The sequence below is a fragment of the Sceloporus occidentalis genome, unplaced genomic scaffold (assembly GCF_023333645.1).
Source record: "Sceloporus occidentalis isolate IW3139 unplaced genomic scaffold, rSceOcc1.0.p SCAF_36, whole genome shotgun sequence".
Classification (NCBI taxonomy): domain Eukaryota; kingdom Metazoa; phylum Chordata; class Lepidosauria; order Squamata; family Phrynosomatidae; genus Sceloporus; species Sceloporus occidentalis.
The window spans coordinates 775,846-847,934 of record NW_028317016.1 but is presented as its reverse complement, the minus strand read 5'-3'; the positions used below and the strand labels follow the sequence as shown (position 1 = coordinate 847,934).

Genomic DNA, 72,089 nt, shown 5'->3' with positions numbered 1-72,089 from the left:
TGATTGCTCGAGACGTTGTACTTTTGTTGCAAAATTAAGCAAAAGCAATTTGTCCCAAAAAGCCAATAAAGACTGAAGCGGCTTATATAAAAAAAATCTTAAAATATGATGTCCTAGAACATTTCAACAAGATATCCAGCGTACGGTTTCCCCCCCAAAGAAAAGAACGACCTCGTATTCTTACCTGTCCTTTCAAGAGCAGCCAGCCAAACACAGAAAAACACACAGAGAACTCTCTTCATTTCCAGATTTCCCCTCCGTAGAGATTGTATTTTCACCGCAGGAAAAAAAAAAAAAAAGGATCCTTTGAGACAATTTTATTCCCAAGGAAAATAAAACTCAAAAAGAAACGAAAATTCAAAATATTCGCAAAATATAAAAAGAAAGAAACAAATAAAAACAGCGCCACCAGTGTACGAAAAACTGTCACCCACGTCGCCACGCTGTAGTGACCTCAGTCCGGCTCTAGCCTCGGAACACAGGTGGCAGAACTTCATCCAGAAATGTCCTCTCTTTTCTCCTCTATCCTGTAGCCGAGGGTGTGTTAAATGAGAAGTGGGAAAACTTTTTGTGTACAGGGATGAGGATGCATTTGCAGCAGTTTCCTCTTCCTATCCCTGCTATTAGAAAGGGCTCTCCTTATTTCCATCAAGCTGCCAGGAAAAAAAAAAACTTTAAAGAACAGCACTTTTGCGAAGAAGGATGGGGGGAGTAGAGAGGTTCCTGTGTGAATGTATTTATTATTGTTCTAATCTATGTTGCTTGCTACAGACTGGGATATGTATCCCCCACCTCCCCGATCCCTCTGTCTCTGCTCAGCTGGGGAGGAGAAGAGGGCGGGGGGGGGGTTGACTCATGGGGAGCCTGAAATCTGAATCTGAGGACTTTTGCAAACTGGTTGCGTATCCAAATTTTGGAAATTACGCAAAACGACCCTTGAAGTATGAATTACACCTTTACACCTCCACGGAATAGTCTGCGGGTGCAGAAGTTTGATTTTAAGTGATGTAATATGTTCTTTTAGATAGATAGGAGCAGTGGTGGAGAAGATGATTTAGAATTCAAAAGAGGACAATGCGTTTTAGTAGCCATGCAGAGGTGCGACAATCTATTCTGCATTAATAAACCATCAATGTTGCAGATTTGTTTTGCCATACTCTTTTTATACATGTGTGCTTAGACAGTCTACTATGATATAAATACAGGTGGGAGATTTAAATAGATATTGCCTTCAGGAGGTAAACTTTGCTAAAACATTTATTACCGCTTTCATTGACAGTGTTACGGTTGGATCTCCAGGCCTCCTGTAGGCACATATACTACAGTCAGTGATACAGGTATGGATGAGGCTGTGCAAGATCAAAATGGAAGCAAATTAGGCAAATTGGACAAGATATGGGGAACTAGATTTTTTTTCTCTCTGTGGTACCCCTTTAAAACTACGCAAGTGTCTGGATTCCCATATGGAGAATCGGCATTGGAGAACCCTGATTGGAGCTGAATTCAATGAGATCCTAGAGAATGCATGTCAAATGCTGTGATGAAAATGTATAAGACATACGTCTTATTGTATGCATTTTGGTATATTCAAACCTATAGTTCAACTGTTTTGAATGTGATTTACAAATCTTTTAGCAGGAACTCTGTGCCTAGATGAATTTGCAGTTCCTATAGGCTTAAGTCTCTCTCTCTCTCTCTCTCTCTCCCAGATGCCTACTGAAGGTGTTCCAGGAATGAAAGCAATAAATTATAATTTGGGAGAGGCTTTCTCTTCCATAAAGGATGAAGCATTAGGGATTTAATGCACAATAAAAGGTTAAATAGAAGATGTAGTATTTCCCTGTTGGGTTGACTAAGACTTGCACCAAGCCAAGATGGTTGTAAAGGACGGTAATCCGTCATAATTTTTGTACAACCATATTTATGCTCAAATGAAGCCACGTGGTTGTATAATTTCCTGTTTTGCAAAGGTGCCAATATTCATTAAATCTGTTTATTTACATGTGGAGTATTTTACATTGGATTTGTAGGGTTCCTACTGCAGGCTAATTTTATATTCCATGAGTGTGCAAATTATTGATTACTAGACTTGATCTAACTGGTTTTATAATGTTTTTTCATATCTCCATAACTAGGAAAAATTATTCAAGATGAAGTAGACCTAAAACACAAACTGAGAGGAAAATGATGAGTTTCCCAGGAGTAAAACTTTTATCACTTTATTTATTGCTTAATTGAATCTAGAAGCAACTCAAGATAGCTGATATTGAAGTCTTTCAACAATAAGGAGCCTGATGGATTTCTTAAAAAAGTATTTTAACAACTGCCAGAAGGATGGAACTCAATAAGTCAAGTCAATGGCCACTGTGGTCTGCACAACTCACCAACACTGAACAACTTGATGGAAATAAATTTGCCAATTTGTTGCCTCCAAAGTTAATAAGAACATTTTAAAATAATTATCTTCCCCCATAGGCAGTAAATGGGGTCTTTTCTAGTAAAATGAATATCCCGTACTGCCTTTACTTCTTAAACATTACTATTAATTTAAGCATATTTTGTCTGCCATCACCTTGATGTCTGTCATCACCTTGATATAGTTCTATACCACAGTAGTTCTATTCTTTTTAATAGATGAAAGTCCAATTGGTGGAAATATAGTCAGCCTCTTGGCCATATGGTTACTATTTGTGATGTGTGTTAGAAACAAAACTTAGGAGACTCATAAACAATATTAAAGATAAACTAATAAAATATAACAATGGCTTATACAGAAAATGATATAAGAAATTAGAACCACTTGGACCACCTACCCTGATTTTATCTTTACTCCTTAACCACTTGACCTCATTTGACCTTATCTTTTTTTCCTAAGTAAAACTAGTGAAATGTAACACCTATGGCTTTTTTGTTGTTGTTGTCAAATACACAGTATGTGTGAATACTTTTTTATATTTTGTATCTTCCATCTCCTCCATCTTGAAAGTGTCTATGTATGGGGGGTAGAATTTTAGAATTTCAATAGTATCAGTGCAGTGCTACTGCATAAAAGTCATATACAGTATATAAACCTAGCATCATTCTGGAGAGATTGGTGAAAAAAACACTTGTGGAATTTTTACACATTTTCAAAATATGTTATTTAGTAAGAGAAATAATTTACTATAATAGGCAAATGTATGACCTAAACAATTTTTTTATTTCAAATATTATCTACAGTCTATGAAAACCTTCAGATCCTACCAAACCCAGCAAAATCCAGTAAAATCCACATTAAAGCCTAGTGTTTGAAAACTAGAACAATTAAGATTTTAAACATAGTTAAAGGTTGATTAAGAGCTGAATGTTTATTGTATGATAGCTATATAAACTTGGTTCTAACTCTTAATCTTCAAATTGCCTCCAAAACAAGGTGGAGTGGTCCCCATGCTGGTATATTTGGTGCTACCACATAAGCAGATGAAAGCACTCCATAGGGTTCCTATTGATCTACAGGTGGTCCATCAGAAGATGGGGGGAGAGAAACCTCCAACATAATGTTACATAACTGTCGTGTTTTTAAATGAGCTTATGGACATACAGTATTTATTGAGATTATTATATTATTTATTGTTTCATATAGCGCCATAAAATTCTGTAGCGCTGTACAATGGGTAGACAGGACATAACAAGTGGTATCTAACATAACAATATGGTGAGGAGGGCCCTGCTCAAAGGAGCTTACAAACTTTGACTATGTATATTTTAGTAACATTTTCCATAAGGGCCCCTACTGGGAGACCATAGATGATTCACAAGCCAACCCCCACCCCAGATGTGGCTTTGGTATCTTCTAATTCTAACACAAAATAAGAAAAAATAGAATATAACCTTTTTTGGTGCTAACTAATGAGCATTTTTCTCATCCTTATTGGCATTTGAATGGCTCACACAAAACATACGAAAATGTAAAAGCAGTTTAAATAAAGTGTAAGTAAATAGATTTAATTCAAACCATACTAAGAATTCCTATTTCTAATGTGTGCTGGATTGTCAAATTAGAAGGTGCTTCTTGTTCTGTGTAAAAGTTTGGAAAGACAATGTACTGCATATGGTTTTCAGCCATGTTTTATTAAAGCTAAAGTGGAATGAAATAAATATGGGTTGGCAAAATAAAATGTGTAAATGTGCATGCATTTATATTTTGGAAACTATTAAATCTATTAAATTAAAAACTATCAAATTTACTGTGTGTAGAAAATACTAGTGGTTTTATATAAAAACCGATTCTAGCAAATAGTTTGAAACGAGGTCTTGTTATGATAAAAATGCAATGGCCCAACTCACTATTGGTTGCTATGGTGATAACACCACTTTAAGCTTTAGAATAATTTCTTATACATCATTGATTTTATTTCTAAAATCACAATCAGAAGGTACGTGTCTGAAACTGTCTGAAAATGCTTAATGCATAAAGTGGCAATAATCATTGTTCCAAATTGGCCCTAGAACGGAAACAGCATTTGTGCGGTATTTAAAGTGGAACGTAATTAAAAATGGAATTATTACAATAGAAACCAATGGAATGGTCCAGTCAGCGACACACTTACATGCCCTGTATTTCATTCTCATTCTTGGTTTTCTATATGTTTAATTTTTATAATTTTGAAGTTGAGGCAGAACATGCCTGACCGGTACCATAAGAGTTAAAAATCTCCCAAGAAAAGAATACAAAGGTTAAAATGACAGATTTGTACTTGTTTCCTGTTTAGCTAGTTTCTCTACAGCAGGAAGTGATGTCACTCTCAATGCCACTGCATATGGCAGTCACAGGAAAACAAGGATTATTTTTCCTCTCAGCGCTGGTTCCTGGATCTGACAGTTACAAGAGTTTGTTGTAAATGAATTAATTCTTCATTTTTATTTACATTCAATTAGACGAGCACCCCCCCCTCACACCCCAAGGGAGAAATATCATATTTTGTCAACCGAAGGGGTGTTAGTACCATCAAACTGAACAAATAACACATGGGTGACATCACTTACAGGTCAGTCATGTGACTGAGTGGCCTCTCAAACAGGAAACCACTTCAGGGCTGCACCCAGATTGAAAGGGACAGAAAAAAAAAGTAGTAGAGAAACAAGAGATGCAGGGAATAGCGTTACGAAACCTATGTCACGTTGTGTCTTTTTTCTGACAGCAGCACTGAAACAAAGGGTCAATGAGTCATTGTGTCTGTCCTTCCAGCAGCGACATTGAGAGTGAAAGGGCCCACACCACATTAGGTCTATTCCTGTTACAGTGACGTAGTCAATGAGAATTGTTGTGTCTGCAGCTGACTTCTACACAGGAACATTGAGCTTACTGTATATAATTTGCTTGTTTTTTCTTGAAAATGTTGGGAAGACATGTCTCGTGTTGCAGGCAGTAGAAATGAAGAGAAATCTTTGCGGTACTGTTCATATACCAGTGGTTGTAATGTCCAAAGTTAACGTTTTTGACAAAAGTGCATCCAATTGGCACAGGACAAGATTTCTGGTCCCAAGGAATTGGCGATTTTGATCCCATTATACGGGCATATATTGCTTAGTCTGCCACCACAACCAAGTATCCCAACTTTGGCGAGTCCTACCTAGTCTTAACATATTGTTTTGCTTGGAGTTTCCATGGATCAGTGGATATGCAGCCACCTATAAGGCTCCTAAAAAGTGTTCGCATGTATACTATAAAGTACCTAGAGACTCACTAATGGTCGCAGCCAATTCTTAATAAAACCAATATGTGTCATTATATTGTAAATTGTCACCTGTATTCAAGCAGAAGAAGCATCAAATCAGAGTAGAATATGAAGGAGTCCCCTTCAGACTGTTTAACCCCCGAGAATCTTTTAAAACATCAGTTTTCAGGTATGGAAAAAGAAACAACATTTAATGATGTCAAATACATTTCTAGAAGATGCTTTTGCATTGAAAGAAGAGAACTCTGCGATCCTGAAAGCTTTTTCTTTGTTGCCTTTGTACCTTCCAATAATGACTCCATTGAAAAAGAGAAATCGATGTTTGCTTTTGCTCAATTTCAGCACAAGTGTATTTTGTTTAGCACCGATACAACATGGGACACATTGTGTAGGTTTTTTTAGTATATTGGCAGAGCATCACAGATATAAACTCATCAAACAACAAGGTGATGTGAAGGGAAGAGGAAGTCAGATTAAAAAGACAAAGGCAGAGAGGAGGGAGAGGCTGCGTAACAAATGACAGATATACAGAGAGAAAGGGAAGAAGAATGAGACAGTGTGAGGGACAGAGGAAAGAGCTGGAGGAAGTGTATGTGAGGCTTCCATAAATCAAAGAGCAGATAAACAGGGTGAGAGGGAGAGGCACTAACAGTAGGGGTGCTGAGAGAGGGGAATAAATCCTGACACAGTGACAGATACATTCAGATGGAGAGGGACTGATGGGGCGGGGGAGTGTGAGAAGGGAAAAAAATCATAAATAGAAAAATAAGCTATAAAGAGTGTGCGGTGACAATAAGCTGACAGAGAGAGTGGAATAGTATAGCGAAACATGTATTTATAGATTTTTAGCTAGCTTAACATGTTTAGAAGAAGGCATTATGAACAATTAGGGTAATACATACCAAACGTGGCACCCATGTGTACTTTTAATATACATCTTAAAACTGCTCAAGTGTTGAAAAAACGTTAAAGAGGACATTGTAAATGTTTACTGATGGATGTACAATAAAACGTTTTTTTTTGTGACAAGTCTACTTATATTTTATCTATTAGTTCTGCAGTCATGTTGGATTTTAATAAAAAACAATATTAAATAATTGATAAATCCATGCACTTATACATTTTTGATTTGTCATAAAACAGAAGAAATTGTATCTTTCCAGAAGACCTTACACTATGGAAAGTGATGAATCTATTCTTTGGACAGTTATTTGGAAGTGTATACAAAATTATGTTATATTTCAAAGACAATGTAGTGTCCTTCAACATGATTCATGTAGATTTGGCAATAATTTAAAACTGATTTAAATCCAAATTTCCAAGTGTTTAAATGTCATGACCCAATGTCATGTCTGGAGTGATATATCGTTCGTGTTGTTTTAGTTTGATATTCCTATTAAAAAAAACATGTATTTATAAATCAACATAATTTACAATTTTAATATTACGGTCTATATTCCTTCATTTTGATTGCATTGTTGCTGCAGAAAGTTTAAGAATTTATGATCTCAAATCATTGACAGCTGTGTTTTTTCTCTGTTACAATTTCTCTTAGAATGCAAATCTTTAAAGGGAAAGTTACAAAAAATATTTTTCTCCCTGAGCATAAAATCATTTTTTTTCAATTAACTTCTTTTATTTGCAAACCCGGAGCCTGCCTTTGTTGTCGGTCATGTGATATTTTGGGTGACCTTTCCTGCTCAAACACTACACTCGAGTGATTCTTTGTGGAAATGCTAATAAAGTGAATTCCCCCCATTGACTTTCATTGGTCAGAGTTGGGTGATAGAGACCAAGGCATTCTATTATTTACCACGGGCAGTAAGATATGGAATCAGGGTGTTTGTCTAATAAACTGCACTAAAATTACACATCTAGAACAAATGGCTAGTATGCAGGGACTTTTAATTTACTACAAATCAGAAGTCCGCCATTGCTCTGCCCTTTTAAGAGGAGTCATTTGTTTTCAGAAGAGCTTCTCATGTTTGTAATTTGATTTATGGTAGGAAAAGTTTAGCTGTTCATTATACACAGAATTAAATAGGTATCAGCTCAGCATAAAATGGTGCCAGACATTTTTTATGTCATATACTGTCCATGATTTATTGATCTGATTGTTCCACTTAAAACAAATAGTAAAAAAATACAGTTTCTGAAAAATAGTGTAGGTTGGACGCGGGCCTATAGGACCACACCTTAACTGCACGCTATATTTAAAAGGTGCATTGCTTTCGCAGTCATTTAGTCTCCAAGAAATTGAATTTATAGTTATATTACGAAGACAGGACCCATCATGGAAAATGAAAAAATTGATCTGTTAATAATTGGGGTTTTTTTGTTTGGACATACAGTATGTCCCTATATTTTGGATTTGCATACATGTGGATATTTGTAGATGTGCATCCATGTTTATGCTATTTCACCAAAGCATGTAAATCTGGGTATTTTAAGGTACAAGATTTACTTATGAGAACTCGCATTATAGTTGAACTGTTGCCTGAGATTCCTGAGGTGCTTTTCAGTGGAAGTGGAATTCTCTTTTACCCTCACACACCGCCCCACACGAAAAGAGAAGACTTTAAGTCAAGGCTGGATGGAATGGCATTTAAACCTTTGATGATGAACAGATTACCTGATTTACATTCTAATATACTCTATAAGCCATATACTAAATTGGTTAAATCTACACGATCAACGAATTGAATTCCGCTTTTACACATAGCACAAGCTATCTTAAGAGGCGTTGCATAATTAAAACAAATGTATATATTCATTAACAAAGTACCGATCTATCGATGTCACAAAAAACAATGTCCTCCAGTTAACATCACTATAGAAGTGATGTTGAACCTTTGATGACTCCAACACTTGCAATGATTGTCCCTTTGGAAGCCAGTGACAGGTCAGTAAATAGTACCTCCTTTATGAGATAATAGGGAGTCAAATTAGAGAGAGAGACCTCTGTTGTGTGTATTCTGCAACAAATTAGTTACCTCAAGTATTAAAACATTTTTAACGCATTAGGGAGATGTCACATCCATAAGTCGTTAAATAGAATGATCATTTTCAAAAGGGAATGTTCAAATTTGTATGGATGATGGCAAGATGTACTACTTAGAAATAAATAGCATTCCTATCTTAATCCTAAACTGTATCTATGGGACTCCCAAAGGAAGAATAATCACAGCAGAAGGAGGACAGAATGAGATACTTTAAGCTAAAGGTAGACATTCTTGGTTTTGATTGCTAAAAGGAATCATTTCAGTGACCATTCAACGCCTTGTGGCCAAGAAGGCTCCCACTACATTGTATTGTATTACTGTATGTGCTTAAACTATACACAGTGTGTTGCCATAAAGACTACATGCTTCAGTACAAGCCATACACTTTCATACTTAACAAGGTAGTCCTATCGGTTTAGCTTAGTTATGGCTGGTTAATTGATTAGACACCAAGAAGTTGACCTGGTTGGAGGTTAACCCTGTTTTACATCATCTGTGCATAACAGACAAGGTTACGAGACATATTCATGAGATGGTTGAAAAGAAAGGTATCAGGCTGTGGCTTGCCAGATCTTTTGAAAAGTCTGCAATATCTGTTCCTAAGTTTGTACAAAGTTTAAAACATTTTTAAAATATAAGTATTTTATATTTTTAAAATATTTTTTCTATATAAAAAAATATAAAAAATATTTGAATAAAAACAAAACATTGGATAAAGGTGACAGGTCCACTTTAAGTTCAGTGTAGACTCTGAAGAGTGAAATAAATCTGGCCTTTTTCATCTGTTATTTTCATTTGATTTGGGAGTTAACTAACGAAAACAATCAGATCTGCTTTATTTCTCATATAGAATAGTGCACTCAGAAAAGGGATTCATTTTCTCTCTGGGCATTATAATCCCCAAAGAACTTAGGAAGGAAAATAAAACACTGAAGAACAAAATGAGTTTATTTAACACTGTAGATGTAGGTATATAATGAACATTGTGCATTTAATGTGTTATTTTGTTTGTATATATGGAATCAAGGTATTTCTTGAAGCCCACAGAATGTCAATGATGTCATTCTGATGTCTTCCATCAAACCTTGTTTAATCCCTTCGACTCTCAAAATAAATCCCCTATGGTGTGCATGCCACTGATTAACACTTTCAATAAGTTTTGTGTCCTTCTAGTACTTGTCGGATTGAGGCATTTTAAGAATTTTGAAGGTCATTGTTGGCTAGTGAAAAAAATGCTAAACGTTCATTCCACTGTGCACTTTGTGTATCCTTACCCAAGAACGTCTGTTTATAATGTCAGTCTAGAAATGTAGGCTCAACAAGAGAAATAAACACAATGTTATCAATAATTTTAAACGGTTTGACTGTTTTTTTTTTTACTTCTGGTAATGGTATACTTACACAGGCTCCATAAACAGGAATCCATTTGTTTTACATCCAGTATGACTCACGCTGCTTGAAGGCATAGATTGCTCAGCCACATACGCAAGTTAAGTAGGTGCTTAGTGCTCCCACTGACCCAATGGACCACTGTCACTCTCCATCTGAGGATGCAAATGTGCTATTTTAAGGTTCCTGAAGATTAATCAAATAAATGGTAGCACCACCTGTAGGGTAAAATGCAATCTTCTAGATAAGCATATACAGAAAGGCAGCCCAGTTACCATCAGTCTTAGCTTGCTAGGATTGGAGACAAACTAATTATTTGCAGGCTGTCCAAATGCTTGAAGATTCAGAAAACACAAGTATTTGGGAAGTGTGATTGAGAGAGGCAGGGAATTGCACAGATAGCTACCAGATACACATCATTATGATGAGCCTGAGAAGGTAGGCTCTGGGTAGGTAGAATATAGAACATGATTATTGCATGTGTCTAACGGCAGGAACCTATATGAAGGCTTTCTGTATATTAAGTAATGCAATTATGTTAAATACCAATACACACATTTTTTTTAATAAATTCTTAACTTCAGCTATGAATTTTATAAATGTGGCCATAGTGTGCATACACATTCTGTACACTGAGAGACTAATATTGAAAATGCATTAATGTATTGATACAAATCATAAATCCTAACTATAAGGATATTACCCTTTCATATCTAACAAACTACCACCACAATCACTCTTAAGACTGCCCAATAAATCTGCTTCCTGGTGAAGCAAGAATTCAGTGCATACCCAGCAAATAGCCTTCAAAAAACACATATCTAAGGTATAAATATTGAGGACTCTGTTACACTATATGGCCAAGTAGGTGAATCAGTGGGACTGCTTTGCTTTTTAACCCAAAAGAGACTCTCAAGCAATAAAAAAAACCCTTCCCTGGATACCATTAATGAGGCACCTGCGTGACAAGAGGGGCTGCTGAACCCTAAGGTTTGATCATAACCTGTAAATATGCAGATCAAAAAAGGTGAGTGCACAATCTAAAAAGCTACATTATCACAACAGAAAGGTGATAGTGAGGTATTATATTCTGGATCTATCTTTTTATATGCCAGCGAGCTTACTTATACCGTGGGGGACATGCAGCTGCTAGCCATTAAAATGGCATTTCTTGGAGGGAGCTCACCATCCAGTCACATTATACACTGATCAGAGCAATCTAGAGTACCTACAAGGGTGCTCCTTGGTAGTAAGCCCTCCTCCCCTGCCGCACAACATGAATTCTATGTGTCATTTTGCTCAGAAATGTTTTAGACTTGAGAAAGGGAGAAGAGCTCCCGAAAGCTTGTCGTTCCAAAATTCTGATAGTGCAATAAAAAAGGTATTATCACAAGATACTTATTTCGTCTGTTATTTCCTATACTCTCTATATATATATTAATATTGTTATTGATTTTTTTTTGTCCAATTTTGGTGTGTTACTTACTTTTGATAAAAGTGTGGTTATTTTTTCTTTTTTCTGGCCAAGTGAATGCTGAATTTTCGGTTTCGGTCCAGAATTTTCATAACGATGCATCCCTACTATATACTAAGCCAGACACTGAAGTGGTATAGTGATAGGGGTTATGCTGCATTATTGTCAATGTCTGGCTAAATGTATAGTGATAGGGATTGACTACCGTCAATGTTTGCCTCAGTATATAATGATAGTAGTTATCCTGTACCCCCGTCAATGTCTGCCTCAGTATATAATTATAACAGTTTTGCTGTACCACCGTCAATGTCTGCCTCAGTATATAATTATAACAGTTTTGCTGTACCACCGTCAATGTCTGCCTAAGTATATAATTATAACAGTTTTGCTGTACCACCGTCAATGCCTGCCTCAGTATATAATTAGAACAGTTTTGCTGTACCACTGTCAATGTCTGCCTCAGTATATAATGATAACAGTTATGCTGTACCACCATCAATGCCTGCGCCAGTATATAATGATAGAAGCTATGCAGTTTTAAAGTGTGTGTGGGGTGGGCACATACAGGATCCGCCCCAGGTGCCAAGTACTCTAGGTACACCCCTGCTATTGCTCAATCTCTGTTTTGCACCCTTGTGCCTCCGCCTCTGCCTAGGGGTTCCTGGTCATCTGCTACTGCACACCACCTGATAAGTAAACATTTGAATTGAATCTTTATAAGAAAAATATTTTAAAGGAGGTCTCTACTGCAACGTTAAACAATACTTTAAAAGGGGAGGTGGTTGGATACTAAGCATTACTAGGCGTTTGTGAAACATCACCTAATCCAGAATATGATCTGAAGTACATTGCTGCCAAAAGTAAATGTTCTTGTAACAAAGGACATTAGCTGCCACAAAAATAGATTGTAAAGAATGAGCCGGCTGTTTGGAACATAAAAAATAATTTTTAGCAAGGAGATATCTTTCATTTTTCAGCTTGGCCACAGTATCAGGAAATGTTAGATGAAATACAGATATATGTAATTAGTTGCATGATAAAGTATTTAATTGGGTATATAGACAAACCAATTACAACAAACAGTTCTTTTATCGGCGACATCCTGTTCGTCTGTGGTTCGATAGTTGAAAAACATGCTGTAAAAAATCTCAAAGCAGTCGTGGTTACCAATCAACTACTCTAAACATAGAAATATAGAAAGTGACGCCAGATAAGAACCATTCGGCCCGTCTAGTCTGCCCAACCTCTGAATACTTACCTTAGTTCCTGGCTTTAATTTATATCCAGGTTAGCCTTATGTCTATCCCATGCTTGCTTAAACTTCTTCACTGTATTGAAGTAGAAGCCTATTCAACGCATCCGCTACCTCTTTAGTAAAGTAATATTTCCTGATGGTTCTTTTAAATATTTGCACCCCTAGCTTAAGACTATCTCCTCTTGTTGTGGTAGTATTTCTTCTTTTAAATAAACTCTCTTCCTTTATCATGTTGATTTCCTTTAAGTATTTCAAAGTTTTTATCATGCCCCCCCCCGTCACATCTTTCTTCCAGGTTATATATGTTAAGATCCTTTAACCTTCCCTGGAAAGTTTTATCCTGCAACCCATGGACCATTTTAGTAGACCTTCTCTGAACTCTCTCTCTACCATATCTATATCCTTCTGTTTGCTCTGTGCAACGGCATGAGCATTTTCCTCTATCTACTGCTAATGCATCTCCCTATACAAGCAGGCATTCTGCTAACATTTCCTGCTGATCTATTGCATTGTCTACCTACCCTTAAGTTCTCTGAAATAATTACACCCTTAAATCCCTTTCCTCAGATATTAAGGTTAGCATAGTTTTAAATACTCGATACCCTGCCTTGGGTTTTTATGCCCTAGATGCATTATCTTACACTAATCCACATTTAACGTTAGTTGCCACAGCTCTGACCATTTTTCCAGTTTACCGAAATCATTTGCCATTTGGCTTTTCCCTCCAGGAACATCAACCCTGTTGCAAATCTTTATGCTATCAGCAAAAAGACATATCTTTCCATCAAGACCTTCTGCAATATCTCTAATAAAAATATAAAAGAGAGGTACCCCAATGGTAACAAGACCTTACGCCGAATATACGACATTGACTACAATCCTCTGTTGTCTGTCACTGCCTAATCCATTCAACAATATTGGGATCTACTGAATTCTCAGAGATTGCAGTTTATTAATAAATATTCTATGTGGGAAGAGCGTGAAAAGCCTTACTGAAATCTAGATATGCAATGTCTACTGCACCACCTTGATCGATTATTTTAGTCATCCAATCAAAAAATCAATGGCATTAACATTAACCCTGCAAAGAGTAAACACTAACACATAGGACCATAACTTCACTAAGTGCCGCTAAGTGAGGGACAGGTTTGAGGTGCCTGGCAGCTATGCGCCTTCATCTCCTTCCCTCCTAAAAACAGATGTGACATCAGCCTGGGGTGCAACACTTGACCTTGTCCCAGGCACCAATATCCCTAGCTACAGCTATGCTACCACACATGCTACCATGCCTAGGCACCAATATCCCTATATGTTAGGTTCCCAACTGTTTTATGATTGTGGGAATGACCAGCGTTTTCAGCAGTTCATTGCTGTGTGTTCCCTTAGATGGCACTGCAGTTAACCCCACTTCCCTTTAGACCCAGCAAGTAACCTGGCAAAAATGGTTTGTGAAAGAATTTTGCCAGCCTCTCCTCTATTAAAATTGCAACAAGTTCCCCCACCTAATGTGCTGCCCGGATTCCGTATGGAAGCAGCCTCTGGATGATGGACACACCACTTGAATGAAATTAATTAAACATAGTTTGTGCTGCACATACTACATGGTCTTCAGTCCAAATATCTCTCAGGACATCATCTGTGTTCAAGCATGATAAGCGAACATCAGCCAGAAAGGAAATGGAAGTTAATGTAATAAATAACTTCTTACTGGAAAATCTGTAGCAGCCATTATCCTCCTGTCTCCAATGTTAATATCCCAAATTTTTCTTATCCTAAAGGCTCAACAATACAATAACGAGTGAAAGTTAGTTTACATTTAGTATCCACATTAAAGAAAATGTCAAGAAAACTTTAGCATGTCAGACACCTTCACAAGCTAACTGAAAGGAGCAGTAATGACAAGACGTAAGAGAAACTGGAGTTAGAAAACCAAAGTCAGGGATTTTGTAGGCATATAGTTAGGTTTAGGCCAACGATCATCAGTTTAATATGTAGGCTGAAACACAACCATCAACTGAAACAGAAACAGCTGTGTAGGAGGAATAAAACTGGACGAGGAACTGCCAAGTTCACTAACAAGATGAGGTTGCAGAAGGCCTCCACCATGGCAAGACATAAGGTAGTTATACTGCATCAGCAAGGTCTCTCCCAGGCAGGAATTTCAAGGCAGACAGGGGTTTCCAGGAGTTCTGTTCAAGCGCTTTTGAAGAAGCATAAAGAAACAGGCAATGTTGAGGACTGTAAACACAGTGGTCGGCCAAGGAAACACTGCAGCAGATTAAAGATACATCAGGCTTACTTCTCTTGACAATCAAATGTCCAGCAGTGCCATCAGCTCAGCATTGGCAGAAAACAGCGGGACCCTGATACACCCATCTACTGTACGTAGAAGTATGATCAGAAGTGGTCTTCATGGAAGACTTGTGGACAAAAAGCCATACCTCTGACGTGAAAACAATGCGAAGCAACTCAACTATTCACAAAAAAACAGTAACTGTGGTACAGAAAAATGGCAGCAGGTGCTCTGGACTAATGAGTGAACATTTTAAATATTTGGTTGTAGCAAAAGGCAGTTTGTTTGCCGAAAGTCTGTAGAGCCGTACAAGAATGAGTGTTTGCTGGCAACAGTGAAGCATGGGTGAAGTTCCTTATAAGTTTGGGGCTGCATTTCTGCAAATGGAGTTGGGGATTTGGTCAAAATTATTGATCTCCTCAATGCTGAGAGGTACAGGCAGCTAACTATCCGTCATGCAATACCATCAAGGAGGCTTCTGATTTCCCCAAATGTATTCTGCAGCATGACAACGACCTCACCCGCCTAAAACGTTTGCACAGTACTGTAGTCTAATTCTGCACAGTATGCTTAAAAGGCAAAGATTACATCGTATCCTGTTATTCAGATATACGATGGGGGTGCAGTGGAGAAGGCTGGGGGTGCTGCCCCAGACCTAGAGCAGCCTTGTATCATGAATACTGTACACTAGTGGACTGACAACGCTGTCCTATCATGCCACCAGATTCTGAATCAATTCCTGTTTGAAAAAAGAACATAATGGCTTAGTCGGGTTCATTCATAAAACCTGGTATATTGGCTACAATGGCATGAACTATCACTAAAGTATATAGAATTAGACAGACTTACTGGATAAACTGGGATAATGATTTATGGAATGTTGATGTTACTGACTCTTTGTAAAACAAAGGTTTTGCGAAATAGCGGCAGCGTGATTTAATGTGCATTTAATTATTCCTACGAAGGAGACTCCTTTGAGATTCTTTTATTTATTAGGGTTTTGCATATTTTTCTATGTGTTTGTGAAAGAACCAATGTTTTTAAAGCTGTTTTAGTTTTGCAATAAAAGTCTTAAAGATTTAGTGGGATCTCAGAGGTTAGAAAGTGGAAAGAGCCCCGGAGATGGGGTTTTATTCAATTGTTAAACTTATAAAAGGAGTTTTGAAGTTAAAGACAGACAGTCACTTGTATGTGGGTGGTAAAAGGCCAGAGATTATGTATCAGGTCAGCGCAGAGAGTATAGGAAGGAATGTGAATCAGAAAGAAAAACTGAAATATTGCAGCACAGAAGGCTAACTAAAATCTCATACACGCCTTGAAGTCTGCACTTATCTAAATATTTAAGTTGTGGACAATAATCACCAGGTCTAAACAGGGTATAATGGGTAAACCACCATATCAGGAGCTTACAGATGCCTCTCTCATCTGTATCGTATTGAGGAAAATACAGGAAATTATTACTTAGCCTTTTCATAAGAAATCGCATGCAATCTGGCTCAAACAGCTTGCAATCTATTTAGCCATATATTGGTACTGGTATAAAAAGGCTGCTCAGTACCCAAACATCCTATGGAGTTCTTCCACAGCTGCCCATTTCCCCAATCTTTCAATGACCTGATCCATGTGTATCAGGGTTCCACTAGAGGCAGAGAAAGTTAAGTAAAACTAATCATTGGACTTGTGCACGGGAAGCAAAATCGATTCGGAAGACATTTTTGTTTCATTTCTGCCGCATTTGTTTTCGTGCAACAAATTTATTTTCTGGCTTTTCGGGTCGGACAAAATTCGGGGGCCTTTTTTGATTCTGAACGACATTCGGGGGGAGGCTTCTCAAAGGGGGATATCCCTCACACCTTCTGGACTCGCCTTTCATTATAGAAATTAAAAAAATAGGTTCCCCAGAGTTAAGATGGTCAAAGAGGTGCTCCAGCAGCAGTAATAGTAGGGTACTGGGCAGGCAGACACTGGCACATGCTGCCCTGTAGATTAGGACTGACTTTCCCCAATGCAAGGTTTTGTCAACAATATTTAGTTATTAAAGAATAATATATAATATGATAAAAACATTTAAAAAGTTACATGTCCATAAATTAGAGGTTTGGCTAGTAGTACAAATGGGCAACACCTATATATCTAATGCTTGACCCTTCCCCTTGTAAATGCTGTTTGGCCAGAGTGAAAAACTCCCACAGGTTGTTGGACCCATCAGTCACAGCCATAACAATCAATGAGATCGCCCCCTGTCTCCCCACTTTACCTCATCAAGGAGCACAAAAACGGCTTGCAATGGCACCAAAATGGCTCATAATGGTGGCAGCTACACGTGGCAATGAATGAACAAATCCTTATGAATTTTCATTCGTTTTGTCAGGGATCGCCATTGTTTTCACTTAAGTCTACTGGTGCATATGTTTGGGGCAGTAAAGAGAAGGGGGAAATGTGAGAAAGAGACTAGTAGTTTAGTGGGGAGCACGGTGGTTTAGGCCACAACGAGAAATTATACAATGCCACTGATACGGTGACCTCATTTCCCTGTTTTCAGGAGTTTTGCCCCTGATTAACATTTATCCCCGGAAATATCTCCTGATTTCTTCTACAGCCTAAATGTATGTTATATGTTTCTCTGTGCCTCATGTTTGTCTTCACCCCATTCCCCAAAGATTGTAAGCTTTCGCGCAGGGCTTTCTCCACCTAATGTATCGGTTTGTCTTAGTCTATCAATTCCCATCTCGTCAGACCCCTTGAATATATGTTTTGTATTAAGTGCTGCGTAAAGTGTTGGAGCTATATAAATAAAAGATAATAATAATAAAAAAATGAACCCGGTATTTAGCTTTAACATGCTCAAATTCAATATAGATAATTATTGAATTGCCAGCCTAGTGTTACGTTAATAAAAAATTCCTAAACTGTTGTTATATAAAAAATTGAGAAAAAAGATTATTAGAATGTGGGCAAAGAGTGACACAAAAATACACAACATCCACATATGCATTCCTGGGAACTTCCCAGGGGAGGCTACTTACTTAAAGAGTCTTCATTCCGAAATAACACCTTTCATTAAAATGGCTTGATCGGTACTGGATAAACAAGCACTAGAATGGGGATCACAAGGAAGGCTTTGCCTTTTACAATTACAGCTGTTCTGGGTGTAAGTATATGCACAGCAAACCTTTGGGTACCTTGACCATCCTGTTGGCCCAGTCTATGTCAGCCATCTTTGGTACCCACATTGGTAAAACCATTGGCAGCTCTGCATAGTTTTAAAACCACTTTTCAAGCAAACACTACATAGAAACATAAGGAAATTATAAGGATTTTTTTTTATAAAGTACATGCAAAATCAATCAATAACTGTCCCTTTTATGATACAAAGGTTTTAATGGCCATTGGTTTTGTACATAATTAAAGTTAAAATGATAGCCTTTGATCTAAGAAATATACATGATAAATTATTGTGTAGTCAGGGAGAAAATAACCAGGCTATATATATATTATATATGACTTTATAATGGTTTGCAAATTTCACAGATGGGTAAAGCTCTTATCCAAAATCTGGAACAATTTATAAAATAATTTGGAGTGATATTTTCATTTTATGAAGTGAGCTATGCATACTATTTTGCAAAGTAACCACAACGAGGGCCACCCTATATTTTACTGTACGGTACTAACCCATAACGTACCAGGGTTATTTTACACTTACAGGACCAGAACAATTATTGTGGACACACAAACGATATTTGTTTTCAGGACAAGCAGGGCTTTATTTTGAAAACATATTTATACATAAAACACAAATATTAAGAATAAAATATAAAATTGGAAACTTTTTTAAATTTCATTTTGCGTATAATCTTTATCCACAGACTGGGTTCCTTTGCTAATAAGAAACCCAGTTAAGCAATTTCCACCAAGTATATTACTCCTTTTTATTTAATTAATTTATATTAATATTTTAATGCGTTTTGATTGGTGGGCAGCAAAGGGGCTTTTTAAATTCAAGATTTCTACAGTGTAGGGTATATTTAGATGTATTACAATTTTGCATGGGATCTTTGTAAGCCCGAGATATTTCTTTTGTAAGTATAGGGTACTCTTATAATGGCCTCATGCCATCACTGGGGTCCCTTTAAATTTGCATGTTTTTTAAGGTTTAATTTCACTTTTAATTTTGTTGTTTTTTTTAATAAGTTTTGTTTAACTTATCAGGAAGCAGACAAGCAGTTCTCTGCAGCTCCACTTTTTGTGATTGGAGCTTAAGGGTTTGCTAAGGAATCGTGCCTTTAGTTTAGTTGTGCATAGTACACAGAAAAGCACATATTGCATATTTTTGTGCTGTAGCTGCAGGTTTAAAGGAAATGTATTATTCAATGCTCATATAATAATATTTATGGTTAAAGGCACTTAAAGTAATTTTTTGAAATATGACTTTTGATTGTTCATTCCTCCCCATTAAGTTTTTGCTCCCCTGTTGTGAAGTTGCTGATTGCTGTTGATTGCTTCTGGTAGTCTTTGTAATGGCTGGATGAGGAGAAGGTAGAGAACTTCAACATAGGAAACTGATCATATAATACTAGTTTTGATATATTTTGCTTTCTACGTTAAAACAAAAATTACTCTTATTGACAATTACTCTTATTGATAAACAAAAAACACAAACTATAGCTGTGACAGTGATACTTTCTATTTAAAGGGACAGTATTGTGATCCATGAAGCCCCACCAATTATCAATCCATCGGTAAGAAATATACTTGTCACCAAATTTGGGGTACTTTGACTTTGGTGAGCTAAGCAATATATGGCCATATAGTGTGACGGAATCCCCAAAATGTATGCGTTAGATGGTATTTACTGGGTGCGGTGAATTCTTGCTTTGTTTTGTGTACTTATTGGTCATTATTATTCTAGCAGCAACCAGGGAAAATTATTGTTTACGCTTTTAAGGTAGTGAACTCTATTTCTGCATTGCATATTTGCAGGTTCTGACCAAATATTTGGGTTGAGCAGCCATTCTTCTCACACAGGTGCGTCATTAATGATATCCAGAGAAGAATTTAAATTGTTTTAGAGTCTTATGTGGGTAAAAATGCAGTGTAGTCCCGCTGATTGAGCTCCTTGGTAAGAAATATAGCCATGAAAAATTAGAGAGAGGAATCTTCGAACTTGGGGTACTTTGATGTAGTGGCGGGCTAAGAAATATATGGCCATATACACCGATCAGCCATAATATTATGACCACCTGCCTAATATTGTTTTCGGTCCTATAAGTTGCGAGGTGGGGCCTCAATGGATACATCCACTTGATGTAAAAGAAAACATGATTCATCAGACCAGGCCACCTTCTTCCATTGCTCTGTGGTCTAGTTCTTATGGTCATGTGCCTTTGTAGCTAATTTTAGCAATGGACAGGGCTCAGCATTGTCACCCTGACTGACCCCATACACAAAAACCTGTGATGCGCTGTGCATTCTGACACATTTCTATCAGAACCACCATTAATTGTTTCAGCAATTGAAGCTACAGTCCCTCGTCTATTGTAGCGCACCACCCCCTTCATGGTGATTTCTCACCAATTGTGGCTATTATAGCAGAAAATCAGTGGCAGGAAAGCCTTTAAATAAATGGGATCCCTTTCTTTGCACGTGGAGGGGTCCCCTTGGAACTCTTGCACGATGCACAGCTGTAATTGTCTGTCAGTGAGCATAGCACACATGTGCATTGGCAAGCGGAACATACCCCCCCACGCACGCTAAGAAGCTGGGGATGGGTAAGAGGCAAATTAATATGGTGGATTCCGCAGAATCCCTTGGTGCATGTTCGAGGTGAACAAAATGGTTATTTAAAAGGCACATTCAGCTTTCACATGACTTAAAGTCTACATGATTACTGGAGTGCTCCTTTAAGTAACATACGGCTATATTTTGTTTCCTAGTAGTGCTAGAATTCAAAGCTACATGTTGACTATTCATTGAAGTCAAACGCCAATAACTTTGTTATTCTTATCACCCCAGATATCCTAAATAAATATTACTTTGGGCTTATTGTACTATTCTTTGAAAAGATAGTTTTGTTATGCACAATTAACCTTGTTGAGCATTCTTTTCTCTGTAGATCATCTGCATGTCTGTGGATGACTTACACAATCATCTGAGCCAAGGTGCTTGGACAAAAGAACGACAGAGCGGATTGGTAAATGTGTCAGAGAGACAGCTGCTTGCTTAAAAAAAAAAAAGCTGAACCATTGTATCACCAGATTTTGTGCAATTCCAAGTGTTGCCAGAAGAAAGATTAAGAATAAAATTGCAAATAATTTCACTGGATCCCTTTCATGTTCTGTCCATGGCAGGGGGTGACAATATATATATACTCACGGTTCGAAAACTTGGCTTACATGGCCAGATCTGTGATGGGGGGCAATGGGAAAGGCAACGGTTTGCTAGTCAAGGAGTAGATTTGGTTGAGCAAGGTTACATGACCTTGCAGTAGTAACATGGTTCCTCACACTATGTGTTGCATGGAAGACAGGCCAAGGGCTTCAGATGATATGTAAGCGAGTTTGTGTGTTTGGGTATGCTAGTGTGTGTCTGGGTGTGTGTTAGTGTCTGTGTGCATATGAGAGTGACTGGCTGTGTTAGTGTGAGTGCCCGGGTAAGTGTGAGTGTCTGTTTGTGTGTTAGTGTCTAGTGTCAATGAATTGCAGTCTATTTGTCTCATATTACTGACTCTGACTTATTAGCTTTTTAAATGTTTGTCTTAGTCTGTCAATTCTCATCTTGTCATACCCCTCGAATATATGTATTGTAAGAAGTGCTGCGTAAATAGTTGGCGCTATATAAATAAAAGATAATAATAAAAATAACAATAATTTTCCTAATATATGGCATTTATTTTTTTTTTCATATAGACATACTAAACAGCAATTGTTCTATTGCCCTTCACTTAATCTATGTGGTAAAAGCTCCCCACATGGAAACTTTGCACTCGAGCACTGAAAAGGTTAAATGATCACATACATGTAAATTTTTCACTGCAGTACTGAAAAGGTAAAAATATCACATACATGGTTGTATTTCACGTGGACACTGAAAAGGTTAAGAGATCACACACAGTACTTAAAACGTTAAATGACCACACACACTGCGGCACTGAAAACGTTAAATGCAAGGAAGTTTTGCAGCAGACTAAACATCGCACAGAGAGACTGGAATTCTCAATTCAGTTAAAGTTTAGTGAATAGAATCTCAAATCTCCATGTTTGTTAGTGTATAAAGATGGTGAATCAGAAAAGAGAAATGGCAGTAAAAATATGCAAAGAAGGAAGTATGCGCAGGGAAAAGAGGAAGTTAATGTGAAAAGGTCTCCGTAAAACAGAGGATATGTCAATTTTGAGTATGACAAATATAGATGTCATTTTTATGGGTTTCTTCTTCTTCTTGAAAACATGTTATGTGTCACAGTAGTTTTTTTTTAAATATTATATCTCTGTTTTCTGACAATGGGCTCATTATGGCTGCTAACCAGTGTTCCCTCTAAGCTGTGCACTTGTGCGCGCGCACATAGCTTTCAGAGGGAGCGCACACGAACAAAAATTGTGCGCACAACCAGTAGCGTACCGAAGGGGGCGGTCCGCTACTGGTTGTGTGCACGGCACCCGTCCAGAGACAGACAGTAATGTCCGCCGCTAGAGGAGCAAGCTCGGTTGGGGAGATCAAGGATCTCCCTCTAACCGTCTTTAAAAAATTCAAGGGAGCTGGAGGTCTGTTAATGCAGACCTCCGATCCTGCTCCCTTTCGATGCGCGCGGCAACTGATGCTGTGCGTCGGGATTTGATGTCATATCCCAGCGCACAGCACTGAAGCCACGCCCACCGCCTCCCCTGCAAAGGAAGGAGAGGACACAGAAGAGGAAGAACGAAGAGGAGAAAAAGTGACAGGTAGGAAAACATTCTGTGAGAGTGAATTAGTAAGTGTGTGAGAGTGAATTAGTAAGTGTGTGAGAGTGATGGGTGTTATGCTGTAGTTTAAACTGAATGTTTGTGAATGAGTGTGTGTGTGCGATAGCATGGATGTGTAAGTGTGTGGGGGGGATAGCATGGAATAGGGAGGCTGTAATCATATTCCTATCATGCTCAGGTTCCAGCATGTACTGGCTGCCTGAGCATGATAGGATTGCTGTTAACAATTATATTTTTTTGTTCAATGTTGGTGTGTTAACCACACCTTTATTAAAAGTAAGTAACACAACAAAATTGGACAGAAAAATTTGATAACAATATTAATATATATATATATGATTGCTAACAGCAATCCCACTCCTATCATGTCCAAGCATCCAGTACATGCTAGAACCTGGGCATGATAGGAGTGTGATTGCTGTTAATTATATATATATATATATATATAGTTATTGTTTTTTTTTTTGTCTAATTTTGGTGTGTTACTTTTAATAAAAGTGTTTTTGTGTTTTTCAAGGTGTGGGGGGTCATTTTCGGTTTCAGTCAAGTGAATGCTAAATTTTCATGTGCGCCCCATTTGGAAGAATTGTATAAATTTTCAGGTCCAGAATTTTCATTTCGGTGCACCTATATATATATATATATACTAGGCCAGACACTAAAGTGGTAGGCCTACACCACATCAATGTTTGGCTTAGTATTTAGTGATTGGGGTTATGCTGCATTATTGTCAATGTCTGGCTCAATGTATAGTGATAGGTGTTATGTTGTACCACGGTCAATGTGTGCCTCTGTATATAGTGATAGGTGTTATGCTGTACCACCGTCAGTGCGTGACTCTGTATATAGTGATAGATGTTCTGCTGTACCACTGTCAGTGTTTGCCTCAGTATATAGTGATAGCAGTTATGCTGTACAACTGTCAATGTTTGCCTCAGTATATAGTGATAGCAGTTATGCTGTGCCACCGTCAATGTTTGCCTCAGTATATAATGATAGCAGTTATGCTGTACCACCGTCAATGTTTGCCTCAGTATATAATGATAGCAGTTATGCTGTAACACCGTCAATGTCTGCCTCAGTATATAGTGATAGGTGTTATGTTGTACCACCGTCAATGTCTGCCTTAGTAAATAATGATAACAGTTATGCTGTACCCGTCAATGTTTGCCTAATGATAGAAGCCATGCAGTTTTAAATTGTGTGTGTGGGGGTCCCACGTACAGGATCGGCCCCAGGTGCCAAATACTCTAGTTACGCCCCTGCGGACAACAGTTTTTCCCAATTTTTTTTTATCCTTTATGCGGCCTGGAGCCTCTGCTCGTGATTCGCTCATAATTTACTTATGCAGTGAGAATTTCACCTTTAAAAAAACATTACAGTAAGTACTGTTGGGTAACCTATACTACATTATCACACTATAATGTAGTGTTATTAACCATGAGTGAGCTATACCAAAAATATAGAATAACAATTTAAATTTAACATTTGCAGAAGCATATTGTGCACACAAAATTTTGGCTCTGGGAAAATTTTTGCACAAGAGAAATTTTCTGCGCACACCACCTAAGAAAAATTAGAGGGAACATTGCTGCTAACATATGCTTTCAACTGAGGTACCAAAAAATCTTAAAGGTGAAATCCCATGTAAGAAAATTACCTTGAGCATAAAATACAGTGCCGTACACAGTAAACACAGGTTAACATTGACAAAAACCTGTTTTCTCTTCCAATAAAGTTCCTTTATCTGCCAGCCTGGAGGCTACAGATGTCATGTGATATTTGGTGCAAACACCATGATAAGCATACTTAAGATCAAAGGCCAAAGTCAGAGGTTTAACATGGAGGTAGGACTAGGCTTGGACACCCTTAAATTATCAAGGAGTAGGAGGAGGAAATGAGCATGGAGTAGGCATGACCCAACATGCTCCCTTTCTCAGGGAAAGCGGTAGGTGTCCCGGAGACTCAGGCAAGCGGTGCTTTACCCTGGGGCTCGGGTCAAACCCAGTGATAGAACACACACACACATAGTTAATATGCCTGAGAACATTAAATTATGCTGAACTGTGCTAAAAAAAGAAAATAGCACAATATTTTTGAAAACATTTCATCTAATAAAAGTAATAACAGATTGTTAGGAGTTTGCCTTTAAATATCCCTGTGGTGAAGGATAACATTACATGTTTATCCAGTAAAATAAGGGACATACACTGTATTTAACGAGAAGCATTTTGCTGTTTGAAGATTTTAGTTTATGGTCCAAACAGATATTTTGACCCACATAGCAAAAATCACATGGTTTGCTTGATATCCCTGGTTATTTTATATCTTTGGTGACCGTATAGGAATATATATATATATATTAAGAATATATATATATATATATATATATATATATATATATATATATAAATGGACTGTTTAATACAGTAATAGTAGTGTAAGCCAACAATTGTATAGAACATTTTCCAATGATGGGCACAAATATTCTAGATGATAAGCCTTTTCAACTGCCCTACCTCTATGATTTCCTTTGCTTCAATTGATTCTCATCTTATAACTTTATATTCGTTCTTTGTTCTTTTACTTCAGACCACCATGTGTCTTAAAATGGCATATCATGATCTCCCTTGATTTGCTTGCCCATAGGTTCATTGTACTTGTAGATATTTTGGCAGATAAGACAGAATACTTTTAGTGCAAGTCAGCACTTTAGTTGAGTTGATTGGCAATATGTGAAATGTATAGGTTTTATGGAAAAAATGGCCTCGTGTAAATGGCCTAGTGTAAAAGTCTGAAGTTCTTTTCTTTTTTATCTTGAAACTGAAAGTTCAGGGACTCCACTAAAAAAAGGTGCTCCTAGTGCCAAAAACGTGACGATAAGGCCACAATGGACACCAGGTCCTCTTCTTCTTTTCTTTGGGGGGCGCACTCCCCACAGAGGTATGCAACCCCTTCCTTCCCTCCCTGGCCAGAAGGCCTGCAGGAGGGCCAGATCTTCTTGGTCCTTCCCCGCAAGGAGAAGGACCACTGAAATCTTCAACAGTGGAGAGGGGAGGGATTGGCATTCATAAGAGCTACCGAACTCCTCTCCTCACAAGCCATGGCAATTTTTGGTGTACGGAAAAAAAAATCTGTTACTGTGCTTTTCCATTAATAAAACATTGTAATTAAAAATGCACTTTTAGTCAAAATTCAATAAACAAGGTGACTCACCAGCAAGTGCAATATTGAAAAAGTGACATGTGTAACCCTCACACAAAAACTTGCAGTGTGCTGCACCCAGACACGGGGCATTTAGCGACCTCAGAGGTCCTTGCAACCTGGCCTCAAGGCCAGAGGACCAAGCTTTCCTTCCCTCACAGGTACTCACTTGTCCTTAGGAAAAAAAAGGCTAAAAAGTGAAAAAGAGTCTGAAGTTCTGCCAAAATTGCAAATAGGGGGTCAGACCTTTCTTGTGGTTGACAGTAGGCTCATAATTACCCTCAATTTTCAAGTTCAGAACAAGACAAGGAGAGTATAAGAAGTACATATGATATGAAGAGACATGTGCCATGGACTACAGCAGAAAGAGGGGGATAATTTGTAGTACATTCAATCTTGTAAGCAAAATTCATACTACGTCAACCAATTCTATTTCCCTAACACAGAACATGAATAAGGCATGAAGACTAAACATTATACATATGTTTATTGTTATAAACACTGAATAAATTAGAAAAAGCCATTTTATCAATGTGTTGGCAACGGTTTAGTTCTAAGTTTTGTGTAACATATTATTACTTCTGATTGGTGTTTTTTGTTGCCAGAAATGAAATCCATTTGTAAAGCATATAGGATGAAAATCATAGTATGGCATAGTATAAATATTTTCAGTTCTGCCAAAAATCCCTTATGTGTATGAAAAATTAAAAAAAAACGCCTCTGTGCCAACATGCACCAGTGTGCCTTATCTTATGGTTTTGCTGAATGATTTTCAACAGCACTGTGCTCTCTCACATACTTTCTTCATCTGGAGATACAAGACAAGCAACCAAGATCCAGGACCTTGACTGCATAAGATCATGTCACTGTTTTAAAGGTCCTCTTCCACTTACACAAAACATTAAGTTCACTCTTAAGTATGATGAACATACGAACATTAGCACCTGTCATTTTATTGTTTCTTCTTAATTTTCCAACTCCTGTAAAACAGCATGCAGTAATGTGGAGCAGTCGGCAGGTACATTCTGTTCATTGCTATCTACGATTGTACCAGAATTACTGTATTTTTTTTTTCAATGCTGTCCATTGTGATTTCTTTTAGATAAGCATTTAGGAGAATAACCATAAAGATGAATGAATTCAGTCGTGAACAATACAGTATGTTGGACATGCAGTGCGTGTAGGCCTTTAGACCTCCCCAGTGAAGAAATTCCTGTATAATGCTTACTCAGTACCTAAAAGACACTCAGCCATTTCCTCTTCTCCTGCATGTCCTGTGGGCAGGAAGCTGACAATTGGTTTCTCCTGATGCTTCACAGAAAACCTGCATCCTTTCCGATGTTTATTAGAATTAAAGGCATGGAAATGTCAACGCTTGCATTATAAACATGAGCAAAATTGTCAGTATAAATAACAGTGAAGGGCCAGAGTTCTCATGCAAATGCTGAATTTTAATTGTCAAAGCTCTAGTGTATTAAATTTCTGGTTAAAATCAGTATTTCAGCAGGGTTCTTTTTTCCACCTGAGCATTTGATTAAGATATACAAGTGTATTTTTAAAAATTGTTGTAACACACACAACTGGGAAAAGAATGCATCAAAGAAAGTCCCATATATTAAATGCAGATCGAACATTATGTCTCTTCACATCGTGTCACCTACAGAAAAGGACAAGTTGTGGACTAGAGTGAGTCAATGATCTCATATAATTTACTGTCCTTTTCCTTTCACCTACAGGTCTTCTTCAATCCAAGCATAGGAACAGATGTCAAGGCTGGTCATGTGTGGTTGCAACTTTTGGCTTATAGCTTCAGTGATAGAAATTTTTAATACATTAAAACCAACACAATCTATTAACTCAGCGTCTCCCATCACTTGTCCTGTTCTACCGTCTCCTGACCCTACATCCTGTATATGTGCATGACCGATGCCTACTTGGGGTGTTATCTATTATTGCTTGTCAATACCATTCCGTGTACTAAAACGTGTTACTGTTTTGCATTTTAAGCTCGTTGTGGAGATGATCCATAAACCCCGACCAGACTTTGAAGAATTGATAACAGAGATAACATTTTCAAGCAACTGCACAAAACCCTCGAATCATTCGTAGGACAAAGACAGATGTGGCTATGACTGTGTACAGTTCTGGAGAGACCATCTCCAGAAGGATATAGATAATATTCCAGAGAGGGTTCAGAGAAGGACTTATAATATGGATAATGGTTTGCAGGATAAACTTTATCAGGGAAGATTAAAGGATCTCAATATGTACGGCTTGAAGGGGATTAGAGAAAAGAGGGGATATTGCAGTTTATTTCAGCAGAAGAAGAGGTCATAGTCGAAAAGTTATGTTTTTCTTGACTGAACTTTCACTGCTAAAAAAAAAATTACAAAAAAAAAAGATGGAATAAATATTTTACCTTTTTTAACCTCAATTTGACAAGAGCTACCAAAATGTATAGACCAAAATGTAAAAACCTAAGGAACTGGCAAATTATATATTGAATAAATAAAGAAAAGCAGACTGAGAGAAATGGCCGAAAGGGCCTCTAAGCTCTTAAAAGCTTGCGTGACTCTTACGCAATGTATCTTGTCCCAGTAAAAAGTATCACCACTTTTAAAGACATACTGGTAGCACTACCTTCCTTACTGAAAAGTGTCTCCCTTTATAAAGTGTCTCCCTTTATAAATCACGCAGATGAGCCAATATTGCTAAAAAAAAAAAAAAAAGGTTATTTTTAGACCTAAAAATCCACATTTGGTTAAATGGTTAAACTAAACAGAAAAGCATCCACATTTTGGCATCTCCAGATCAGCCATATATATATATATATATATAAAAGTGATCAATTGATATATTTTAACAGCATTTTAAAACCAACAAACCTAATGAACAGCACAGAATAAAACCGCCAAGCATTTAACTAACAATAACGAAGAAAAAAATGCAGTAAAAAAATGTAAACTGGATTAAAATGGACTTTTTTAAACATATCTTAATCTTTGCCTTAATGACAGGTAAGAATACTCAGGCTGTTAATGCCTTGAATCGGGTTTACATAGCATGTTACTTATACTGGAAATACACGCTATGAAAAGGAACATGTTGGCCTGTGTCATATGTGTGCTCATGTAGACTTTCTTTTATGATCTCTTGTAAGCCAACAACTCCCTCTGTTGGTGATAAGCTTCAATAACAGAAAGGTTTCAAATTGGACAAAAAAAAAAGCAATGCATGAGTGTTTTTCCAAGGGATACGCATTTTTATACGCCATACTGGGCCAAAGTAATTTTGGTATTTTTTCTATGTGTTTCTTCAACTGTTGTTTCGTCTCATTTAGTGTACATACACACAGACACATTATATGTTGTGTGTTTTTTGTGGGGACAAGTAGGGATTCCTTTTGAAGCCATATCAAATTTCTCTTTTGACTGGTATGCAGGTGCCCTCAAGAATTTAAACTGGTACATTGCAGTAGGACCCAGAGCAACTACTTTGAAGAGATAGCGATGTTCTTTGCCACGTGCATTCTGTGTTCTGAGCACCAGGACGTGGAAATTACAGAGGTCTGTGCTTGTGCAAATCTTGAGAATTTAAGATATCTTTCCCTGTGTAATCCATTTAAGGTGAGTTTTTATTGTTTATATATATCGCCTGTTTTAACCTGTATGGAACCGTAAAGTGTTGGGACAGATTGACTTTGTGTGTCAAGATTCTAAGTAAAAGAATTATTTCTAAACTAGTATTTCTAAACTAGTGATTGTTACCCTTGTATTGCCAAAGCAGTGATAAAAATGCCAAACATTTATTCCCTAAACTATTTTAATATAAAATTACACATACAAAGATACACTTTATTAAAGTTTCATATGATTAATCTATAAATGTTAATTACACAAAAAGAAATACAAAAAGATTGTACATTTCTCCTATTCTAGGACAAAATAATTGATCAATAATAGAATATAAAGCATTCGAAGTAGAGGTATATCATATTATATAAGAAGCAAACATTTGTTCACGGTTCATGGAAACCTGTTGACCTGGAATATTTCAAACATCATATAAACACTAAAGAAGTGAAAGGATAAGAAAGAAACCATAAAGTGTGTTAAACAAAAGCACACTATACACTACAAAAATAAACAAAAATATAATCTTTAGGGATGAAATTTAGAAGGATAAGACATTAAGAAATGAACAACAGACAACTCATCTCATTCCATTTCCCCATACTTTAACCTCCTTAAAACCAAAATCAAGACCCCTCTACAAACATTGGTCCAGAATCACATACCGGTATATATTATATACACACATACACCGTATATATCCCATGTCTTAGAGTCTGTGCATGGTGCATTCTGTCTCAATGCAAAATATACATATGATTTGTACATAAAACACCTCCTCAACCATAAACAGCTCTTTAAAATAAAAATATATTTTTTTAAATTACAGTACAACCATCATCTCTTATATTTACCGGTGCAATTGTAATGGGTAGAAAATACTGAAATTACATATCAGACCAATCTTTCACAAAAAAAAGAAAGAAAAAGAAACAGTACTGCAAATATGATTCTAGGATATTTCTGCTTTAAATTACTCCTCCAAATAAAGATACAGGGAAATAAAATACAGATATTACAATTTAACAAGTGATCATTTATAAACTAGCAATACTGCATTTTGGTTTAAGATCCTGCCTTTTAAGCAAAATAATTTCACTTTACAAAAAAGTAAAGTAGGAAAGTATCATATACCATAACAATTACAGACATGATTGCATACTGCTGCAAAGTGGTCAAATAATCCACCTCAAGACCTGCGCTTCTACCAAACCCAATTAGAAACGATGTGCCAAATCTCTGATAAGCGAATGGAAACAACCATCTGAATCCTGATTAAAAGATACGACTATAGAATTCTTCTAAAACTTCTGGTTGTGTAGCTGAACGCTAGAAGAGCGTTGGAACCTGATCTATTTACCTACAAAATATCGACTTTCCAATAGTTTTAACATGCTCATCGTATTATGTGGCATATCCTCATTGGTTCAGAATTTCTATCACCATCGTGAAAACCTGTGCTAAAGAAAGGGCAGAAGGCCTCAGCCTTTACATCAGTGAAGGTAAACAAATGTGTCATGTTATCAGCATCATAAAAGATCACTTCCTGTCCCCCACAATCCAAATATATCCCAATTTTCCTGAGACGACCATTTGTCTTTAGAGTAGTCCAAGGGTCGGTGGCTGCCACATAGTGGCACACATCAATCATGCGTATTGTCCAATAGCCATTCTTTGGATTCAGCTTGACACGGACTTTGCGATCCACATTATCTGAGGCGACTCCCAAATCCCACTTTGTCTTGTTTCCCACCCAGACCTCCCAATAATGGGCTCCGCCGTGGTAAACCTGAGACCCAAGGACATTGATGCACTGCAGGAATCTCCGAGATTTGTCTCCTATCAGAAGAGCATTCGTTTTGTCTCCATCAGTTACACTTCTCAGGTCACTAGAGAATACAAGGCTTGGGTGGGCTGTGGATTTATCATAAGTGACAGCTTCTGGAACTGAACAAAATCATACACTTTCATTACTTCATACTTTGTCTCTCTGGAACACTATGGGAAGAATGTCAGTTGTACAAGACAATTTTGTAGAGTTAAGCCGGAAATACCTATATTGAGTCAGAATAAAAACTCACCAAGGTGGATAGATTTAAGCATCCTTCTCCACACCATGTATTGAAAGGGGCCTTTGTGCTTGTTGTAGAACAGGTCACAGCTGTCCAGGACTGGACAGTCTAAACTCACAGCGGGCCTAAATTGAGCAGATATTACAAACCTAGCAAGTTGTGCCACCCATAAGCACAGAGCAGGTACAAAAGATAAAGCACAAAACAGTAAGATCTGTTGTAAGCGGTAAGGAAAACATTGGGTAGTTGCCAAGAGATGAAAACCACTGACAATATTTCTAACCTTGCTTTATATATATATATTTGGTTTAACGGTTGGCGTTAAAAACTTTAATAGAGGAAATGTCAGTGCCAAGACAGACATGATTAAAAATATTCCTGTTGTCTCCTTCCTCTGCCAATACCCATCAGATTTCACCAAAGGGCAGGGAAAGTTGTGCAGTAAATTGCCTACCCATACTGGCAAAAAAAAAGATTTTTTGGGGGTTTCCATAACATACATTATGTATATACTATATGACCAAAAGAATGTGGACACCTGACCATCACACCTATATAAGCTTGTTAGACATCTCATTCCAAAACCATGGGCATTAATATGGAGTTAGAACCCCTTTTATACCAGTCTCCACTTCTTCCACAAGATTTTGGAGTGTGTCTGTAGGGATTTGTGCTCATTCAGCCAAAAGAGCATTTGTAAGGTCAGGCACCGATTTTTTTTTTTTTTTATTATTTTTTTATTTGTGTACTGGTGCACAGTTGTTGTAACACTGCTATATGTCAATATACATTAAAAAGGTTAGATCTCTAATTTATCTTGCTATAAGCAATACAATGCTTGGGTCAGCAATGTCTCCACTAAAAAAACTATGAAAAAATCAAACTATACTATGAGAGAGCTAACAATTTTAGCAGAATATAAGCTATTATAGAAACATACATAGCATTTGATGGCAGATCAGAACCATTTGACCAATTCAACCCGCCCCAGGATTTCCATGTAGAGCAAGCAGTGTTGGCTATATGGAATATAAATATTGAAACTTTACTTTATAAATGAATACAGGCAGGGTGAATTCATTAAACTTGAGCTTGGTAGAATTCCCTAAATATTATAATAAAACAGCATAAAAGTTGGGTGTCAGAGAGAATTTCCTCCTAAAAAAATATTTGATTTCAGCATTTGTATATGATACATACCGTCTCTTCAAAGCTTCTGCCTGCAAACAGACAAAAAAATATTACATATATGTCACTGTGTGAAGATTTCCTGCCACTTAGTTTCATCATGTGACCAACGTACCTCGACAAAGAAAGCGTCGCCTGACTTGGTGAGAGTTTCCTGTATGAAAGAAATCTCTCCAGCTAGAGCTTCAATCTGCTTCTCCAGCTTTTGCACGATATCTCTCAGTTGGGTCAGAGTCTTCTCCTGTTCCTTGTCTACAGAAGACAATAACTGTTTTTCTTCTTTCCGTAGAATTTCATGAAGGTGTTGGAATTCAGAAACAATATGATGCCGAATGTCATTGCCGGTTTCCTGTGTAATAGTAATTTAAATTATAAAAACCTAAATATCTGCTGTAAGGCATGTCCAAAGGCCATATATTGCACATACATTTCATACATGAAGAGTATAAGGAATAGGAGGCCTTTGACAGTTGTTGAGGGGCTACAACATCACTCCACTAATGCAATATTTGACTGGGATATATTAATTATGGGAAATGTAATCCAACAGCAACAAAAGAGCTACTGGTCCCTGACTTTACAGCATGAAAAATGGGCAGACTTGGTGGGGTAATCAGTCTGCCACCAAATTCTATGTTTTTAAGTGTCCTATGGTACAAAATAAATGGCACCCCAGACTACCTGTACTCGGCATATTTTCCTCTCTGTGTCTTCTTTCTTCAGAACCAAAGTTTCCACTTGACCCTCCTGAGACATTAACATCTCCTTTAAATCATTCTGTATAAGACAGATATATTTTATCAGTGAACATTATTATTTTTTTTAAATAGGCCATTTAGAAAAATACACAGGAACCACAAGGATTCAGAGATACTAAAAACAAACAATATCCACTTTTCACAGATGTTGCAAACCTTAACTAAAGAGTCATTGGGCTTCTAGAAAAATGGGTCCTTATAGCAAGAAATAAAAAACCTGCTATAAAACAGAGATTCCCAGCCTCCTCCCAATCAAGCATCACTAGAACCAGATTGTCCCAGAGAAGTACTTAAATCCACTTTTGTTAAACCAATTACCCTTGGGGCAGATGTGCATAACTGGGGCAGAGTGGGAAATAAAAAGAAAATAAAAACAAAAAAATCATTTTTCTTAATCATAGTTTTTATTAAATAGGAAAAAATAGTTTACATGTGGATTCATACTCCTAGGGTAGTCTTATATTTAGTTTTTTTCTTTTTTTCCTAAATTCATATTCAAGTTTTGGGGGGGGGTCATCTTATAATCAGGGTCATCTTATAATTGAGCAAATACGGTACATTTGTGAAGACTCTGGCCCATTACTACAGAAAAAAAAAAATAGACCTACCTGAATTTTATTGTAATACTCTGAGGTGCTACACTTCTTGACCAAATCAACCACCTTTTTCAGGAGGTGGTTAGTCTTTACAAACTTGTTGGGTATTGTCCTGCGGCAGTGCGGGCAACTAGGTTCTCTTGGTGAGGTGTTCCAGAAGCGCATGATGCATCCCCTGCAGAAGTGGTGCATGCAATCCAGCATCACAGGGTCAGTCATCAGCTCACAACACACAGAACACGTCAGCTCCTCGGAAAGGCTAGCCTCGGCGGGAAATGCAGTAGCCATGTCTGTTGAGAGCATAGAAGACCATAATTGGGAAAAAGTATAGGAGTTAACAGAATACTTTACGGTCTGCAATTTTGTTGAGTTTCACGTATGACTTTTTTTTTTATTTTTTTTTAAGACCCTTAAATATAGTTTCTAAATATCCCTAATTTGTAGAGACAGTCCCAACAGATGGACTGTAGTTAAATTGTTAGAATTTAGTCTTACGTGAACACTGTGTGATGCGAACCCATAACCCATTGTCTGCTATCACAAGGAAGACATGTTCCTAGCACCTTTCTGTCCAAAATGTCATGTTTCAAGTTAATACTCATACCTTAATAATCTCTTAAAGTACAAAAATGTATATCGTCATATGGCGAATAGGAAGGTCTTTATGGTACTTTTAAGAGCTCTGGCACACCTGTACCTTCCTCCTATTTGATTACTCTACCACACTATATATGCACTGACCGCCCCATATGGAGATTATTAAGAAAACTGAAACTTTGTTATTCTATCGCCCTGTGCTGTAATATGCATATTTCTGTGGTTTAGTTTTTCTTCCTCAATATGCATTAATTCAAACTTTCATTTTGTTTAAAAAACGTTAAGCAACCCTGTAACTGGTTTATTTGAACCGCTTTCCTGCTCTGTGACAGTAAGCAGGACAAACAACTCCATTATGAGGAAGTGGCTCCAATATAAACAAAGAGGATTAAGATAAACACGGCTTATGTACCATAATAAATTTACCACTGAATTCTATGAAGAAGCAGACACTGTAGATTAGCAAAAAACACAATTTGGAAAAGAACAGAATTACTGTTGTGTTCTATCAGCCTGGAACCACAAACAAGCCACTTTTACCATTTTTATCATGGTCGGTATCATACAACGCATTTGTTTAGGGAGCAAAGTGCTGCAGGCAGGCATATAGAAATTAACAGTATTCAAAACAGTAACATAATGCTTCTAAAGGGAAATCGAATAACTTAACCTTGAAAAACCTGACACTGAGGAAACTCTCTATTCCTCTTGGTTCTCCAGTGTGATTACAGAAGCCATCACTATGATAGGGTAAAAGAACTAACCTGGATACTGCTTGAATACAGATGTACCCTTCACTCCTATGTAAAGCTGCCCGACTATCTGCGCACTATGTTTACCCCAGTTCTCCACACTTCCTATAACCTCTGGGCTGCCTCCCAACAACTTCGTTTTGGTTACGAGGAGGCAGCTCAGGCCACCTTCTCCTACAGAGCTCCTAAAATGTAGAATTACCTTCCAGTAGACCTCAAGTCTTCTACCAGTTTAAGATGCCTGCAAATATACACCTCTTTGTACTTAGTGCCAAAAAACCACTGCAATAACAGAATTGTTTTTTATTGCTTTGTAAATATTTGCTTTCACACGTAAACCTTGTAAGGACACTGCTATATTTCTAAATGCTCTGTAGGGCATACTTGCAAGCGATGGAAATGTCTGTATTCTACCTGATAAAACATTTTCTAAATAAATAGCTATATATTTTATAGCTGGCGGTAATTCTTGTCCAATATGTCTTTGGTTTGCCATTTAATTACCCATGATAGAATCCAGCCATGTGTTTATAGCACCATACGCGGCCACATTCTAAAAGTCCAGTACCGATGGAAACTTGAAACCAGAAGGGCCAAGAAAAAAAAATTAACACTAATTATATATTTATGTATAAGTAATGTCTTTAGAATCAATGGGGAGAGAAGAAACAGCAAACAATCCAGCCACCTAAAAACTACGTCATTGATTTCGGAAAGATGTAGGACCATCACGGCAATCCGTGTCCAAAACCAATAACCGTGCACATGGACACAATGTCTAGGCACTCAGTTTGGATACTTTGTTGAAAAAGCATCATAACATTCCCATCATGTCTTGCGCTTTTTGTACTTGAAGCATCATCTAGATGTGAAGGAACCAATTGATATTCATGGCTACATGGTACTTACGGATTCAATGCATGTTCTTCTTTGTATAAAATACATATGGCTTACTTATTTTCTTCTAACCACCAAGACTTGTTAGTCACAGACGAAGGAGTTTGATTTTGAGCCAGCTCGAAGTCTACCTCGACTTCTGTGTTTTGAGACTTGCCCATCTGTGTCAGTCTGCCCACCTAGTGTATGATGTATTCATATTCATCCAGGCCATGCTGCTACACTAACTCTTCCATGTGCAGAGGTTCAAAGCACCTACTGATGCCTTGATCCATAACACCTCAGGGGCCAGATCAATCAAAAGAAGCTAGTCGAGCATTCACTTTCTACAAAGGTCCCAATGATTTCCTTTATTGTGCAAGCCTTGAATCAATGTCGGATCGACAGATTGTAAGCTCCTGGACATGGTCCTTAAACGTGATGTATTTGTAAAGTACCCCATCATAAAAATGTATATTAATAGAAAATTTAGTAAACATACAAATTTTGATAATATGCTCCCTGCCGCTGGTTTCAGTCTTATGATTAAACAGGACCTGACGTCAAGAGATTCCCAAGTCACATGCCACTCTTTGACCCTCGATCAGCCTTTGTAAATGATGACAAGTACGTTCTTATCTAGAATACCTCTACATTGCACATTCTTAAGATGTACATACAGGTTAATCGTTGAGCAGAAATATACATTTACACGTTAATCTTTCCACTGCTGCTCATACTTTAATAACGCTGCAGTAGGATGACTGAGGACGACAAGCATTCTTGTGAAACTCCAAAGAAAAACCACCCTAAAACATTTCAAATATTAACCCTTTAAGAGCCAATCACAACAATTGGGTTAAAGCGACTCACTATCTATGGCCCTTATAAAAAAATAAAAAAAAAAACACTATGATGAGCAAAGGCTATTGTGAATCACCTGTATTCAAGTAGGGATTCTAGCTGGGATTCCAAAATATTCTTTAATCCCAGCAGAATATCAAGGAGTCGGTTTTAGAATTGGTATAAATCCCAACGTAGCGGGATAGGAGATGTTCCCCACATCAAGCTATTTCTTCTGTAAATTAAGTTTCATAACGCATCCACAGCATCCGCTCTCTCTCTCTCTATATATACCTATAAGGACACAGGTACATAGCCTATAACATGTCAGTCTGAAAGGGTTAATGGATACTTCCTGTGTATAATGCACCCACACATAGCATGTAAACCCTCACCTCCCCCTGAAAACAGTTCTCACCAACCTCCCTCCAGACTGCAGTATCCTTCCCAGGAGCTGGAAATCAGAAACAACTTGGAGGTGATTGACAAAACCATGACCAATCAAAACTACCCTTTGTATTTCAAGACTCTGTGTTATTGGCTGATCACACCTCACATGACTCCACTTTCGCTACAACTTTCCTGGATCACGTGTCTGGGTGTTTTCATTATAAACAAGTTTTTTAACTCCTTATGGGATAGAGTGTAAAACTTGCCAAATAAGAGACTTTTTCTCTTGAAAGGGAAATCATATGAGAGCTGTTTGTGTAGAGCTTAAAGGAAGATCTGCAATTCAGATCATGTGACGACGTGCTGTATGTTGCAGCGAGTATTCTAGAAAATGTGTTTTCTACATTTTAACTCTTTCAGTGTCCGGCCAAACGCATATCAGGCACAGCAAATAGAAAAGGCTGAGGTGGGGAAAAGGGGCAAATGCATTATTTTAACTGTAGCATCAACAAGCCCTGCAGCTTCATCTGAGAACTCAGCGTTTTTACATCAACTCCTAGAGTCACGCAATACGATTTGGCAACCCAGTTGGGGGTCTTCATACTGGTATACCACCTTTGATATCCCTGCTTTAATACAGGTGGAATATATTTACCTCCTGAAAAGTAATGGTTTCATATGGGCTGTTATATTAAGCGCTTGATTAGAAAGTCACTATAAGAGAATCTTTGTGGCCTATTAAAGGGTTAATATTTAAAGCCCAACGTTAGCTCATTTGGAATGAATCCAAGTATCCAAGAGCTGCACGATATATATGAGTACTGCAAACAATCTGACACACTGTGAAATAACCTTAAAAAAGTTGAGAATTTTGTGTATTAATATCAGAACTTCCAGTGCTTGATATACGGTATATTGAAATTTCTAGTGTTAAACCAACATCGCTCCCCTGCTAATGCACTTTAAATACGAGACTGCCAACAAAGAGTAAGTTGTAGGACATCATTAAGTTTTATATACCTGAGAAAATGGGTGGCTCAGTGGCTTGCAGTCCTTCTCCCTGTGATTACTACGTATTTTTATTCTTTTTGACACAAAAGGGCAGAGTACTATAAAAACCTGCATTGCTCCTAATATTTTTTGTATGTTGGTAAAGAGTGATGCATAGGGTGTGTTGCTAGCTGCTTTTGAAGCAGGGGTAGGCACCGACATTGCTCATAGTGGACATTTACTGGTGTCTGTGGTGGACAGTTTAATGATGTTCTATGGGCCTTCACAGACCCTGCTACGGACACTGGTCTCCTCGTAGGGACACTTTATCTATCCCTGTTTTTAAGGCGGTTGTGACCATGAGTCAGTTAAGGAGATCAGAGAATCCCCTGATCTCAGGAGACTGGCTCACTAAACAATTGAGGACTGAGCTGCAATATGACATCGTATGTACTTTGCTTCAGTAATTTACGAGGTGGCTGCAAACAGTTAAGTTTGATTTGGGTTTTTTATGGTTTCACTCTGGTCCTCATTTCTGATGTTGCAGGGCAGACCTCTATTGCCACTAACAAGTGGCCACCTTGGAACACACTGAAGCCATGCCTCTCCTAACTAACCTCCAACTCAAAAAAGCTATACCCAGAGGCTATGAACAGCTATGAAGCTCACAGCCTTCATGGCCAACACAACCAGAGAGTTTCTACTTGATACTGTTCCACCCTGTGTATTGCAGCTTTGAGGACTATACATGCCATATGGGGCGACCACATATACATTTCACATACTGCAGACTAACACATGTAAACTGGTACCCTGTGGTATGTGGAATTTATTACTGTCCCTGTAATAGCACATTTCTTCTTTATTTTTTTTTTATATATTTTTTTTATTTTGCACAATAAATAAATACATATATTATACATTACATAAATACACAAAACAGGACAATACATATTATTCAGTTCATATTTATTTTTATATTTGCCCCTTTGTTTTCTCCATAGTCCTAATAGTGGTTTCATTATTTACCAACTTAAATTGCAGCTTAGATCCAAATTTCTTATCGTGCAACATTACATAGGATTTAATCAACGTTATATTGACTTAAATCATTCTGCATCTGATGTGTTACCTATGTATATATATTATTTATTAATTGGTTTATATTTAATATACTCATATAAAGCATATCATACCACCCACGAGTGTCATAGCATGTTTAATAGCAAATTGCACTCAATTATAAAGAGAAAGAAAGGAAAAAAAATATGGAGGGCATGCCTATTCTTTGAATCAAAGTTAATTCAGCTCAGTACTGTGATGCAAAAGCAGTCCTCAATCAATTTCAAAGCTTGGTGGGATGATTAGGGAAGATCTTCTGATGCCCACTGCCTGCAGAAGTACTTGGATTTCTCTGATATGAAGAGTTTGGGCCACTATCAGAAGCCTTGTATGCTTTACTTGCAGTTACATATAAAACTACCAGGGCTTACAGACACAAGAATGTTGGCAAAATGTACTTTCTGTGCTCCTACAATTGGTTTTCTATGCAGTCCCTTTTGCTGAATGTGTATTGAACCGGACTAAATTATGTACCCTAAGCATGTTGCCTGAAAATGTGTTCTTGCCTGCCACATTTATCTTTTCTCCGAAAAACTGTTAGATTTGCAAGTATTGATTTAATCTGAAGACATACATTTCAAATAGTATGATATAATTACACAATGTTTTTTCTTATAGTATCACTAACATGCACTGAATCTCAATCTAAGAATTCATAGATTTCAAAGGCATTTTTAGTGAAAATCTTCAGTATTTTTCCATTAAAGTGTTTTTAAAAAAAAATCAAAATGACAATTCTAGCTCGTTTATTAACATCTGTTAATTGAATGTGACAACCCACGTCTTTTTAAGAGACCCTCAGAGATATGTCTCTCATGCTGTGGAGAACAAAGTCTTTCTTTTTCCCCCGTATGTCAAAGGGTCTCTGGCTGATTTCCATTATAATTACACTCGGCCCTTATCTCATTCTGCCTGCTTCTGGACTCATCTCAGTCTGAACACGCACCCAGAAAATCTCATGCATTTATTAACCATATAAGGGACAGAATATGCTATAGAGCCAGGATATGTACAGGAAATTAACCTCTTTAGTCCTATAAAGGTTTGCAATGCATTGATTTGCATGTTGACAGCACAAGTTCCATGAACAAGTACTACAATAAGGGCTTTTACTGAATTTGATGTAGCAAACATAACATAATGGAATAGTTGCCTATGTTTTCATTTGTAATATATCTCATATCTCGGAGATGAGGAATTGCTCCACAGTTGCAGATATTTCTGAATGTAGTAGAGGTATTGAAACACGACCTTGCACCATGACACTCATAGAAAATTAAAAACTTTATCAAAAGATGAAGATCAGGGTGAGACTGGCTATCTATCACACTGAACAAAAGCTGGGTGGGCCACTGGGTATCGGCATCCCGCTGTAGGTGTGAGCTTGAATCCCTTATTAATCTTTTATTTATACACAGCCAACATTTTATGCAGCACTTCTTTTAATACATACATTCAAAGGGTGTTATAAAACTAGAACTAACCGACTAAGACAAGCCAACACATTAGATAAAGTGGGCCCACATAAATCTGAGCTTTGGAGGTTCTAGCAAGTTTCTGCAGGTAACTCCAGCTAGTTGTTTATCTTATCGGAGATCGGTGCTTCCACAAGGGGGATGACCATCACCTGCTTGTGTGGCTTTGGTATGGGGTTCAACTTGGTATGGATTGAGAGGAATTTACGTTTTGCGAACAATGTTGGCTGAGATAAGTATCATATGATTTTGTATCTTTACAATAAATATCACCGAAGTTCATGCATTTGCTTCTTAAAGCCCATAGGGAAGGTCATCAATCCATAGTCCCCCAGAGGTTTTCTCCAAAAGCTGTCTTCTTTTCCTGAGATACATTCTGTAACATACTGTAACCTTTTTTATCCATGTTTCTGGTCTATTCTGTAAAAAAAAAATCCCAGGGAACATATTCACATGTAATTTGCTTATCCCCTTGGAAAATGGGAAACATGGGATTGCTTATCCCCTTGGAATGGAAAATGATATTAGTATAAAAAAATTAAAAAATGTAAAACATTTATTTTGTCTTGTGTTTTCATTGGACCTGTTTGAGCGGATTGTTTCCAACCATATGAGAGCTATTTTTATAGAGGTTATTTTATTTACACTGTGTGACTTGACAACCTGTACCCCGACTGGGTACACCCATCAGATCATGTACCTGTGGTTAACCCTTTCAGGGCTGCACAAGTCTAGCCCTGACAAGATGAAGCAGGACCCCAATCCAATGGAGCTGTGCTGACACTATGGCCGAAGCTGAGCTACACAGTGTTGCTTTTGCCTTAAAAAGTTATAGCCGCCCACCACAAACATCAGACAGCACTAATGTTGAGCTGACAACAGGAACTGTTTATTGAGAAAACACGCAGCCTTATATACCGAACTCTATCAGATAAGGAGCATAATCACATCAACCAAAACAATACCTTCATATAGTTCTATGGCCAGCAATCCCCACCCGACCAAGAGTCACCACTTTGGGGTGATCCAGAGGGAGAGGCGTCAATCCCGGGGTACCAACAGAGAGGGTCCGAGGATGTTATGTTTCAAAAAGAGATGTGATCCGACTTTGGGACCCTGGTATCGCCGCGGGTCCGAGCCGCTGTACAGTTCCATGAATTTGCAGCTAGGTCCCGGTCAGGCGCAGGGTACAGGAAATGGTGATCCAGCAGGTTGGTAACATGAAAGTGTGATTAAACTCCTAGAGGTAATGAAGAAACAGGGGAAAACAACTACAAACAGGATAAACAGTCTCCTGCAGCCCTAGTTCTGTGACACACTGCCCTTACACACTGCCTTTACACACAAATACACATACACACACCAGCTTACAAACACACAAATACCAACACTGCTCTTACACACTCCTGCCCATACACGCTGCCTTTACACACACTTTTACCATTAACATGCATATACGCATACACTGCCCTTATACACGTCTACCTTTACACACACCAGCTTACAAACACACATATACACATACACTGCCCTTACACCCCCTTCTCCCCATCTCTTACCTTTCTCATCCTCCACCCTGTCGTCGGAGCACGAATTCTGTCATTTCAGACCTTGGCTTCCGTGCTCCCTCATCACTATGCGCCAGCTATTGATGCAGAGCGCGGGTGTATAATGTCATATCCCGGCGCATAGTGATTGGGGAGCACGGAAGCTGAGGTCTGAAGTGACAGACCTTGCACTCCCTAATGTTGAGCTGGTTAGAGGTGGATTGTGATCTCCCCAACCAGTCATGCAGACTGAAGCTGCTCGCAGGTGCCCACGAGGTGATTGCCTCTCTCGCCTCACCCTTCCTACCGCCCTGTTTCTTTGGTATACATGTTATTTGTAGCTGTCCTCCGTTAGGACCAAAATCCCTCTTTCCATTCTGGTACATCCCACTTTTCTAGGAGCTTGTCAGCTACATAAATATCTACCAATAGGTCACAAAGTCTTATGCAAAAGTCTCAGTAGTGATATGCTCAATAGCCACACTTCTAACCACACACCCTAAACCAAAGGTTTGGTAATTCGAAATGTTGGGTCACGTGGAGAACTGCCCCTTTAAAACTGCATTTGAAGGTTATTCTAAAAAAGAAATTGAGATTAAAATCTTAATGTTGTAGATTGAAGTTAAAAAAAAATTCTGGTTTACTGTGCTTGATAAAATTGCTCTCCCAAACAATTGAATTTGTATTGGATTCACTTGTATAGTTCAAAAAATAGACTTGATCTGTGTATATTGCTTGTTTATAAGGTGGGATGATTATTCTTACTGGTGCAATAAACAATTAATGGCGATGAAGAAAACCGCTTAACAACTCGCACTGAATCAACTCAAAACCAAAACATGGTATGACTTGTAATTGCTGTAATACAAAGACCCCACTGAGACTCTTGATGATTATCACTGGAGACCTGGCATGTTGGTTTGGATGTGGTAAGGACCGTCTGTAATTTACTTTTTTACTTTCATGGATGATTAACCCTCTTTATTCCTGAAAGACATGCAGTGCACTTGTTCTCATTTCCCAAAGAAATGAATCATTTCATTGCCAGAGGGAATTTTCACAGTAAGTAACAAGTGTATGACTAAGAAATACACTGTTATAATGTTATGTTGAAGGTACGGGCATGATGTTTGTGCTCAACCTCCTGGAACAGCCGTAAAACACTTCAATACTAATTACGGTGGATACTCCCAATGCAACTTTTCCAATGAACTGAGACAATATTGAAGTCTGTAAAAGACATTACAACAAAAGAAACCAATTAACCTTCAAAGCACCAGAGGGGCTCAAATCAATGTGATGCTCACCTCTTAAAATACACAGGGAGTCAAATTGTGACTAAAAGTATATTTAATATATTAACTTCTTTAGTTCCTCTGTTTAAGTTACTACAAGATTATATAATAAGACCAATTAAAGCTTTACTTTATACTTAAGGAATAAATATACTTGGTCAGTGCTGATAATACCTGTTCATTATCTAGTCAAGATATATATGTCGATGTATCCTGTACATTCTGGGCAGACAGGGGTTTCTAGATGTTTTGTCTAAGCTCTTTTGAAAAAGCCCAAAAACTGACAATGTTGAGGACCGTAGATGTAGTGGTCAGCCAAGGAAACTTAATGCAGCAAATGAAAGACACATCAGGCTTACTTCCCTTTGCAATCAGAAGATGTCCAGCAGCGCCATCAGCTCAGCATTGGTAGAAAACAGTGGGGCCCTAGTAAACACATGTTCTGCCTAAAGAAGTCTGGTCAGAAGTGGTTTTCATAGAAGACTTGCAGCCAAAAAGCAATATCTCTGATGCGGAAACAAGGCCAAGCAACTCAACTATTCACAAAAACACACAAACTAGGGTGTATAAACATGCCAGCTGGTGCTATTGACTGATTAGTCGAAATGTCAAATTTTTTGCTGTAGCAGAGGGCAGTCTGTTCACCAAAGGGCTGGAGAGAGGTTAGTGTTTGCAGGCAACAGTGAAGCATGAGCAGGCTTTCCACAAGATTTAGGAACATGTTTCCACCCAGAGTCCAGTGGGGGTGCTGATGTTGCTACCAAAGGCTGTTTGGAACTCTGTAGTGGGTGATGCTACAAAGCATAAACCATTTTTACTCGCTATGCACTTTGGCACTAGCCAGTCATGCTCTGTGAGTATGCAAGGTCTACTGCTTCGTAGCTAAGCTGTTGTTACTAATAGACGCTTACATTTCACATTATACAGTAGACCAGGGCAGATGTAGAAGAGCAAAAAATTCACGTACTGACTTGTGTTAAATGTGGCAACTTATCACTTTGACACATTTTAAGTCACTGAACTCTTTAGTATGACCGATTCTGCTGTCAATGTTTGGCTATGGAGATGGCATTCCTATATACTTGATTTTATATAACTGTAAACAATGGGTCCGGCCGAAACACCTAAACTCAATAATTAGGAGTGTTGTCCACATACCACTCCAAACCCATCCAACCATGTCTTTACGGACCTTACATTGTGCACCACTATATGGACAAAAGTATCTCTTAATTTTTTTAATCGGGGCTTGGGCTAGACCCAGTGAAGGTAAAACCTTAATGCTTTAGCATACCAAGACATTTCAACTTTATGCGAATAGTTTGGGGAAGACCATTTTCTACTCCAACATGTGCCCCAGTACATAAAAGGTCCATAAAAACATGGTTGGATAAGTTTGGTGTCAAAGAACTTCACTGACCCACACAGAGCCCTGACTGCAACCCCATCGAACACCTTTGGAATTAACTGGAACAGAGATTGCGAGCCCAGCCTTCTTGTCCAACATCAGTGCCTGACCTCACAAATGCTCTACTGGATGAATTAAAATTCCCACAGAAACACTCCAAAATCTTGTTGAAAGCCTTCTCCGAAGAGTGGAAGCTGTTATAGCTGCAAAGGAGGGACCAACTTCATATAAATGTCTATTTATTTAGAATGCAATGTCATTAAAGCCCATGTTGGTGTAATGGTCAGGTGTCCCAATACTTTTCTCCATATAGTGTATATATAGATTAGTTGTTATATTGATCCATACATTCAGTGATCTGCTTATCCACCCCTAGATTGGAGGGTTGTAAACATATTTCCTTGACATTTAAAGGTTTTGTTACAGAGAAAAAAAATGTAACAGTTCTTTAGTATACAGACAAGGTTAATTAAAAAGATCTGCCATTCATTCATTCTCCATCATTTATAACTGGAAACAGAGCAGCATGGAATTTCATATGAAATATTCACCCATCCAGTATTTTATTCTGCTATAAACACTCAATCCTTAACCAGACCTTAGTCTCGTCTTAGATTCAGAATAGCCATATACCTATCCCATGCATCCCACATGATATTAATCACTTCTGCTGGGAGGGTATTCTCCTTCTTGCTTGTTAGGAGACATTTATTTCATAAAATATGTGTATTTTATATATACATTACTGTTCAAAGGTTTGGGGTCGCTTAACTGTTTTCATCGAAAACAAGGATATTTCTAGCTGTGTAACATAATTGCAAAAGGGTTTTCTAAAGATCAATTAAACTTAAACTTGGATTAGCAAATACAGTGTGCTTTTGGAAATAGGAGTGATGGTTGTTGATAAAGGGCTTCTGTACGCCTATGAAGATATTCTATTAAAAGTCAGATGTTTCCACCAACAATTGTCATTTACAACATTAACAACCTCTACACTGTATTTCTGATCGATTTTATGTTATTTTAATGGACAAAATTAGGCATTTTTTAAAAAACGAGGACATTTTTATATTTTAGGTTTTGATTTTCTATTCAGGTCAATGCTAACCCCTCAAATTCAAAAATATTGTGCAGTTCAACAAAACCTTTGTCTGTACATAGGCTGTCTCAATAGGCAGGTAACGTAACACAGTTGCAGCTTTTCATGGACATGTCCAGCTTAAACTTGGATGTGTTAATTTGATGATGTTTTGGGATAATTTACCAAAGATATACAAAATATTGGGGGTATTTATAAATAACGGTTCTGGTGCAAAATATAAAGAGTGTTGCTATCACCTTAGAATAGCTCTATGTCCATAACATCAACTGAGCATCAATTGTGCATATAAAGAGAATGAAACTTACTACTGAAAAAGCCACACTGCGCACCATGTGGACAAGTGGAACTGCGGGAAAGCAGACAAGGATGTGGAAGTATTTTGTCATACTTGCTATGCATCAGTTCTCAGCAGCAGTATATATTGACAGCTATATTGCACAATTTGTCTGGCACATTTTATAGCAATGGGAGTTATGCTGTACCACTATCAATGTCTCAGTATATGGTGATGGGAGTTATGCTGTACAACCGTTTGTATCTGGATCATTATATAATCATAGGAGTCATGCTGTACTACCATCTGTTTCTGGATCATTGCATAATGATGGTAGTTATACTGTACTACCTCCAGTATCCAGCGTACTGTTCAATGATGGGAGTTATGCTGTAACACTGTCATTCTCTGGCTCAGTACATAATGATGGGAGTTATGCAGTGAAACCATCAGGCTCTGGCTAAATGTATAGTAAGGGGATTTATGCTGTACCACATATGTCAGGCTCACTGTGAGCTGCACTGTGTCATATCTATGTCTGGCTAACTGATGATGAGGGTTATGCTTTAACACCTGCACATGCATAATGGGGATTATAGTACACAACCTCTAGAATGCCAAAGGTTACTTAACTGGACATTGCCCCTTATGTTCCATTAAATTCATGAAAAAAACTTGCTCAGGCCCAGCCAGCACAAAATGTGAGTAAACCACTGGATTTGGGGAAATTTGTTTTACTATTATTCTTTAATTTTCTGCATTTATAATATAATTATTAACATGTTATTTATTTATCTATTTTCCTCAATATAACCTCTATAAAAATGTAGTGGGGTATCCAATTATGTCAGGTGATAGAGAGATATGGGTCCTAAGGAAGGAGTGTTCCTACTTCAACGGGACACTTGGGTGGTATGCCCTTCTCCCCAAACTCAAAATGTTAAGGTTTGCTTTCTTTCATGTTCTGCTCATGATAGGAAAGACAGGCCATGCTATAAAGGGTCAGCTGATACAAATTTACTGGTTTAATAAATCAGTCGCCTAAAGTCGACATTAGTACAGTGACATTGTCTTAACCGTGCTCTGGAACCTAATTAAAAAGTAAAAAAAAAAACAAAGGAGCGACTGCTATACTTTGCATTAATCGCTAATAAGCACATCACTGTGGAGCCAAATGAACTGAGATTCTTACAAAAATCTTAGCAGCTCCTAATTGGAATACCTTTATTATCTGTCAAAAGACTGTCACTTCTCTTGAGTTAGAAGTTTTCAAACCCTGTTTAATTATCTATTATTAGTCAGGGGCAGATTCCATTGTTAAATATTGTATTTACGCATATATTGCTAGCATTTTTATAAACTAAACTGTTTCTAATCTCTCCACACAATCCCTGGCTCTAGAAAAGATTTTTACACGATATATATCCAATCAAACTAATTTTCTGATTAAAAGCCAATAATGTCTTAACAGTTATTGATTTTGATCATTGAATTACATATTTTTTACAATATTTAATATTTTGACCGTACTTTATATGTATGGTCAATATACATAAACACTATATGGACAAAAGTATTGCGAGACAACTCTTAATTATTGAGTTAAGGTGTTTCAAGCAGATCCATTGCCACAGGTGTATAAAGCCATGTAGTCTGCATTTACAAAGATGTGTGAAATAAACTGGGTCATTCTGAAGAGCCCAGTGAATTCAAATGTGGTACTGTGGTAGGATGCCACATTGGGTATTCCTAAACTCAAGATGAATATTAGAATCTATTTGTATGTTTTCCATTAGCTTTTGTAGCTTAAAATATTTTTCAAATAAAAGTCAGAAAAAGTCATTTTTTCAATTTTTCACCATATTGTTATAGTAAATTATATTTGATCAAATTATATCTAAAAAAAGCCCTTTTTGTCCTGAATAAACAATATATACCTTGTGTTGGTACAGTAAATGAGAAAATTAAACACGAGCACCTCAGAAATGTTAAAACAGCCATTGTCATGAAAGGTACAAAAATAAAAAAACAGCTCTGTCTTTCAGGGTTAAGGACGCGTACAAACTTACGGGTTGATGACCTTCCTCCCATATTCCTTCTCCTGTTTCTGTAAGTCAAATGGTTATGTTATATGCTACTTGTTATGTCCTGTCATCCCAATGTACAGGGCTACAGAATATGATGGTGGTATATAAAACAATAAATAATAATTATTAAAATGGTTGCCAAGATTTTAGCCAATCGTCTGGCCCCAATGGCCATCCGTACAAAGTTGGGTTCGTTCTGCGCTGGGAGGCAGCAGACAATATCTGGAGCTGCACCTGATTGAGCATAGTCAGGTATTGTCAATGGAGTCTATGCTGCTCTCTCTCGACACAGAAAAAAAGAATTTGATAGGGTTGGGTGGGATTATATGTGGGCGCCCTTTCACAGATATGGGATCCCAGGAGTTCATGGGAAGGAGTCCCGGGCAAGAGCCTTGGATCTTGGTATAAGGATTCCAATAAGGATTTCCCATAAAGTAATGGCACTCGCCTGGGATGTCCCTATCACCTTTGCTATTCCCTTTATGTTTTGAACACCTTGCACAGAAAGAATGCTTGCACCAAGACATCAAATGTATAACAACTGACTTACAAGTTGAGCTTATTTCCCAATGATGTGCTCCTCACAGTGACAAAGTCCAAGATGAAATTGCTGGGCTCCCTGGCTGTAAAATAAATGAATCCAAGAGCCCTTTACCAACACACACAAAAACTCCTTGGTGAGAACATTAAGTTTAAGTGGGCATCCTCCCAGGATAAACCAACTCTTTTCTTATAAGACAACTAAAGCTCGACTTAGAAAAATGGAGACCTTACTATGTTTCCTGTCTGAGGAGGAAATGAACCCATGAGACTTTAGGGCTTTGCATTACTGTCAGGAGAAGTTTTTTAGAACCAGTTAAGTTTCAAGGAGCCACCAGCAGTTCCATCTCAAGACCTTATAATAAAAATTACAAATTGGGAAAAATGCCTGTAGGATATGCTTTTTCAGTTAATTTAATTCTGTGTAGATATTTGGTCAGAGGCTTTATAAAAGATAACGGAAAAAAGGAAACGTGTATTTGAAAATGCTACCCCATGCCTCACAAGAGACCAGTCCCTCTTTGCAACCCACAAGTGCCTATCTAGGGACATGCTGGCCACACAGGGCCGGTCACCTGGTCCAAGTTATTCAAGCAGAGCCGTGCCAACATGACCCGTAACACTGTGCCAGTACACTGTAGTAGGCAGGCACTCAGTAGGGTCATGTAGTATGATTGAATGCGGCCCCATGGTGGTAGTAGAGCAGCTCGCACAGTGTGTAAGAAGAAGCAATCCAGGCACCAGGCACGAAAAGGCAAGCACTAATTGTGAGTGTTGGGGAACCGAGGGGCCACTTGGTTATATTTAACTTCCCGGCCAAAAGGTAAGTGTAAGGTTTCTATAGTCCTTAAAGGAGAACTGTTACCATCAGCTTTTAACATAAATTATTCAGTATTTACATTGTTGAGGCTGAAATCAGCTTGTGGTCCGACCAACATTATTCAGTGGATTTCCTGTCCTGGAGTTTTCTCCCTACTCTTCAACCATCTTACAAAAACTGCCTGAACCAATCAACAACAATCAGCAGCTTCAGAATACGGCAGTGATAACAAAATGAGGAGGAATATACAGATCCTAAAAAAAAGATACTTTTCCTTTATCCTTTTAATGCATAAAAATTGCTTAGTTTACTATAAAAACAAAATTACATAGATTTATAGAACTATAAAATGTAGGATGAGGGGAAAACATGACAGGTCAGCTACACAATTGCATGCTGTGTATATAAACAATAAAATGTGTATTTTCTTATACATTTATAATATTTATTTTAATCTGTAGCTTAACTTACATTTTTGTGTTCAGTAAGCATGCAGCCACTCTAATGATTGTATTATGATACATTAATTTTTTTCAGATCCTACTTTTTAAAGGGACATTCCAGCCATTAAATGTACTTTAATGCATATAATAGCTGAGGTCCCTTTAAATTGATGTAGTGTTGCTTTTGCAAATGCATTTGCCCCCTCCCTGCCCCCTCCAGCTATAGTCCATCCAGGAGATGTGTTCAGCTGAACACATCTCTCTGCAGTTGACATACCTTCCACCAGTCAGCTCCATCGCTGGCTTCATGAATGCATGTGTGGAAAGTGCTCCCTTTGACTTCAAGAATCATCGTACAGATGAGGAGGGCAGCTGCAGCTCTGCATCTGTACTTTCCCCTTCTGGTACCTGGTTTTCTCTTTTTCTCCCAATTTGGACAATCCATATTGTAGTAGTTTCATATGCGTTGTTTGTTTGTTTTTATTTTTAGTGATTTTTCTGTTAACAATGAAAAATGCAACTTTTTACCTTTTCTACTTGTGGGAAGAAGTAGAAACATTTTATTTCTCACTTCCTTCCCTGCAATCCCCCTGCACTGATCACACTGTGATCACCAAGCAAGTCTCCATAGACTTGCAATGTGGAATGCAATGCTTGCGTCCTAATGGGCTTCTTGCCACAGGTTTTAAGGAGGTATAGGTACGTCCTAGGGGGACTTTACTAAGCCCAAAATGAAAATATACAAAAATCCCTTACCTAGCCTCGAGGTTTCAAATTCTGCCGAAGCAACTTCTTCCACCTCCATGATCTGACATTTCTTGCCATTTGCTGGATACAGAATCCCTGAATGCTTTTGTAAAACAGACAACACGAACATTTTAAGCTATTATATGTGCATAGGATAGGTAGAGTGTCCGTTTAAGTTCTTTACGAAAGTGTTGAAATAACAATATGCACGAGAAGAAATAAGACTGCTAATAATAATTAGAGTTTGTTTATAATTTATTTATTTATAAAATTAGCATGTTTCCCTACTTTTAGTAGGATCCTAGAGAGCATTCACAATACAGAATTCAAAAACTGAAACATGAATACACAAAGAAAAGATAACAATAAGATAAAAGCAACAACATTATTTAGATCTACTTTCTTTTATGCTTTTATGGAATAAGAATTAAATAATTGTAAGTGGGCCGGAGATTTCTGGAATTGTGGAGAGCTGGAGACATACTGTCTAGGCAGGTTGACATTTTTTATAAAAATGTTTATAAACGAGGCAAGATAGGTGGCAGTTAGTCTGGATTTAAATGTTTTCTGGTTCACTTTAATACATCATAACGATAGCTACTGTAGTTGTACTTAAGAACAAAGCACCGTAATGAATTATTCAAAGGGGTGAGTTTACCAAGGCTACTGCAGAAACGTATACTGTATCCTTATATTCAATAACCTTCCAAGAACAACCGATTCAAAGTGATTGCTTCAGAAATATATTTACAAGACCTTGAGGAAGATATTTCATTAAATACCGTGCCTTTTAGGCAGCATTTCTATGTGTTCTAGCTCTATTATCTAAGCCCAGTCTACTACACAAACACCCGGACCCCTTATGATGCTGCCTGTGGTGAAGAATACAGTGACTCAGTGTTAAAAGGATGCCTCAGCCACTATGCGCTTTAATGCATACGATGGTTGAGTGGTTCCTTTAAATGTATGTGCTGCCCCCTCGCAGATACATGGGGGGGATTCTGCAGAATCTGCCTTATGCATGTGCCCCTTTTCCCACCTCCAAACTATTTGCTGTGCAGCACATGTGTTTGGCCAAAGACATCTCTTGACACCTGATATACTTAGCACCCGTCAGCTCCAGCTCTGGGGGGTTTCTCTTTGGACCCCACTTGTGTGGCTCCCGCAAACTCGCATACTTTCAATGCAAACTCGGTTCAGACACTGATTGGCTAATTCGTCAGACCACTAAGGAGGCAGGGAGCTGCAGATTTTTCATAAGGTAAGTGTTTTATTTTTTTTTTGTGTTTATATTTTCTTAAACATTTTAAAGATGTTAAAATATAAAATACATTATTCTTTGGCGAGGCCGTCAGGGATATTAAACTGTCCTTTTCATTAGCAGGACTGCCAACAATGGCAACCTCCAGGTCTGCAGATAAGGAAAGTTTATTGGAACAAAAAAGAAGAATAAGTCTTGTGTTAACCTATATCACCAAACGCAACACTATATTTTATGGTCAAGGAGAAAAATATTATTTCATAGGACCTCCCCTTAAAGAAAGTCTCTATACCATAAACTCCTATTTTTCTTATTAAGGAATTTGATTTAAAAAAAACAGCGCATTTCAGCAGTTTGTACAATTTGAGTATATTTTGCTTTCATCTGATCATTTGTAAAAAAAACCTATGTATGTATGTTGATATGCATTATTTATCTATGAGAGAAGGAAAAAAGGTACATACCTTCATAAAACAATCCACACCACCGCTTCTGCATTTTTAAAAAGAGTCAAACACAGGCAGGAAAGTCCAGAGGGGTCTCGTTAGACCACCTGCAACTCTTGTGAGAGACGGCATTGGAGCTGGCTGGTGGTGAGAACGTAAGCAGAAGACATGTTCAGCTAAAACCATCTCCTGCAAGCCAAGGAGTTGAATGCTCTTATGTGTTCATTATAAAACATTCCAAATTGTATGCAGTATAATATCATTAAAGATGATAAACATGCAGTTATTATCCTCTTGAGTTGAAATTACTCAAGGAGCTGTAAAAAATTAAATATTGGAAAAATGTGATTTATTTTGGCCAAAGGTATTTTTAAAATTAATTTTAAGTGTGCAGATTGAAATGTACGTTTTATATATGATTGTTTTTACATTATTCTAGGCATAGTAATAAACAGTCTCCAATTTGTAAAATTTAGATAAGTGTTACTAGCTTGCTCAGATGAAGTGTGATAAATAAAATGAGAAATGTGGAATAGCAATGATAGAAATAAGTACAATAAGTCATGGGAATAGTTAAGGGCTTGTATGGCATAAAACATTATTGCAGATGTTAAAGAGAACAACTTAAAAAAGTAAACGCAAGATTAAGGAGAGAAAAGACCTTGCTAAAGGCAGGAAATGTAAATAAGGGTCCCTTCCTGCGTTATTACTCCAGGGCCCAAACCTCCAAACATCTTAAAAAACGGCCAGTCTGGCACACTTGTGGAGACAGGGCTGGTGCACAGATTTTGCCACTTTAGGCATATATTTTGCTGCCAGCCCCCCTTACCACTACCCCTTGTATCCCCCCTTTGTGCCTCCCTCAGCTATACCCCATCTCTTTTAATGATTGTTACCTTTACTAGAGTAGCTCATTTTGGATATTTTACAGCCCTCTCCCATTAAGCTTTTAGATCAAATAATTCAAAAAGGTTAAGTAGTAGATTTAAATTGTAAAGATTTTTCATATGCAAAACATAACATAGCAGCATTGCACATATATCAACTGGCAAAAATATTCTCAATAATAAATTACAATATAAATAAATTATATAAAACATTATATCAAATGGTTAAAATTATATATATATATTGTAATATATATATATATATATATTATTACAATATAACATCTCTCAATAAATATATATATATATTATTACAATATAACATCTCTCAATAAATACAGTACAAGAAAAATAAAATAAGTATGAGTCAATAAAATAAAATACAACAGAGCAAATTATCATAACATTACAGTGCAGCACAACATAACATTGCAAAGCTAATTACAATCAATAATGCAAGGTTCAACAGTTGATCTCTGAGCTGTTCAAGCATTGTTTCACAAAGGCTTTTGGGTCTACAAAAAATGATTTTTCTTGCTTTAGCATTAGCAAAGTCCTTCAGCAATGTTTCCAAGTCAATCTCATGAGCAATGAGCATGGCAAGACCCACCAGCCATTCTTTATTTTGAGGCTAGGGGACTGCATAAACTTTATTTGCCGGTTAGGGAGACAGCATAAGCTTTATTTTGAGGTCAGGAGACAGTATCAATTTTATTCTAAGATGAGGGGGGGCAGCATAAATTTAATTCTGAGGTTAGAGGACAGAATACATTTCAGTATGAGGTTAGGGGGGACAGCATCAGCGTTATTTAGAGGTCAGGGGGGCAGCATCACCTTTGGGGGGCAACATCATTTTTATTTAGAAAGCTGGGGGACAGCCTGTGTGTAAAAAAACTAGGTACCTTGTTGGATCCAGCAGTTCCAAATGTGTCTCCTACTGGGATTGTGCAGGGTCTAGCTAGGTCATCAGCAGGAAGAAGAAGATTTGCAACTCTTCCTAATAGATGGAGAGGGGAGGTGTTGGGAGAAAAGATTGTCCTCTACCAGATTTTAAAAAGTAAACTTGGGGGAGGAGTCATATGAGTACATATTACACGTGACCCCCCCCCCCATGGGTTGATGGTGCTTAAGTCTCCAGTCCTCCTCCTTTAAAAAATGGAGGAACTAGAGCCAGGAACTCAGAGAACTTATTTATATGAAAAGGCAACAGTCCAGCGCACTAGCTAACCGCTGCATTGCTCATTTGGGGCGGCATATGGCTTTCTAGGCGCACGCTTATTCAGTGCGTCACCTCTCTTCGCTGTGTTGGGACACAGCAGCCACCAGGGTGCAGGTCTAGCAGAGCGTAGTGGGCCCCAGTGGATCGGCACTGTAGGCTGCACCTACCTTGTGCCGACCCTGTGTCGAGGCATGGATGCAGCGGCGTGACGCACGGACATGAGGCAATGTTGTGCAACCGTGTTGTGCATGCAACTAGAAAGAAGCCTCCAGGAAGGCAATGGAGGTATAGATACGATAAGGGAGTTAGGAAGGAAGTGAGTGAGTATTTATGTATGTATGTTAGAGTGAATGTGTAGGTGTTAGCATGAGTGTCATGCCCCTCTCACCCTTACCTGCTCTCCTCAGCTGTTCTCGGTCTCTGAAGGCCTTCCAAAAGCTCCGCTGTCTATAGTAGTGCAGTAGGCCAAAACCGCGGCCTAAAGTTTCAGCAAACCTCAGGTGATGCCCAGACATCAGCATAATGTTGCACACCTGTGGAGGAGAGGTGAAGCCTGTCTCCACCATTAACTATCCACCAATAATGTTCACACACAGAAACAGTGAACCAGGTGCTGTGGAATCACTCCTCTCTGGCAACCAATCCAGTGAGGAGCTTGTTCAACACAGGGGAGGAGTAGATACCTGCAGCACTATAAAAACCCCTCAGACTGTGACCACGGCACTCCAGTGTTCCAGAACTTTGGTTCCTGTATGTTTGTGGACTCCAGATTCCCGTTCTTCTCTGCTTGCCTTGCTACAGACCCTCTATTGGATTCTCCATTACTTGACCTTTGGCTTTCCTATTGGATTACCCTGCTTATCTGTTTCCTGGCCATAGCTTGCACTACCATTTTCTCTGATCGCCGATGGCCCGACCTATTGGACTGTTCCTGACATTGTTTTGGACTACCCTCTGCTCTTACGGTCCCAATCCCAATCCTGACAATGAGTGAGTATGCGTAAGTGTGTGTTAGCATGAGTGTATATATGTAAGTGTGGTAGCATTGGTGTGGAAGTGTGTGTTAAAAGGAGTGTGCGATAGTATAAGTATGTATGTGTGTTAATATGAACCCAAAGTGTGTATGTTAGAGGGAGTGTGTGTTTGCATGAGTGGATATGCGTAAGTGTATATGCTGGCATGATTGCGTATATGTAGGTGTGTGTTAGCATAAGTGTGTATGTTTGTATAAGCATGTGTGTTGGAGTGTGTGTTAATGTACGTATATGTGTAGCATGTTTGAGTAAGTATTTGTGCCAGTGTTTATGTAAAGGGAGGCAAAGGGTCAATGGGGCCACTTTGCTTTATGTACCCCCTGGCCCAAAAGATGCAGCCCTCCCTTGCATACTCCTATGATTGAGTTTACTTGGCAAAATATATACAAGTGTACATGTACACATTTATAATTATTACATGGTATTTCCAAATCATGTGGTTACTATAGAAACATTAACCATATACAGTAAATTAAACAGCCCTTTTTTGGTGAGCTGGTATTGCTACATCTTTCATTCTTAACCGACAACTAAGGAAATAGCATTAAAAAATGAAACCCTTTAACATATGATTAGCGCTTTAAAGACTTGATCCTTTAAACATTATCATTTAAGTTTGTACAGTAGAGAAGCAAGTGTAGGAACCGAGTAGGAATAAGCAACCTTTTACATTCTGCAGAATGGGAAATGGCTGGTAATTGCCCCAAGATTTAATATTAGAAATGTCTTGAGGTCTTGAAGTTTGTTTTGCCTACTCCAGATTTCACAGGGAGGAAAGACATGCAAGGTCCCTTTCATCTTCTGACCCCACCAATCAAGTCTCATTGGAGCTGCCTTGAAACATTGTTCAATTTTCCTAAAGTGTATGTAGACCCTAAACTGAGTCCCTGTTTAAATTCAGAGCTTACCCAGCACACAGATGGGCAGCATTCTGGAGTTGTCTCACCTTTCTCCCTGATAGGGTTACTAAACCCAGTTTTGTTATTAGACCTCCAAATGGTGCCATTCTCATTTGAGTTCAATAGAGTGGAAATTGCCCCATAGCTAAGCTGGACCACTAAAGGTTGCCAATTCCTGATGACACCTCCTGTAAGGAACCTGACTGCATTAAATTTATGTTATACATTCGCCCAAGAGCTGTGCTTTCTGCTCCACTAATCCCTGTCATTCTCATACCTGTCACCAACTGCATATCCTGAGGGTTGTACAGAAGATAAGCATTTGAACGTGTTCCCTGCAGGATTAACTGCTTGGTGTGGTCATAGAGTATACAGACAGCATCAGGAGAGATTCCACCTCCTTCTCCTTTACTCCACATGTGTGCATCCTGATGATGTGCTTTGTGCCTCTTGAAAAGCAGAGTGGAACTATTCTTTGCTGTAGCTCAGACAGGCAAGGATGCAATCTGGAAGGTAAGGACCTTTGTCTTGTTTTACTGAGGCTCTGCTACTTGAGATCACTCAATGGATGTGTGGGCAAGAGAACAGTAGAGGATTTCCCAGCACATCATGAGCAGACAAAGTGAAGGTAACACATTACATGGTTTCAGAATGTATTGATTTGACGCCCTTAACATATTTGTTAAAGGAGTGCTTAATGGCAACTGGGTTTTGGATCTAAGCAAATCCAATTTTAAAGCTTCTAGTTCTAGTATAGGCGGTAACTAATCCTATACATAACAAGTAACCACACTGTAATATTAGCAGTTGATTGTCTTAAGTTTACCAATATATTTAGGGGTGCTGATGATTTTTCTTGTGCTCAGTAGTCAACAATAGTGAAGTAATAGCCACTTAACAAAGATATTACTCTTTAATATAAAATCTATGGCATATTAGCTATTTTGACATAAGTGAATAGACAGATAAATACTTATTTTTAGTTAACACTCACTGGACCCGGAAAACATTTAACTATTTATTATGAGGCTTCATTGAAAACGACCAATAACGTAGTACACTTTGTAGCTAATTTTTAAGGAGAGCCCAAACATGTTTCATTGTGGCAATGCTGGAAAATAATTTAACACAAAATAAAAGTGTTACTGTTGTGTTTGCATTTTTCCTTTGTATTGGATTTTTGTTTAACCGTTATTTATTTTTGCTTTATTAAGAGGTTAGTAGACCAGTGCAACAGCCAGCCAGCAGAAGCGGTAGAGGCTAATAAAGCAGGGAGATTTAAACATGCAGAGGACAGACATGGAACTATCATGAATCTAAATCGAAACCAAGGACTGATTATGGTTTAAGTCTTTACAGCAAGAAAAATGGTCAGGTTATATGGGACGAATGGTACTAATCTGCCGTCAAATTCTGTTTCTATTATTTTTAAAGGATAGATATGGTTGCATCCCCTTTTCAACACAATTTAAATAAACTGTACAGAGGAGTTGATTTACACACTGGCTTACAAACCACTGCACATCCCCGTGGTACAGAACGTAGGATAAGTGATTGATACCTGCTCAGCTTGTCACATGCATCAGTGTGGACATCCAGCTATAGGAGCAGATAGAAAAATAGTCTTATCGGCGCATAGTTTGATAAGCTATGGCAAAAAGATGCGTTTTGCTTTAAGTTGATTAAAAGCTGATTTGTCAAATCATAAAATATGTAGAATCATCACTTTTTAACCTTTTTAGATGCCTCCATGCTTGGAATAGTACTTAACCTATGTATAACACTACACACAATACATATACATACCCACTGCATATATATATATATATATATATATATACAGATAATTATTTAGCCTTTGCACCAGGTTATTATCACAAAAGTGTCTGGAGTCCACAATATTTTTCTCTAATTCATTTTTCTAGCAGAATTGATCAATGGTTTTATGCTCTGCTTTTAAGCCGTAAATACAGTGTACGCTGTAGAGCATTTAAAAAATGCCTTCCAGTGTTTACTAATAATCCATGTAATATTGTCCATACACCTGTCTCAATGAGAGCCGCCAGTGAGTTCCTGCTGTCTTTGTATTATTGATTTAGGTAGAGATGGGTTATGAAGGTTACAGCTACTGAGTGGTTTCTCTGCATGCTACATAATTATATATTGCCTGTATACATTGTTAAGGACAATACACTAAATTGCTTTAATGTCATTATTCCAAAAATAAATATCTACAATTACATTTTGTAGCGTTGGATAATTAGAAAAAAAAACTTTGCTGTCTTGCACAAGTGGCTGTTTACCTGCTGTCCGTCAGTGTTTATGCATTGTTGGACTGGGGTAGTTATCATTTAGCTTTCGAGAAGACTAATAGATTGTGATATAGACTTTGAAAGAACAGAGTTGACAGCCAGAAGCAGGATAGGAACTTTCTGGTAGCTCCATATACAATACCAAAGAACCAGTGATAAAACTAATGGGCTGGGGCATCGCACCGGTAGGAGAGGGAGTACACATTCTGTTCCTCGCGGCGTAAGGTTTACTCGCAGATAGACACCTTTTTTAATAGAGCACTACAACCTGGATCTCATTGAGTGCAGCCATTGAGTCGGCAGAGTGGGCAGCGGGCCAGTAACTCCCTGGTCTTCTGGAACAACTTGGAGGCTCAATGATTGCTCCTGTGGGACTCGGTGGTGGTCACGGAAGCGAGACAGCTCTTGGACCACTATTTCCATGAGAATGATCTCTCTGAATATGGCCCCACTAATGTATGGGAGGCCCATAAATGCATCTTAAGGTTTTTTTTTTTATACATAGATCTTTCCACTTAAAAAAGATCCATTCTGCAGAGATTTTTGCGCTATCCCAACAGATAACCACCATTGACCAGACCCATAAGCAGCTCGGCTGCTGGCTTTCCCATCTGATGTCTGGAATCATCTAGCAAAACTAAGGGTTTCTTTTACAAACAGCGACAATGAACCTGTTGCCCTAAATTCTGCATCTTTTCCAGACAATCCCCATCTATGTTCCACCCTCCTTTTTTCAACCACTTAATTTGTCGATGCTTAAATTCGTCTAGCGCGGGTCTCCTCCTAGGGTGCACTTTGGAAAACTGACTCTTTCTAAGCAGATGATGACCTGGCCTTCCTGATTTGCACAAATACTCCTGGGCTGCCCATTTGCTACAGGCTTTGGAGTGGTCCCTAAACTGCCATATATTTGATTCACTTAAGTGATCATCATCTCCTTATGGCAGGTAATCCAGACCTGGATTTCCTATAAATTGTATTGTAGATGGGCTTGGACCGGCAAAAAGCAAGGGGCTTAAATAACCCCACCCTTTCCCTGCTATGATCTGCCTACTTCTATTCTTGTTCCGCCCCATTTTGAACAACGCATGCTCTAATTCACACATTCTTGAAGGCTAGGGGTTATTATATGTGGTTAATAAAATGAGAACAGACACAAAGCTTTAAGCATGACATTCATGCAGATTGTATGTATAATGAGATGATGACTAAACACATACACTAGCAGATAGACAGACCCAGCTGTGCCACTGATCCAGATGTGTTAATTAATTTCTTTCACATCCATGATGTCACTGCCATCATAATAACAATTAATATTCAACACCAATTATAATATTACTACTTATACTTATACTACCTTCAAGTCGTTAAGATGGAGCAAGGAGGGCTTGACCACCTTGATACAACGTATAGCTTGTAGTTCCACCTTGGTCCAGAAGGGAATATTATTTGTGATTTGCTTGGCCTTGTGCTTGAGAGAATATATAGAGGTGAAGTAATTAAAGGAACACTCCACCCATAATATGCTCTAACGCATATGATAGGTGGGAGTCACCTTTAAATATTTTTTACAGTGTAAACACATGGATGGATTCCTCAGATCCCCTCTGTGCCTTTCCTGCCCACCAGGATCCTTGACTTGCATGAGACGTGTCCGGCCAAATCTCCTGCTTACCAGACATGCACAGTATACTCAATGCCAGCCAGCCTAATTGGTGGCTTACATGAGATTTCTCATGAGATATCTAATGTGATTCCTCCCGGGCCATCCACAGAAAGTGCGCCCATTGATTAAAGTGTGAGTGTAGGTTCCCAAACTGGTACCAAACTCAAACAGCGGAAAGGGAGGTGAATAATGTTTTTCCTACACAGTGCTTTAATTCCCATTCTTCGGTAGGGTTTGTTTAGGGCAACATTCCTTTAACATACTATCCAAATGTTCTTCTAGTTAGCATTGGAGCATACCTTCATTTATCTGTCTGAAAAAAAGATTTCGTCTTGCTTGTATATTTCACACAACTTTCTCCTGTCACTTATTCAGGTGTCACTCTAGTCAGGGCTAAGAAGCTAATTGAAAGCTGCAATTATTCCTTGTGCATCGTCACAGAATAATATTATGAGTAAAGGAGACAATTAATGATAGTATGCAATTATATTTCCTCTTATTAGTCAATGATTCATTTATTTATGGCTCCTGCCATTGTATATTCTAACACCTTTGTGTATGTTATAGCAAAGAAACGATTGGCATGCTTAGTGATATTGGTATACAATTTCCTACTTTAGCTCATTTTCCTTTTCTCCCTTCCTTCCTGGTCTATATCCGTGGTGATTTATGCTATGAATTGACGGGGTATATATGAACTTTTCTTAGCACTAGGATGTGGCCATTGCTACCAATCCTTTAGCTATAACCAGTACTTTGGATTAGAGGACTGCATTGGGAGGCGGCTCCAAGAAAGTTGCGGGCGCGGGCGGTCTTGCTGTTGCTGCGGGGGGGAGCGGGTGGTCAGGCACTGTACCTGCGGGTCCCGGTAATCCTGCGCAGTCCCGCAAGGCTGCCTTCTCGCTGCTCCCTTACAGTGTCTCCTCTCTTGCTCTGCCCAGGAACAAAACGGAGTCGCGTGATGTGACGTCACTTCCCGTGACTCCGCCTTGTTCCTGGGCAGAGCAAGAGAGGAGACGCTGTGAGGGAGCAACGAGAAGGCAGCCTTGCAGGACTGCGTGGGAACTCTGCAGTTCAGGTAAGGAGGTGGGCATAATTGGCCACAAATGTGGTAGGAGCGGGCGGGATTGGCCACAAATGTGGTGGGAGCAGGCGGGATTGGCCACAAATGTGGCGGGAGTGGAACACCCACATTGCGGGAGCGGGCAAAAAATCAGCGGGAGCGGGATTAAAAAAGCCGTCCCGCGCAGGGCTCTACTTTGGATGATATGAATACACAATGGAAGCCCACCCCTAGGGTAACTTTTGAAATAAAATTCACCCCACTGCCTCTGTTAACAATGTTCAGTTCTTGCATACTTTTTTTATTTTACGGTGGAGCTAGCTCATTTTTTAGGAGCTAAGAAAAAAAAAAAAGAACCAGAGGTTGGTGAAAATGTTCTTTCGTGCTCTAAAAATGGCAGAAAGTTCCCCGAACTTTCCCCGAAGACGAAGAAAGATCTCACTTTTCATCTCTGTGAGAAAGTACTGCATACATTAGGAGTAGAAATTTGGCACTAGATGTTAAATTGTCAAAACCATGACTACTTTGCCTATGGGTTTCAATCAGCCCCGAATAAACATGGTATAGATGTTAAGAAGCTTGTTGTGAGCACAATATAAATGCATTTAGAAAAAGTACTGATAATGGTAAAGTAACGTTAATGGTTCCCTTTATTGGAATTACAGCAAACCCTTGGCCACCTTTGAGATCGTAATCATCACAGTTGAATTGGTTGCTTACTTGTTGCTGCAGGGAAGCAATTAGAGCAGCAAATGAAACTTAGCTATTTCAACAAATTGCTTCAATCTTCAACAAAACGTTCGCAGACTTCATTTTTAATTCGCCAATTTATTAGGATATTTTAAAAGACAAACAAAGGTGGTAAAATCAAGAGCTTAAAATAATAAAATATAATGTAAGTGTATTATTAGATATATTCTTTCCACTGCCAGTTGTAAGCTTTTAAAAAAAAAAGTATCACGCAGACACCATACAGAAATGATGCTGCCATATTTAAATAATGTAATTCTTTGTGGTCCTGCGTCAGGTGTCTGTTACATAATTTAGCTTTGTTTCTTAGTGCATCCTAGGTTATTCCTAATGCTAAGTTAAATCATGCACTAACCATGGCCAACCTTATCATGCAGGCAAACTGGGCAGATACCAAGGGTGGTACTACTGTCATGCCTGGCATACGACTTGCAATCTCACAACTACAAGTAGGTTCTTAGTCCTGCCTGGCACTTGTCAAGCTGCACCGCCTGACTGCACTTCTAGTTTATCCTCCTATACTGTGCCTCTGGACCTGGCTCTGTGACTACTTACGCAGATTGTGATTTGCGGATACTTATATTTTGCAAGGCAGTGCATTCCCGGCACTTCGACTCCATTTCTGGACTAGGACAGTTGTAAGAGCCGCTGGTGTCCAGCGAATGATCACTATTGTTGACGCAAAAATAGGTGAGTTTATAGGCTTTGAAACCATGAAGTAGATATTTCTATAGAGGCCAGTGTTTACAGAGGACCTGTCTCTGCCGTCCCTAACATCTAATGGAATTCTATTTTTTAGAAGATTACATGGTCTAGTAACTGCCCATTGCCCATCCACTCTTTAAATCATGCTGTATCATCAATCATACCTAGGAACTCTCTCAGTTTGACCAGGAATTTTTTTGGATGCCCTATTTCCCGTGGTCTCGGGGTCAGTTTCTTCTTACTCTGGGCAGGGGGCAGTATTTGGTCACACCAATTCCCTGACCACTTGGCACCTACTCCTTGCCCAGTTCCCTCTCACTCCCTCCCATGTCTGGGGCTAGTGCTACTCCCATAGGTAACTACCCCACCCCATAATGAAGTTGCTCCCCCAGAAGAAGGAGAGCTCCTGGTAGTTCTCAGGTATGACATCAGTTGTTGACTTGTAATTAAAACTTGATGGTTTATGACCCTCATCTTTAATGACTACTCAAGACTGTACATATCAGAGGTGTTACTGTGTACTTTACACATATTCTCCATGTTCTCCATGTTCTTATTTTAACCATCATCTTTAATACACACAGAATACACAGAAAATAATAAGCAGAACAAATAACATTGGAATGAAGAATACTGTAAGTGCCATGGTTAACAAAATCACAGCAAGTATGCTTTGAGATCAATTTAATCAAAGGAAGAGATGCAGAGGAACAGAAGTGCTGCTTTAGTAACACAGTGTTCCTATGAAATAAAGACGCCTAGCAATTTAGTAGTACTATTTATTTCTATACTATGGCAAGTTTATTTTTCTTTTTATTTCTAAGACTATCCCTTGGTTGCAGTAACATATAATTTATGTGAAACCTTACAGGTGGCATATAATTCTCCTGCAGAAGAATTGAAGCATATGATATAAATCATTCCACATTCATTGCTGACCAAAGCCTAGGTCATGAAATGAGTCCATGTGCCTTGCTTCGTTCTGTCCGTCCTACACCCCCCCACACACACGATATTCCTTTTTAATAGGAGCTCGGAATGTTTGCTGGGTGTAATTTTTTATCTTAATTTCTACATTCCCAAAAGTCTCAAAAACGTATAAATAAAAACCAGAAAAAAACTATATAGAAATTAAACAGTTTTAATAAAACACATTCTATTTCTAAATATCTCACTCAATTGAAGGTTCAAGACACATAAAAGGTCTTATTAAAACTCTGCCTCATCCAAATCAATAACCATTTGGCCTAAAACAAGTGTCCCTTGATATAAAGTACTATGACATGGCAGATTATTAGTCAACTGGTATAATAAAAGTGTTAAGGTATCATGACATCATGCTAATGGTGCCTTTAATCTTTACTAGTGCAAGGACCATGGAGAACGCGGGAGAAGACAAGCCGAAGCTGATATGGCCTTTCGTTATGATGGGGTTTTATGGAGCTACCATGCTCAGTGGGACTTTTGTGCCGCTGGCTAAAGGTCTACATCGTTAGGCTGAAAATCCCTTATTTTATAAAGAAATCAATATTTAGTATTCTTAAAAAATATATATAATTCCACGCAAGCATGCTATACATTGCTTTAGTGCTGTACAGTATTATTGGAGCCATGCTTAATTACTTGTATTGCTTAATAACACAAGTGTGCCTGGTTCCCTGTGAATTTAGTGTTATTCTGTTCTAGAATGTAAACAGATGTACGATAAAAAGAGTGCACAAATTGTAACAGCTGCATCAGATATAAGTATTATTAACCCAGTTCTATTGCCTGAGAAATAAGAAACCTTGTTTTTCAATGCATCGAACATATCTTATGATTCCAAAAGAGTTAAAACCAAATCCATCCTCGTAGTATTTTCGTTTTTCTTTTTTGTTCTTTCTATTTAAGTGTTTTGGCTCCAGGGTGTAAATAGATTTACTGTGATAAGTTAATATATATATATATATATGTGTGCTATGTTTGCTGTAGCACCCTGGGCACAGCAGATAATAGGCAAGTGGAGAGAGAGCACATGAAGGCTCCACATATAAGCTGCAGCGGATTCACTCTTTTATGTAATTGCACTACAAGAACAGCTCATTGAATCCAAGGACAATAGAACTAATGAGAGAAATCAGCTCTCTTGACAGAGCATGCAGGTGAGGAACAGAAAAAGCGGGCTCTGAAAGAGTGTCGAGGGTGGCAGAGAATTGGGTAACTCTTACACTCCCATACTATACAGATACTCTTCTTTGCCATGTGAATAATAATAATTGCAAGCATTGCTTGAATATTTAATAACATGTTATGCATACTCATTTCTCAAATGTCATAATGGAGGAGTAAGATGAACACCCTCAAGTTCCTGGAAGGACCACGTTGATATTAGAATAACATCTACCTGTTAATCTTATATATTGTGATAAACCTGTTGCTGTTTCTGGTGACATTTCAATATCCAACATCAGAGCTGTAAGCCCTGCTCATTACTCCTTCTGCATAATGCTATTTTTCATATATTCTCTAGTAAATACAGGTTTACGGTTTAAAAGACAAAGTTGTCACGTATATATAGGGGGAGGATTATCTTATAACCAACATGTCATTTTACAGAAATTACAATGGCAATCTGGTGGAAAAATTACATTAGTTACAAGACTTCATTCGTACGAATCAATGAAAACGAGGGCTATCTCTGATGAACTGCAAAAGTTCCAGAAATTTGTCATGGTTCATCCATTTGTTGCCACATGTAGCCGCCACCATTACAAGCCGTTTTGGGGCCATTACAAGCAGATTTGGCTCTTGTTGATGAGGTAAAGTGGGAGAGACTTGTGTAGGACGATAAAAAACAATGACTGATAGGTAGAAGTAACCAAAAAAATGGGGGGTGGTATCATTGATGAAAATGGCTGAGACTGATGGGTCCAACAACCTGTTCCTGCCAGCCAAACCTGTAACTTGTGGACAAGTTATTTTGATATTATCTTTCTATCACATCATATATTATTCTTAATTGATTGAACTTTTTTATACCGTATTGGCCCGAATATAGGCTGCACTTTTTCCCCCTACTTTAAATCTTTAAAGTGGGGGTGTGACCTATATTCGGGGTCTAGCGCCGGGCAGGCAGCAGGGTTAGGATACAGATCCTCCGCAGCGGTGCAGGGGACCTGTATCCTACTCTCCGATACGCTCAGACAGCCTCCCCTGCCAGCACTTCCCATGGCACGGGAGATTGTCTAAGCGCATCGTGTAGACGTTTACCGGCAGCGGCGATGAGCGTGAACGACCTCCGATGCCGGCACGTCTGCTCTATGTGCTTTAACAATATCCCTTGCCGGGAATTCCCACGGGGAGAGTCCCGGGAAGGGAGATTGTTAAAGCACATCGTGCAGACGTGCCGGCAGCGGAGGTCGTTTACGCGCATTGCCGCAGCCGGTGAACGTCTACACGATGCGCTTAGACAATCTCCCGTGCCAGCGGAAGTGCCGGCACCGGAAGTTGTCTACGCGTGTTGCGTAGGTGTCCCCTGCCGGCCCCCCAAGACACACGGGAGTCTTCTTTGGTAAGTCGTGGGGGGGGCACATCTTGGGGGCAGAGTGGCAGCGTATCTCGGGGGGTGGGGAGGGCAGAGTGGCAGCGTATCGGGGGGGCAGAGTGGCAGTATATATCGGGTGGAGGGCAGAGTGGCAATATATATATCGGGTGGAGGGCAGAGTGGCAGCAGATCTCGGGGAAGGGCAGAGTGGCAGCAGATCTATTCTACGTTTTTTTTTTAACTAAGAAAAATTTTTCCTTAGAAAAGCACCTAACTTTTAGGGTGCGGCCTATATTCGGGTGCGGCCTATATCCGAGCCAGTACGGTATAATGAAAGGTGAGTCCAAAAGGTATAAGGGATGTCCTCCTTTGGAAACACCCCCCCGAATGTCATTCCGAATCAAAAAATGCCCCAGAATTTTATCTGAGCTGAACAGCCAGGAAACGAAATTGGTTGTCCGGAAACAAACGCAGCTAAAACAAATAAAAATTTCATCCGAATCGATTTTGCTCACCGTGTACATGTCTATTAGTTACTACAAGTTTTGGCTTTTATAAAGGATTGAACAGTAGACATGAGAAGAGGAAAGTCTGTGGACCTGTGGAGGGTCTGTGTTACCTAAGTTTGTAAATAATGAGTTCTAGGAACTTTTTTTCAATACACATTATTTTTAATTTGATAACCCAATAAGTATATGAATCAGAATTTTGATCTCAACACTAGAGAGATGGAAAATGAACTTAAACCAATATTTTAAAAATCAGAAACATAGGCAAGCTCATACTTGTCTCAGCAAGAGCCATATATTGTATTTATCCTTCCTAATATGTTAATGATTGGAAACCCTATACATAACAGACATCACTTTGAATGTGGTATCATTTTCGGGTCATTTTCTTAGATGAAGAATTTTTGGTAAATCTTTGACAACATACAGTACAGCAAAGTAAAGGATGAATTGTTATAGGTCTATCCTTTGGGTAAGAGGGAACTGTCAACCATACTGGAACCATTGTTGTTCCAATTGTCCCTTCAGTGGTTTCTGTCTGCAACAGTGAATGCCAACAGCTTTATAGCAGTTATCAACAGAAGATCAACGCAGAGCAAAGATGACACCTGCGTCACAGGATCAATATGTATCTGAGAGGGGCACTACCATATCTGGAAACTCTCCATCTTTGAAATGGAGTCTCAGGGTGAGGGGCTGCTTCCTGCTCCCCACGCAATTCCCCTCCAACACCTAACCCATTAAATGCTATCTGGGACACTCCACCAGAAGAAGGAGAGCTCCAGGTAGCTTAGCCTGGGAGGTTCTCAGGTGTGGGTACTACCATATAAGCAGGAGCTGCTTAAGGCCACCATTGGTCTAAGGGAAGCTTAGAGCATTTGAGAGGAATGAGACACACATTTCCCATAATTTTATACATATAATGTATCTTTTTAGATTAAGGTCTCTAAACACGAGAAGCCACCCCTGCCAATATCCAATATGATGGAAAGAGGACATGGAGAAAATTGTAGCTAAGCTTCCTGCCAAATGCTCAAAGTTTGTTTCTGAGTAAGATGAAATCATGTGAATAATAGGTGGTGTGAGTAATGCAAAAAAAAATTCTGTAAAAATCTCAGTGAACTTATGTCGCTCCAATGCATGAGAAGGATGATGTGGTAGTATACCATATATGCATGGGTTAAGTATATTTGTGTTAATCTATAGGATCTGTTTCATTAACCACACCGTTCACTCATTCACAGCATGTGGCTAGACCCCCACAGTATCTATTTAAAAAATCACTGCTCTAACCCCCACCTTCCAAACCATGCTATCTCTCCCACGAGGTCACAAATGTCAGAAAAATGCCATCTTTCATTATGGCTAAGTGAGAAAAGCCAGGAGGAGCAAGACAGGGGGCCTACCACTTATGGAAAATGTCATGTGTCAAACAGTTGCAAAAGCAGGACGGACTTATGTTATGTTACTTGTTCATAAATAACCAATATATCCTGCAGCATTTAATTAATTTGGCCCAAGCTTAATCAATAAATTTTGCTGAATAGCCTGAGATAGATCCAGGATAAGTAAAAGCTTGCAGTTTCCGGCCACTAATGGTCCTTTCTTAATGAATTAAGTCTTACATAGGAATGTAACACCAATGGTCAGGGAGCTCAACAGACAATCCCGGACTTCCATTTTTGTCTGTCCCCACATAAACCTGAGGGTGTGTGGCTGTGCAGGTAAATAAACTTACTACATCCATGTACTTAACGCAACGTATATGAGATTACAGCTGCCCCACTGCAGCTCAATACTACAATGTGGCAAAGTACCCTTTGTACCCAAAAAAGACTCTAATGTTAGATTTTACAGTGTCTTCTAACTGAGTTATCATTGCAGGATAATGTCGGAAGGGCCCTTTCTAAACTATTTCAAACTATTTTGAATCAGTATGAGGAGACAGAAACAAGGGGTCCCAGGGGTCGCAACCGGTATTTTTTTTTTACATAAGACCGAAACTGAAGCAGAAGATCATGGGTGTTCCTTAGTTCCAATTTTCCCAGTATGATTTATCTTCAGTGAATTCAATGTTTGCTACAGTTCAATGTTGCCTTTCCTAGGTGGACACTAATGTGATTGGTATGACCGTGCTTTCATCTACAAGAGTCTTCCAAGGCTAGCTAGAAAAAATAGCAGACGATCATGCATAGGTGAGTATTCATAGGTAACAGGAATACATTCTAAAGTTACTATTGAACTTTTTGTGGAAAATATTACATGCATATGTCTTACAGCCATAGGAGAATAACGAAAAAGATATAAAAGTACACAATATCACGAAAGGTATGTGGACCTTATGCCTATATGAGTTTGTTGGACATCCAATTCCAAAACCATGGGTATTTATATGGAGTTGTTTGCAGCTAAAACACCCTCCACTCTAATGGAAAGCCTTTCCAAAAGATTTTGGATTGTGTCTAATAAAATTTTTGCCCAATCAGCCAAAAGAGTATTTGTGATGTTGGAAAATAATGCTTGGCACGCAATTGGTGTTCCAATTCATCACAAAGGCATTCAATGGGGTTATGGTTATGGCTTTGTGAAGGTCACTCAAGCTCTTTAGCAGCATGCCCTGGGCAGGCAAGTAGTTTTTGGTCATGCCCCTTCCCAATTCATTTAAGGCTGCCTGGGTCTGGCCCTGCCACCACATCCAGTTAACCAACACCATGAATCCACTCCTTCTGAAGAGGAAAAACTATGAGTAACCTCCACAATCTACACTGGGAAATTCTCTGGTATGGTGATGCATTAGATCTGTAAAAAAAAGGTGATATGTATACTGAGGCTTGTGAAAGTCCTTATTATATTTGGGACATTTAGTAAAACCAAGATTGTTGAGTATTAACCATATTAACCTGCCAATTTCACTTAAAACATTTACAAGTTCAAACAGTCTGGCAGTCTGATGATGTGTAACAGCTATTTAGTTATACCATACACAGAAATCAATATTCTGCCTCAGAGGTTCTTTTTCAAGACTTCATTCGTGTCGTAAGGTTTGTGCCTCTCCGTTGGGTTTTGTTGACTGTTCTGTAAATTCTCGATGTGTGAAAGCTGGGGGAACCCAGCCATAATATAACCCTGTAAAGAAAAATCAAATAGTTTATGAGATATGAGCAGGATCGTTTAAACTCCTCTATAAAAATCCTTTATAAATGTCTGCATGTCCGTGTTCTTGCTTGGGGTACATTCAAATGTGTTTTCTGGGATTTACAACTCACAGGATGCCAGAGGCTGGCATTCATTAATCTTTGAGACATTGTAACAGTAAACCAGTGAAACTAATTTTCCTAGAGCCCTTTGAGGCTTCCCCTGCTGATATCCTACACTTATTCTGTAAATGAATCTAAAATCTTTTCACACCTTTTCATAAAGGTGTTTGTGTGTGTTATCACATCCACTGAAGATAATTAAATACAGTAGTATTAGTGCAGATGCAATATTCCCTGCAGGTATCTTTAATTTCCTTTCATCTTTTTTTTTAACCAATTCCGATTACAAGAAGTCTCATCCTAATATAACACTCTTAGGATTTAGCTTATATGTAAGATTAGACCTATATGTTTCTACAGGCTCCTGGTGTATGAGAGTAGGAGATATATAAAAGAGGTCATGTCATTATGTCTGAATTGATGGTCAAAACAAATGTAATTAAGATGCTCCAACAACACAACATATTGCTGGTAAGATTTGATTAACCTTTCGGGGCCACTAGGCAAATGGATTTTGACCCCACTAAAAAACACCCCGTATTTCTCCAACATCTGTGTGAGTGACTGCTAATGTTGTGGATGGGACACTGTACAAGCTGTTCAGCTCTGAAGACACCAATTGCAGACCTGACAGTATGTTTTTGATAAATTGGACAATTCTCTTGGTGGGTATGTGGATAACAATACTTTAAAACTTTGCATTGCTTTT

General features: G+C 38.4%; 1 protein-coding gene across 1 annotated transcript; it reads right to left on the bottom strand.

Moving 5' to 3' along the window:
• Positions 1 to 31,320: 31,320 nt before the first annotated feature.
• On the bottom strand, positions 31,321 to 58,011 carry LOC149297842 (E3 ubiquitin-protein ligase TRIM62-like). The gene is made up of 9 exons (XM_089488061.1): positions 57,870 to 58,011; positions 53,178 to 53,257; positions 51,856 to 51,949; positions 34,551 to 34,828; positions 33,866 to 33,961; positions 33,300 to 33,533; positions 33,197 to 33,216; positions 32,006 to 32,121; positions 31,321 to 31,871 (listed from the first exon to the last, which is right to left on the bottom strand). Exons 1-9 carry the CDS (start codon positions 58,009 to 58,011, stop codon positions 31,321 to 31,323), a joined length of 1,611 nt encoding a protein of 536 aa, XP_089344187.1.
• Between the last annotated feature and the right edge of the window lie 14,078 nt (positions 58,012 to 72,089).

Bases quoted from the DNA above. Each gene is read 5' to 3' on its own strand.
- LOC149297842 (XM_089488061.1), bottom strand. From the start codon at position 58,011: ATGTGGAGTAAAGGAGAAGGAGGTGGAATCTCTCCTGATGCTGTCTGT. The intron at 34,829-51,855 runs GTAAGGGATTTT...TGCTCTCAACAG, and splicing joins ATTTGAAACCTCGAGGCTAG to ACATGGCTACTGCATTTCCC. The intron at 32,122-33,196 runs GTATGTATCATA...TGCTCAATTTAG, and splicing joins GCAGAAGCTTTGAAGAGACG to GCCCGCTGTGAGTTTAGACT.